At 40.1% G+C, this 66,803-nt stretch overlaps 6 protein-coding genes and 1 long non-coding RNA gene across 10 annotated transcripts in view; 3 read left to right on the top strand and 4 right to left on the bottom strand.

Moving 5' to 3' along the window:
* Positions 1–18,075: 18,075 nt before the first annotated feature.
* LOC115750667 (D-3-phosphoglycerate dehydrogenase 3, chloroplastic-like) lies at positions 18,076–21,952 on the top strand. Its single transcript, XM_030688172.2, has 5 exons — positions 18,076–18,901; positions 19,981–20,357; positions 20,438–20,548; positions 20,630–20,725; positions 21,155–21,952. The coding sequence occupies exons 1-5, from the start codon at positions 18,373–18,375 to the stop codon at positions 21,824–21,826; spliced, it is 1,785 nt and encodes a 594-aa protein (XP_030544032.1). The 5' UTR covers positions 18,076–18,372; the 3' UTR covers positions 21,827–21,952.
* A 3,575-nt stretch (positions 21,953–25,527) lies between these two features.
* LOC115750666 (leucine-rich repeat receptor-like protein kinase PEPR1) lies at positions 25,528–26,927 on the bottom strand. Its single transcript, XM_030688171.2, has one exon. It carries the CDS (start codon positions 26,831–26,833, stop codon positions 25,649–25,651), a length of 1,185 nt encoding a protein of 394 aa, XP_030544031.1. The 5' UTR covers positions 26,834–26,927; the 3' UTR covers positions 25,528–25,648.
* A 10,921-nt stretch (positions 26,928–37,848) lies between these two features.
* LOC115750641 (putative ribosome biogenesis protein slx9-like) lies at positions 37,849–40,416 on the top strand. 2 transcript variants are annotated; one of them, XM_030688136.2, is made up of 6 exons: positions 37,849–37,981; positions 38,076–38,147; positions 38,244–38,302; positions 38,532–38,581; positions 39,701–39,843; positions 39,957–40,416. In XM_030688136.2, the coding sequence occupies exons 2-6, from the start codon at positions 38,128–38,130 to the stop codon at positions 40,156–40,158; spliced, it is 474 nt and encodes a 157-aa protein (XP_030543996.1). In that variant the 5' UTR covers positions 37,849–37,981; positions 38,076–38,127; the 3' UTR covers positions 40,159–40,416. The 2 variants fall into 2 exon arrangements, with proteins under 2 accessions (XP_030543996.1, XP_030543994.1); XM_030688134.2 differs by lacking the exon at positions 37,849–37,981 and having other exon boundaries at positions 37,992–38,147.
* Positions 40,417–41,558: 1,142 nt separating this feature from the next.
* LOC115750642 (ADP-ribosylation factor 1-like) lies at positions 41,559–44,183 on the bottom strand. Of its 2 annotated transcripts, none has more exons than XM_030688138.2 (6): positions 43,986–44,183; positions 43,405–43,789; positions 43,050–43,120; positions 42,423–42,542; positions 42,055–42,173; positions 41,559–41,951 (listed from the first exon to the last, which is right to left on the bottom strand). In XM_030688138.2, the coding sequence occupies exons 2-6, from the start codon at positions 43,550–43,552 to the stop codon at positions 41,861–41,863; spliced, it is 549 nt and encodes a 182-aa protein (XP_030543998.1). In that variant the 5' UTR covers positions 43,553–43,789; positions 43,986–44,183; the 3' UTR covers positions 41,559–41,860. The 2 variants fall into 2 exon arrangements, with proteins under 2 accessions (XP_030543998.1, XP_048134849.1); XM_048278892.1 differs by having other exon boundaries at positions 43,405–43,726.
* Positions 44,184–44,318: 135 nt separating this feature from the next.
* LOC115750643 (stress enhanced protein 1, chloroplastic) lies at positions 44,319–46,665 on the bottom strand. Of its 2 annotated transcripts, none has more exons than XM_030688140.2 (4): positions 46,512–46,665; positions 46,301–46,402; positions 45,392–45,567; positions 44,319–44,558 (listed from the first exon to the last, which is right to left on the bottom strand). In XM_030688140.2, the coding sequence occupies exons 1-4, from the start codon at positions 46,555–46,557 to the stop codon at positions 44,454–44,456; spliced, it is 429 nt and encodes a 142-aa protein (XP_030544000.1). In that variant the 5' UTR covers positions 46,558–46,665; the 3' UTR covers positions 44,319–44,453. The 2 variants fall into 2 exon arrangements, with proteins under 2 accessions (XP_030544000.1, XP_030543999.1); XM_030688139.2 differs by having other exon boundaries at positions 45,392–45,570; positions 46,512–46,660.
* A 1,673-nt stretch (positions 46,666–48,338) lies between these two features.
* Positions 48,339–50,873, top strand: LOC115750644. The gene is made up of 3 exons (XR_004016506.2): positions 48,339–48,486; positions 50,558–50,560; positions 50,863–50,873. It is a non-coding gene; the product is annotated as an uncharacterized LOC115750644 (long non-coding RNA).
* Positions 50,874–66,770: 15,897 nt separating this feature from the next.
* LOC115750654 (ribosomal RNA small subunit methyltransferase) overlaps positions 66,771–66,803 on the bottom strand; it is a 1,679-nt gene continuing 1,646 nt past the window's right edge. The window contains exon 2 of the mRNA XM_030688153.2: positions 66,771–66,803. This exon is cut by the window's right edge and continues 880 nt beyond it. The gene's annotated coding sequence lies outside the window, so the exon portion shown is untranslated.

The raw sequence follows: 66,803 nt of genomic DNA, 5'->3' as shown, positions 1-66,803 counted from the left end.
TAACGATCACACAGATAATAGAAGAAAATTAGACGATGTATTATTTACCCATGTTCACCCCAGAATAAAACTATGTTCTGCAAAGAGATTTCACTATTATTTAGGTTTACAATCGCATAACTCATTACAATAATCAGCCAAAAACGAGTAAATATATATGCCCTAAACGGGCCAAAAATCTAAACTTATCTGAAACCCCTTTAATCCCTTAACAAATGGGCTAATTTAAACACAAGCCCAAAATCATTCTTCATCCCAAAGCGGAACCCCCGCCCGCTAACAGAGCAGCAAGACACCCGTGTCGGGGGCGTTACCCTCGAACCCCCGCATTCCGTGCCGGGGGTCACATGTCGTCGGATCATACTTTAGTTTCTCTAAGCTCATGTGGGCGTGCCGGGTGTGAGAAACAAGGGCCCTCGAAGTATTCACCAACTCCAACAAGCTTCATCTTCATTGCATCGACCCGACCGCCATAGCCACGCCAAGAACCCAGCTTCCAAGCTCCACCGAGAAAATGACAACCAATATGATTCCGATGGACCTCACCGGATGCTCTCTCCCTCTCGCAGCTTCTTGTCCCTCCTTCCCCTATTGCCACCGGAGCCCCCTCCCCGTGAGGCCCCGCTTGGCATCACGAACTGCTGGCGATCGAGTCGGGAAGCTCACCGTTGTGGTGGCGGAGGAGTTCGGACAAGCGGGCCTAGAGCTCTTCCGGCACCATGCCAATGTCATTGATGGTTCCGTCGATCTTGATCCCGAGGAGCTCACCTCGAGGGCCGCACTCTGCGAGGCTCTGATTGTGAGCAGCGAGATGAAGGTGGGCGAGGAAGTCTTCCGGTTGTCCCACGGGAGGTTGAAGGTGGTCGGAATCGCCCGGTTCGGTGTGGACAATGTGGATTTGGCGGTGGCGAATGTTGACTCCTAAATTTTGACTATCTTTTTAGTTATTTATTTTGCATAAAAATGAGGAATTAATTTTAATTCCTACCAAAAATAATCAAATCATTTTTCATATTATTTTTAGCATCATGTTGCATTACATTGCATTTACATTTAATCGGATGGGCGGTGGAAAATGGATTCCAATCGAAGAGCGGTGGACCAAAGCTCAAAGAGCAGAATTCGGCTAGCTAGGAGGCAACTCCGAAAAAATTCATTAAGGTCTTGAGGTCTAATTTGAGTTTAAACCAGCCCATTTAATGTTTTATTTGGGAAAAAGCCTTTTAATTAAGGATGCTCATTAATTGAAAAAAAGACTTTATGAAATGGAATAATTTGTCTCCGGATCAAATTGCGATTACCTGAAGTTAAGGGACTACTTCGTAATTAAACGAAAGTCACGAAACCCTAGTTTGTTCTATAAATAGGGAGCTTGTTCACAACACGATGGGGGGGAGGCCATACATCATAATACACGGCCACACATTATTCACATTCAGCAGAATTTGAGAGGAGGTTTCGTCCAAGAATGGAGGACGAGAAATCGCGGGGGCTGGATTCTTCAAAGATGGTTTCGCAGCCAATGAGGGCAAAATGAACACACAATCACGTCTATGAAAACTGGCGACCAGGAGGAAGACCGACGCCTTGTTCTTGAGGGCCACTTCACTAGCAGACCCGATCTCGAAATCCAAACTGTGAGCTGTTCCAGACCCTTACACCCACATCAACGGCAACCGTTCGACGGGTGGCTGCCTTTAGGGTCTCGACCTCCAATGACAAGGCAGTCAGTCCTTCGCGAGCAAATCATTAGAACCAGTGACGTGCAGCACCTTATTGAGCTCATCCATGGTTGCGATGTCACCAGATTACGCCCAGGAACACACATCAATAGGCGAGCTTCAACGTTCAGCGAACCAATAAACACAAGCTTTCCGGGGCCTTAAGAGACCCAGTCACCGCAGTAAACATCTGACAAATTCTCCCTAATAGTTCTAACATCTTTGTGATGCAGGAGTTCTTTTTATATCCCTCACAGGTTTCTCGGTGATAGCGTGCCCTTCGATGAGCAGATTAGTCTTGTCGTGACATATTCCTTGGCGTTCAACATATCTGCCATGCAAGTTTCTTTGTTTCTATGGTTAGCGGAGTCAACAAGTTTTGTATCAGTTTACTTTTTTAATCCAATTTTCATTGAGTTTGTCCTATTGCAGCTTTCTATTGGATGTCACACACGTATAACTTTTCCAATTCTCCATTTACACTTGGGGGTGCAAGAATTTTTCTTTGTGCAGGTTCATTGTTCTTTATGAACCCTGTAGGATTGTCTTAATTCTCAATGCCAATTTCCTCATGGCTAGTCGGGGCTCTATTGTGGGCAACTAGCTGACCATTATCGAGCCGATATTACCTTGATGAACACCACACCGTGAATCACCCCATTCGAGTCCTCCGTTGGCCTTGATCCGCTAGTCGATCCACAATCCACGAGTCGATTCGATCCGCGATCTCGTGCCAATTTGTTGCAATCTGAATTTTGGAAAGTTAATCCGCAAATCAGGTAATATTCTTATCTTTATTGATTTGAAATATTTCATTACCTATTTGAGCTATATCCTCATTTGACGAAATCTTTTGAGCTACAGGTGATCAATTAGGAAATCTTTTCTTAATTCGCAACTTGTCACACGATCGAGAACGTCCATCTTTGAGATTATTGATGGAATACTCGATTAGGCAAGGATTTGGGTTCAATCGTTAATCGTAGGATTACGAATTAAAGATTGACTCAAATATTTGCGAAATATTTCAAAACTTGACTGATATATCCGCTTTCTTGATTGACATTGATCGGCATATTCACTTTCCCCATTTGATTTGAATTGTTTGATTGTCATATCTTTTAGAATATATCCGTCGTATGATGTAATCTTGAAAATTCTAAAAGATTTGCTTCCGGTCACTTTCCATATTTAAAAATTGCATCTTTTAAAAAATAACATCATGTAGATATTGCATATCTAAATTTTTATTTAGGTTAGATTGCATACTAGACTAGAAATCGCATGTTTAAATAGAATCTTATGTTTAAAATAATATATCTTCAATATATTAGGGTTTAGGTCAATGTAAACTCTAAAATATACAAGATAAAAATTGTTTTGACATAGTTCTATTTTAGGAAATTAATTCATCCGAAAATATAAAAAAAATCATTCATCCATGCCACGTCATCCTTGCCACGTCATACATGCCATGTCATCTATGCCACGTCATCTTTGCCATGTCATACGAGGTTGCATTTTAGCTTAAATTGCATATTAGAATTGCATGTCTTCATTTTAATTAATACACGTGTCACGTAGTTAATTTAATCATGGTCCTACTTGTGCATTCATTTAGTTTGCATGTAATCTAGTTTAGTCTTGCATTTAATTCATGCCATTGCATATAGTGTAGTCTCTCATGCATTCATATAAAAATCGAAAATTGAAAAAAGAACCATCTTGTGTGGCGCATGCTCCTTTGATTATATTGACTTCTGGATGTTCATTAATTGATTGTGCACCCGCATGATAACCTTTGTTAGTGACTTAGGTTAAAATCAATTAATGTTGCCTTCTCAAATGATTTTTCATGAAATAAAATGGTACCGAAAGGGCGTTAGAGTAATCAGCGTAATCAAGTCCCCCGAACTCTTAATCTTTGGTTCGTAAGAATAAAATAGTTCTCTCGCTATTTTATTTAGGTTTCTAATCAACCTACCATAAATGATTAGTGGCGGCTCCAAAATTAAAATACATTGCATGTTAATCAATTAAACCTTAAGTTGCGATTTGGTATTGACTTGGGAGAGTCCGAGTTAGGTTGATTAAATAATTAACCTGATAATCCATTAGCCTAGAAATTCTCGAATTTTTTAGGTCGCGACAGCGAACAAGAGCCGGTGCTTGGTGGTGAACACATCGAACGCGAGCACGGCGGTGATTGCTGAGCATGCGATGGTGCTCTTGACAACCATGGCAAGAAACATCGCTCGGGCAATGATTGCCATCAAAGTTTGGTTAGTCCGAAGTTTCTCCTTTTCTTTGTTCTTTTTCTTATTGGAACTTGATACCATGACTTGCATATGGGGTATTATCAAATTTCATCAGTTCTATCAATATGATTATGTGCTAATTCTTGTATGAGAAAATGACGCAAATAGTCCATGAACTTTGTCCCAATGTGAAACGTGATTCCTAAACTTTTAATTTGTTCAATGTGGTCTTTGAATTTTAGTCCAATATGCAATATAGTCTTTGAAATTTTAACTTGTTCAATGCAATCGCTAAACTTTTGATACATGTTTAATTTAGTCTTATTTAGTCTAAATCATATAGAAATGTTCATTGTTGTCCCCGATCTTAAATTAATGAAAGGATTACTTTGAATATTTGCATTTAGTTCAAGAATTACATTGAATATGTACCAAAAATCTAGAGACCACATTAAATATTAGGCTAAAGTTTATGGGTCACATTGCATATTGAGTCAAAGTTCAGGGATCATTTGTATCACTGTCTCTTCTTATATAGATTTGGGATAAGGATGTGTCATGTGATTAAGAACACTGAATACGGACTCTTGTGTGTTAAACCATTGTTTGAGATGGCTGAGTTTGATTTAAGAAAGACTCCAGCAATAACCGGCTCAATTTTTCATATTGTGAAAGTCACTGCAAAGTCGTCATAACTGAGGAAGCATCCAAACCAGATATGGAATTTGAAGTCCATGTCACTCTATTATAATTCTTTGTCAATGCTTAAGAAAGATGCCATTTTTGCTGATGAATCTTTAAGCTGGAATGAGCACCATCATCTGTTTATCTCAATCATGCGAGATATTGCTACTTTAAAAAGTGTAGGCCGACGATCCATCGAGAAATATGTGAATCCTAGATTAAGTCGATGATCTGGTTTATTCATAGTAACTAATGAGGAAAAAAGGGACATTGGATTATGGAATCTAAGTATGAAAGATTAATGTATGATATATGAGCTAGTCCAATTCAGAACGTCTACCAGCAGATCATGTGCTTTTGCCGTCATTCAATATCCTTAAAGTCAATGAAGCTGTCTTCTGGAAATATCATCAAGGCACCCTTGAGGACTAGTTCTGAACTCTTTTCCAAAAATATGTGAAAGCTTCTCTGTTTTTCATTTTGAAATCATTCAATCTGCGTCCTTTTAATTCTCTTTTCCTCTTTTGCCGAACTGTTTTCTAGTTGTTGATAATCACAATTATGTGAAAATTGTCACTTACCCGTATCGTTGTAGATTGTCTATTCGTCAATACACAAATATTTGAATGGTTACAAAGACAGACATAAGTATTTGAAGTTGCATCTTGTGTGCCTTTTATCTTCTGTCAATTTTGGACACGGACAATGACAAAAGTTCTGCATTTCTTTGTGATCGATGACTAAGGATTTCGACTCATGTCACAAAGCTGATTAGAGAACTTGCGGTAAATAGGAAAGAGAGAAGAAGGAAACGGGGAGAAAACGAGAAGAGAAGAAGAGAGGAAGAGAGGAAGAAAGAAACGTAAAGCCAAAAGAACGGCTCTCAATTTCGATGTTCTTTTCCCTATACCTACTGCTGTTTAATATATAACTTGTACAAGGACCATAATGTCCCCATGTAAGTAGAAAGGAATAAAACCTAGAAAACATAAGTAACATAACACTCCCCTCAAGCTGGAGCATATAGGTCACCCATGCCCAGCTTGGTACAACCACTAACAAAGGCAGGATGAAACAATGCTTTAGTGAACATATTAGCAAACTAATCTCTAGAAGCAATGTAAGGAGTAGCGACCAACTTCCACTTCACAGCATCACGAACAAAGTGACAGTCAACTTCTATATGCTTAGTTCGCTCATGAAATACAAGAGTCCCAGCAATATAAATAGCTGCTTGATTATCACACATCATATCAACATGTTGATTAGTAGAAAGTCCAAACTCCTAGAGAAGGGATTTCAACCACAATAATTCAGCCACAGTATGTGCCATGGCACGATATTCAGCCTCTACACTAGATCCGGCAATGGTAATTTGCTTCTTGCTTCTCCAAGTAATCAAATTGCCACCAAGAAAAGTGCAGTACCCACTCATATACCACTGATCACATGCTAACCCAGCCCAATCAACATCGGAATAGCCAACCAGAGTTGAAGAACCATTCGGTTTGTAAATCCGTCCCTCACCAGGAGAGCCTTTAAGGTATCGAAGAATACGACAAACAGTGTGACATCCCTAGTCTCACATTGCTTAGGAGGAGGTCTTGGGAAGGCTTTATAAGCCTTGGGTGCCCTTAGACTTACAAGACGCGTTTTCCGGGCGTTGTATGGACGACGCTTGGAGGAACAAAACCGTGAGGACTGTGTGTCCAAAGCGGACAATATCTTGCAAAGTGGCGCAGCGGAAGCGCGTAGGGCCCAGGTCGTTACAATTGGTATCAGAGCCGACCTCCGGGCGCTCGCTAGTGCCGCAGAGGGCACAATGGGGACACTGTACCGCTAAAGGGGGGATTATGTGACATCTCTAGTCCCACATTGCCTAGAAGGAGGTCTTGGGAAGGCTTTATAAGCCTTGGGTGCCCGTGAGGACTGTATGTCCAAAGCGGACAATATCTTGCAAAGTGGCGCAATGGAAGCGCGTAGGGCCTAGGCCGTTACAGGATTTCTTCCGATTTAACTTTACCTTGGTGTGGTTGACCGCCGGTCATCGGATGAGGAAATTTGACACGGTTGATTGGTATTGGAAACGGCTTTTGTGAATCTATGTTGTGATGCATGCTCATAAAAGATGAAACACTTAACGTGTTAAGTGTAAGATTGGGTTCCAAATTATTGAATCAAGTAGAATGCATGTTGTATTTCTTCGAGTGATTGAATTATTCTATTATAAGTATGTTAATAATTAAGACATAAGATTACTTTATGTTTTGTTCTCATCAATCGAGTTCATGCCATTTTCCGAATCATAGTGATTTCTCGAAATGTAACGTAATATTACTCGCCGAAAGTTATTTTGCTATCGCACTCTTGGGTCGAGTAGTACGATGATCTCCTGCCTTAAATCTACACATCTTTTTGATGACTTTGTCGGAGTGAATAGCAAAAGTAGGATTTCATATTTTGCAAGAGGAGATTTGATTATGTATAGGGGGGAAATAAAAAAAAGAACACGTGTTAATTTTTTTTTTTTTTTTTGGTTGTATTACGAGGTTCCAACGGGATTGATTTGGCCAACGGGATTTGGATTGCCATCCCCTCAAATAGATAAGTTATAGATGCCTATATATATATATATATGTAGGAGTTATAGATGCCTATTTAACCACGAGAAAAATCGTATCCCGAAAAATATTATTTATTTTTATTATCGGGGGTTTTGTATTATCATGCACCAAAAAGTTGAATGTGTCAAATATCGAAAATCGAAGGTCAGGGAAAACACAATTAGCTTATAAAGTGACCCAATAATAAATAAATTTCTTTCTACATCGCGAAAAGAAGACTAAATAAATGAAATTTAATTAAGCTTAAGCATCTTACGAAAATTAATTACATATACGAACCGGTCTTTGATAGGTTTAAGGAGTGCAACATGAAAAAAAAAAACGATGTACTTCTTTTGATCTTTGCCTAATTTGTATTTTCTTTCCTTCTTTCTCATATACGAACCGGTCTTTCCGACTAGACAACAAAGGATACGCCACAATTACACATACATTACCACCTTAGATATAAATTCTTAGTGAACTGTTAATGCATTTAACATATTGATTAACTAACTTTTTAATTATTTTTTGTAATGTTGTGGAAATAAATAAAATTACTTAATCTATCTCTTTGAACTCTCAAATTGCAATCTCTTTATTTTCTCCACAAGTAAAAGAAAAGATTAGAAATGCTATATAATTACAAACCTATGCACAACACAATGGAGAAAAGTACCAACAAAAATCATAAACTTATTGCATTGGTATCAATTTAGTCCTGAACTTTTTAATTTGACCAATTTAGTCCTAAATCTTTTTGCATTGGTACAATTTGATCTATCCGGCTAATTTTAGCCAAAAATTACTGACGTGGACGTCAACCATCTTACCTAGCGCCACTAGTGCTAACGTGGAGATTTGTTAATAGTTTTTTCTATAAATAAAATTAATTTTCTTCTTTTTTTTTTTCATTCTTTTCTTTTTCTTTCACTTTGGCCGGTGAGGGTCGTCGGCCACCCTTGTTAGCCACTATGTGAGGGCCGGCCAACCCTTGATGGTTGTTGGGGAGGGCTAGCTGGCTCTCACCGGTTGCTGGCGAGGGCTGCAACCCTTGCCGGCCAAAGTTTAATGAAAAAAAGGATAAAAAATAATTAATAATTAATAATTTAAAAAATATCTACGTTAGAGCCAGCCATGCCACATAGGATTGCTAGCATCCTCATCAATGATTTCTAGCCTAAATTGGTCGGATGGATTGAATTAGTACCAATGCAAAAGGTTTATGACTAAATTGATCAAATTAAAATGTTGAGGACTGAATTGGTATTAAGGGTGAGCATGGTCCGGGTGGGCGGTTCCCACTCTAGAATCGATTCCGTTCCGGGGGGGCCCATAAAACTGGTGCCATCAATCTTCAAGGTCGTAAGTCGAGAGAAGGAGACAAAGAGAATGAGGTGAGGATGAGATACTGAGAGTGTGAGACGAGAGAGAGTACAAGCTGAGATGAGAGTGAGAGTTTGAGACGAAATAAGCGAGTTTCGGATTAAGGATTTAAGATTTTTTATTTTTAAAAAATATATAAATTATATATATACATAATGTATATTATCGGTCCGGTCCGGGTGGATGGGTGGGTAGTTCCACACGTGGAACAGGGAACCGGACCGGTTCCCGTACGAACCACCTGTTCCGGGCCAATCCGGTCCTGCTCCGAGCGGTTCGGGCTGTTCTCAATTCTTTTGCACACCCCCAATTGGCATCAATGCAACAAGTTTATGACTTTTTTGGTATTTTTCCCTAGCAAAATGTTATTACGAACCAAACCATTTATGGTCTTCGAGTAATCCAATTAATTAAATCTATTGGTAAATCTCATCTTTAACCTTTGTCATTGGTCCCCCATTCAAATCCACTAGAATAAACGTATAGTTGAAGTTCTAAATGAATGTGCCATAGCAAGCAATCGGTACAGCTTGCATCACAGCAAGATTCTTCAAAATGAAAATGCCAATTAAAAAGCTTTTTTCCACATAGTAGTGTGAATTTACGTAGATATGCATACCAAGACAGGTGTCAAGAAAAAAAATTTACAAATATAGGTATTTTAATAAATAAATTACTACATTGTCCCACACGATATGTGGATGTCGCCTTCATATTTGTCAACCTAATTCTTGAATAGGTATCCAGTCCTCACACAAGTTTCTTTTGTCGCGCCACCGTGCTCCACTGCATCCATATTCCGAAACTATAACACAAAGGTTACGAACATGTTCTCATCAATGGTCCGGTGCATTTCATTATTTTGATATATATGATGAGGGGAGAGATTATGAACAATGTAGGAATCATACTTGGTTTGTTCATCTTGATGGTCCGTGTTTATTGGACGGCATGTGTGGAAATTGGAATCCCTGATACGTACGACACCGGCGAAACTTGTGGTACGGAGTTTCGTAATAATTCAACATTTGACTATGGTTGAGATGATATTGTAAGCTCCCAATTGGATGAATAAAGATGATTCATATGTCTTTTTTCACGGTGTCGATGTTCGAATGCCCTTTTCTACCTTCACTTGCAGTCATGCAAGTGTAACAAAAATCGATGGCGTAGTTCTATCTTTTTATTTGTGGGAGAGATCTGGAGAAGAAAATGGAGAAGGAGAACGAAATTTTTTTTAACAAATTTAAAAGTTGAAAAAGAAGAAGAGAGAGAATACGATACGACAGTTAAGTCCGCCGAAGCATTAACCATGAAATTATTGTGGCTGATTTAAAATTGATTGCTAATTTTCAGTATATAAAGATAACTATTAATTTATCTGCAATTTTAAGGACATTATGAAAATTTTCAATTATGTCACTAATTGTGTGACGCGCAGAAAATTCAAAAGATTCATTCCGTGTCTATGGTCTTTTAATAGGCGGCTTCGTTAAACTTTATGAAAATACGAGGAGTTATATTAACGAGAAATAATTCTCTTTTTTGGAAAGAGAGGAATAATTAAAAAGGCGTGTTTGCTAATTTCAATCTACTTAAATTGATTGATACTTATGTATAGGTTAAGTATACATGATGGTCATGACCCTTAGCAGCCAAAGTTTAAGGAAATAGAAGAATGAAAAAAAAATGCTTAAAATTATTAAATAATATATACATCAGCGACGGCCGTGCCACTTAGGACGGCTAGCCTCAACGTCAGCAATTTTCAATCAATGCAAAAGGTGTAAGACTAAATTGGTCCAATTAAAAGGTTTACTACTGAATTAGTATCAATGCAATAGATTTACAACTTTTTTTATACTTTTTCCCAACAAAATGTTATTACAAACCACATCATTTTTGGTCTTTCGATAATCCAAGTAATTAAATCAATTGGTAAATCCTATCTCCAACCTTTGTCATTGATCCCCCATTCAAATCCACTAGAATAAACGTGTAGTTGGAGTTCTAAAAATGAATTTGCCATAGCAAGCGGTCGGTACAGCTAGCACCACATAAGGTGTCACACCCCGATTTTCGGGTACGCAACAACCCTACCAAATCGCCCTAGGTCATTAAAGGACGACGTCCCAAGCACATCATCGATCCATTCTTTTTATCTTTTATTTAACCGCATGCGGACCGTTCTACCTCCCCGCACAATAATATAAACAACATGGATAGAATAGTAGGCAACCCAATCATGACATCAACAAAAGATCATTTTTATTTATATATCTCGATAATCCTGGGAAGTATATATATACACACACAATCCCTACCTCAAGGCTACTTCGTACGACCACACAAAAGATACCGGTTCGAGGTCGGGCTTAACGTTACTCCAAGCTACTCCATAAAGAGACCAACGTCCATGTTCTCTACTCAAATCAAGTATACCGCTACTTCATAGCTAAGGACCTGAAAAATGGTTAACAACAATGGGTGAAATATAAAATCTCCGTGAGTTAACGCCTAAGTCCGAGTAGGGCATTGATTCACTAAGGCGGCCTAAACATGTAGGACATGTATCGATAACAAATCATGAGCGTACGATTATCGCCACACTTTATCTACCACAGGATCGACACAGCCCTAATAGTCAACCTCAATCACATACAACCTTACCCCACCTTAGCCCACACATTGAACAGTACATAACATGGCAATCAATTGCACACAGTCCAAGGCATACAGCCTGAACTCTCATTACAACTTACATGCACAATATACACAAGTATGCCAACTCACAATCAGAGGCAACCTTACTTTGCCTTGGCACGCGCCTTGCATGTTACAAACTACTATATACAATGTAATGCAATAAATAAATAACATAATCAGAACACCAGTCAACCTTCTCATGCAAAGTGCACTCAAGCATACTCTTATTATTATGGCCACTCGTGCACACCCGTCCTCATGCGGGGGTCTTTCGGCTCTACTGGGCATTTATTCATTCAATCAATTACGGCCAATCGAGGGCACGTCCGTCATCATACGGGGTCTTCCTGGTTTATCCGGGTATTTATCTATTCGATCAATTATGGCCGATCGAGGGCATATTGGCAATTTCACATCTAGGGCTCGGTCGGGGCTAGGCTCGAGCACAAAAGTTCTCAATACTACGATGCGATAGCCCGACTACCCGGGCTTGATTTTCTCCGACCAACGCCTCGGGATAATCCAATATCCATTCAAAACAAATAAATCAACATCCAATAATTGTCCTTTAATCCTCAAAAATCCAATATTATTTACCAGGCTGAAATTCATGGCTAAAATCTATCGAATTTATTTATCTTACAAACGTTGAAATTTCGGGACGTCACGGAAAGATTCTTCAAAATGAGAATGACAATTAAAAAGCTTCTTTCCACATATTAGTGTGAATTTACCTAGATATACATACAAATATAGATGTCAATAAAAAAAAATACAAATGTGGGTATCATAATAAATGAATTACTACATTTTCCCACACGACATATGGATGTGGCCTTCATATTTGTCACCCTACTTCTTGAATAGGTATCCTGTCCTCACACAAGTTTCTTTCTTCTGTCTTACCAAATGAAGCATCTTAATCCTCCTTAAATAGGTCGCTCCACCGTGCTCTACTGCATCCATATCCCAAAACGAAAACACAAAGATTACGAAGATGTTCTCGTCAGTTAAACTTTTCGTAGTGGCCGTGATCATTCTAGTCTTCCTACAAGCCAGCTCCGACGCTATTGGGACGACTGAAGTCCATATCTTCAATAGTTTACCAGGAGGAATGCTGCTTACGGTTCACTGTAAATCTAAGGACGACGATCTCGGCTTTCATCGGATCTCGACCGACAACTTTTGGGGATTCTCATTCAAACCCAGCATTTTAGGCAACACGCTGTTCTTTTGCAGCTTTCAATGGCCCGGTGCATTTCATTATTTCGATGTATACGATCAGGAGAGAGATATTGACCGATGTGACAATTGTGCCTGGTTTGTTCATCCTGATGGTCCGTGTCCACCCACCGGTTCATGTTATAGTTGGAATCCCGATGCCTAAGACACCGGCGAAACTTGTGCTACAGGAGTTTTGTAATAACTCGACATTTGACTATGGTCGAGATGATATTGTAAGCTCCCAAATGGATGAATAAAGATGATTCGTGTGTCTTTTTTTCACGGTGTCGATGTATGAATGTCCTTTTGTGCCTTCACCTGCAGGCATGCAAGTGTAAGAAAAATCGATGGGGTTGTTCTATCTCTTTATTTGAGGGAGAGATCTCGAGAAGAAGAACGAAATTTTTTTAACAAAACAAAAAGTTGAAAAAGAAGAAGAAGAAGATAGAGAATCCGCCTTACCAAAAAAAAAAAGATAGAGAATCCGAATTGGCAGTTAAGTCGGGCGAAGCATTTACCCTAATTGCTAATATTAAGTGTATAAAGAGAATTATTAATTCATCTGGAATTTCGAATGACAATACGAAAATTTTCAATTAAGTCACTAATTGTGTGACGTGCGGAAAATTCGAAAGGTACATTCCGTGTCTATGGTTTTTCCATATGCGATTTCACTAAAGTTTATGAAATTACGTGGAGTTATGATTAAAGAGAAATAATTAAAAACGTGTGTTTATTGATTTCAATTTACTTAAAGTAATTAATCTTTATGTATAGATTAATTATACACAGTAACGGTAAAAAAACTTATCAAATAACTGAGTCAAGATTTCCTTAGCGTTTGATAGCTTTTGGTGACAGTATTTGCGAATTCAAAATAATTGTCTGATGTATCAGTGTTTAGAACAGGTACTGATTTCTCTTATTACTTATAGCAATGTGAAATATCATCCAATTTGTCTTTTCATTCAAATCATGTCATTTATCACCTAGATAATAACCCACGTGCTCTTACTTAGTGCCATTGAATTTAGGGTGCATTTATTTGAGTGAAAGTGTTTTTCGGGAATTAGTTTTTCAGAATTTCACTCGTTTGATTTGTTTTCGGTCAACTAAAAATTTATACATGAAATTAGAAATGTGAATTCTTAAATATATAGAGGTGAAAACATTTCCCCGAACTATAATTGTCGAACTTTTCAATATTTCAATTTTTTCACTGTTGATATTTTAATTTTAATTTTTTATTTTATATCTAATTTTTTTTCTTTTATTCTTTTCTTTTTGCTTCTTCCTCGACCGGTGGCCACCCAAGACAATGGCCCGCGATCGGACACAGGCCTCGGGTGAGCTCGCCCGCGACTTGCCAACCTTTGGCAAGGTCAACGTCGAGCCTTGCCGGCCTTGGGTTAGCTCAACCGAAGCCTATGGCCGGTCGTCGGCAAGGAAGAAGCAAATGAAAAAAAATTAAAAATTAAAATAAATCTAATTAAGAAAACCAGATAAATAATAAAAAATTATTCAAAATTTAAAAAAAAAAATTTGCCTCAAAGAAAATCATGAGATTGAAATTATATTTCAAATGAGATTCAAACACTGAAAAACATTTTCGGTCATATATAGACGCAGGAAAACTAACCATTTTTCCTAAAAATGATTTATTGAAAAGCATTCTCTTCTATCATGGAGTTTTCCCACAACCAAATACATCCTTAGTCTCTATAGTGACATTATGCCTGACATTTAACTTAAGCATCGTTGAAAGTGATCATTAAATGTGAAAACAAGAAATTAAAATATTGAAATCCTCTCTTTTGCTCATCTTGGCATGGTGGATTCACAATCCATTGCCTTGATCCACGCCGCACGCCTCAATACAAATCTTCAACATCCAAAAAACAAAATTATCTTATTTCTTCCAAAGAAAGAACCCACACATCACCATCTTCAAACCATCAACTTCAATTTTGGTGTCACTTACCGATAATTTCAAATGAAGCAAAAGTTTCAACTCATGTCTTATTGCAACTAACCCCAAAAGTTTTCTATTGAAGGATGATCGCCTGTTGTGTAGAGGATGAAGATTCATATGTTGAAGTGCGCAAGATTGTTTGATTACCACTATTAACACGGAAAATAACAAGAGATTAGCGTGTTGTTATTTGTAAATATGATTATTGTGGCATTTGTTATGTAATCATGATTTAGACGTGAGGACGCTATGTACTGAATGATTTTTGTTTAATCAGTGGGTTTGCGAATGACAATAAATGGGTATTTGGTTCCATTGTAGACATGGGTGGTAACAAATAGATCAGAATGATAATATTTGCACGCCTACTATCATGATTTGCATGTCATGATGCTATGTGATGAGGACCTTTGCCACGGCCTACTCACTATTGAGCAGACTTTTTTGTATGAGTATGTGTATAAGACTCTGGGAAAAGATAGATATTCTACCGTCTAAGACAATTCTCTACAAAGTTGAGAGGAAATGAAGTCCATACGGTTCATGCAGGAAATGATATGGCTTGTGTAGCTTGTGATCTTAATATTATCCAATAGCCATAATCACATGGATGCACAGTGATGAATTACATTTTGGTGATGTAGAGGACACCCGTGATGGATGAGTTGAGAAGCATGGCATAAAGGTGTTTATGACTTCGTCTCCCATGAGTTTGCTGTAAACATTTCTCGTTAACCAAGATGCCTCGTTAGTCAAGATGGTTCCTGTCCAGTGACAAGCAGGGAATAGACAATCACATGTGTATTCTATCATGTGATACTTGTGTATCATGAAATTAGTACGTCATCTGTGTGCATTTGAGTATTAAACTAAATATCAGATCACGGCTTCTAGTACTAATTTGTTGCATACATGATCGTAGTCATAGATTGATAATGCATGACTTACATCCTAAATGAACTTGAATAATATGTTTGAAAAATGCAGTGAATGCCTCGTTGCTTAGAGTAAGTTGATCTTCCCATTACTGAAGTGGGCAATTGATGAGAAAATTTGACATGGTTCATTAGTATTTGAATCGGCTTTTGTGAATATGTGGATCTTGACATGTTTTGTGAATTTATGTTGTGATGCGTGCTCACAAAAAAATAATAATAATAATAAATGAAGCGGTTAACATGTTAGATGTGGGATTGGGTTACGACATGCTCACCAAAGATGAAAAGACTAACATGTGAGACGTGGGATTGGGTTCCAAGTACTTGAATCATGTATAGTATAAATGTTGTATTTCCACAAGTGATGGAATTACTCTATTGTGAAGAATTAAGACAAAAAGCTAACATACATTTTACTACTCGTCAAATGAGGGATTTTCATTTTCTGAATTATAGTGATTCCTCGAAACGTAATGTGATGTTACTTGTTTGATGTTATCATGCTATTGCACTCTTAGATTGAGTAGTAAGACGATCTCCTACTTGAGACTTATAGATTTCATTTAATAAGTTTAGACTAATCTAGAATATTTTCTAAATTGGTCGAGTTTGGAGTTCAGGGACATTTAAATTAATGCTTATGAAGATCTCTTTGAGGACTTGATGAGAGTGCACAGTAAAAGTCAGAGTTTATATTCGAGGTTAAATTTTTTTTTCGTCCTTCGAGGTTCAAATTGCATGAAAATTCAGATCGTGACATATAAAATAGAGAAGAAACTGTTGGCCAAAAATTGGGTCCATTATTTATTGAAGTGGAGAAAATGGGCATTTACAAATGATATGATGAAAAGAAACCGTTCCATCTCGCTGTGTATGGAACTACTGTGGTTAAGTAGAACGTTTCGATGGTAGAAACCAACTGCCATGAAGGAGTTATTGAATCCATTACTCATTTGATATTATAAGAAACGCATATTACAATATTCTTCATTTTATTATAATTTGGAGGTTGAAGTCGAGCTTAGACTGAAATTACACCTTTCTGACAAATAGGAGAATTACTAAAAGAATTCTAAATTTATTGCAATTGTGTCAATTCAATCATAAATTTTTTTTCTTTTATCATTTGAATCCTAAACCTTTTATGTTTGTGACAATTCAGTCCATCCGACCAATTTTGACCGAAAATCGCTAACTTAGCTCGGCCGGCACCGACGTAAATAATTTGAGAATAATATTTTTTTTTTACTTTTTCTTTTTCTTTCCATCCCTTCCTTCTTCCTCTAGCTAGTTGTTAAGGACCGATGGCTGGCCACAGACAAGGGCCAACGAGGTCGAGCCTCGCGACCCCTGACAAACCGCGAGCTCATCGGCCCTCGCCTCCGGATTGTTGCAAACCTTGGCAATCGACTGGAGTAGGAAAGAAGGGAAGGGAAAAAAAAAAGAAAAAAAAAGAAAACAAAAAATTCCTTAAATATTAAAATATTACTAATCATTGTCCACGTCAATACCGGTAATGCCATGTCGGTTGATTTCCAACCAAAATTGTCCGAATGGACCGAGGTGGTACAAATGTAAAAGGTTCATGACTCAATTAGCCCAAAAAATAAATGTTTAAGACCGAATTGGACAATTGCAATAGAGGTTTATGAGTTTTTTTGGTAATTTTTCTCATGACGAACAACAACCTTCTTGACAAACAAATGCCAAAGAGAAAAATGAATGGTAAGATATGAAGGTAGAAAATAAATAAATAAATAATAGTTCTCAAATTAATTTGTTGATATGCACATCTAAATTTGTAGAGCTGGCAATTAACATCAACATCTACCTAAGGGTTGACAAATTGAATTTGAACGCATTAACGGGTATGTTGCGCGCGAAAAAGTTGCATGTCCAATGTCGAAAATCGAAAGTCAAGCCAAACACTATTAACTTATAAAGTGGCCCGATAATGGGTAAATAAATTTCTTTTTTAAATTGTAAAAAGAAGACTAAATGAACGAAATATAATTAAGTTCAAGCATCTTATGAAAATTTATTGCATCGTCGGAAGAACTCATTTTTCTTTTTTTTTTAAGAATCTCAATCATTTATTTCTTATTATGTATTTCAAGAAAAAAATATTGCATATTTTCTGGGGAAATGCGTTCTCGATAGTACTATCGGCGACGGTATAGTCCCAACCGTAAATCCGCACACCATCACCTCATGTTTTACATAAATGACTCGTAGATTGAAAAATTCATGTGGTCAAAAGTAACTAACAGGTCTTATCAGTTGTCGGAATAGTAGCTTTCTATTTCTTATCCAACAATGACATTTTTCCGAAAAAAGAAGAAGAAGAAATCCAAATCTTGAAAAGTTTTTCTTTTCTCACTTTACATATATTGCATGCCAACGTATGTTTATACAATTTATTTCTTTACATTATTTAATAATTTTTAAAAAATTTGTAATTAATTAATTTTGTTTAATTTTTCAAATACCGATTTTTTCCACGATGGCAGTTCTTCTGCACATTTGGTAGTATATTTAAGAGACAATCTTCGTATTCTTTTCCTACAACGGAAGGAATGCGTTCAGACATCGTCGGGGTCGGAAGGCGGGAGACGCCACCTCCGTCGTCGACCGTGACGGTGCTCGACAGCCGCCGACGGCGGAGGAAGCGACGACTTTGTTATGCTTCTGAAGTTGGTTAACCCCTCGGCATTGTTGACCAAGTTCCCATGAATTTATTCCCATTTTTTCTCGGAAACCTCCCTTCCTGTTCCCTCTCTTTTCCATGAAAAGCCACAATTCCGCCATGAAACGCCACCACCACCTCATGCTATATAAGTTCCCTCCCCCTCCGCCGATTGAATCCAAATTCACGACGAAATGGGGAGCACCATCAACCTCGGAAAAGCCTTGGCGACCGGCAATTTCGCCTCCTCGAAGCCCGCTCTCTCGCCGAACCTCGCCTCCTCTGTCTCCCTCTGCCAGGGCCCCCGCCGCCCGCCGGCGCCCCTGCGCGCGTCCTCCGATGACGACCGGTTCACCGTCCTGGTGGCGGACGAGCTCGGAGAAGCGGGGCTGGGGATCCTCAGGGATTTCGCTGAAGTTGACTACGCAGTTGACCTCGCGCCGGAGGAGCTGTGCGCGAGGATCGACGGATGCGACGCCCTCATCGTGGGGAGCGAGATGAAGGTGAGCAGGGACTTGTTCGACTGCTCCAGAGGGAGGCTGAAGGTGGTCGGGATCGCTGGGGGTGGGATCGACAATGTGAACTTGGCGGCGGCAAACGAGAATCGGTGCTTGGTGGTGAATGCCCCAAATGCAAGTGCCTCGGCAGTGGCGGAGCACGCGATTGCGCTCCTGACGGCCATGGCCCGAAACGTTGCACAAGCTGCAGTTTCGGTGAAGTCGGGTAAGTGTTTGTTTTAAGAATTTCGATACTTTTTCAGCACTTCTAGTTCTGGCTGTTTGTTCTGTTTTGGCATTGTTTAGTATGTGCAGTACATATATAGAGGAAACAATCTAGAGGGTCGTTCATGCAAGTGGGGACTCAAATGGGAACTGCTGAATGGTCTTTCTGGCTTCTACTTAATGAATATTTACTTGTGAAAACTTTCATGGCATGAGATACTTTTGTCCCTAAAGTTCTTGGAATATATTCCACAATCAGAAGCTATCAAACGATTCCATTGGATCATCGTTCGGTTTCATGTGAACAATCGGAGACAAGAACATGGGACTTGGAATCTGAGGGTAAAAAGCTTGGCTATCCTCGTGCAGCTATGATTTTGTGATCTAAACGGGTAGGACGGCGATGATTGGATGCCTTCTCTAGGCGGCCTTTTTTTGGGAAAATTTGTTGTTTGAAGGACACAGGGTCTAGATGGATTATTTTCACACATTACTGTTTGAAGAATAAGGGGAGAGGCGTTTAAAATTCTGGTCAGAATGATGATTCTGAAGCGGAATCAATCTGAAAAGTGTTTCAAGATGTCTTAGTACAACCACATACTAGTTACTGCAAGATGCAGTGTAGATTCAGGAAACCTTTTCCCGTACATAGAAATTGAAATAACTTCTTCAGTTTATGAGGTTCCTTCTGACCTTGAGAAGTCAGGATGCTGAAGGAACAGGTTGAGTTTGTGAATCTCAGTATATTTATGCAGGGGCTATGTTTACCAACATATTTCCTCTTTAATAGTAGCAATGGCTTTCTGAGGGGTTACCTCCAGATCTTAGAATTTTGTAGAGGAGCTACTTGATTGATGACAGTTTTCTGTAGCCGGAATTTTGATCAATCTGGCGTGTATTTTTGAATGGAACACTTGAAAATAACAGATTTTCTATTTTTGTGTACATACTACATATTCTCAAGCTGGATAGTTAAAACACTCAGCTGTTTCGGCTAGAAAGCGTGTGAAAGACCTTGACTGTGACAATATGGCCAGAAACTTGAAGTGACTCTTGACATACATGCATCGGCTAATGCAGGTGATTGGCAACGGAAAAAGTATGTGGGCATGTCTCTTTCAGGGAAAACCCTTGCTGTTATGGGTTTTGGAGAGGTTGGGTTTGATGTTGCCCGACGTGCCAAAGGTCTTGGAATGCATGTAATTGCATATGATCCATACGCCTCTGGTCATCTAGCCCGTGCAATTGGGGTAGAGCTGGTGACATTCGACAATGCCATAGCGAATGCAGATTTCATCTCCTTGCACATGCATCTTACTCCTGCCACACAGAAGATGCTTAATGATGAGACCTTTGCAAAGATGAAGAAAGGCGTTCAAATTCTGAATGTTGCTCATGGAGGATTGATTGATGAAGACGCTCTAGTCAGGGCACTTGATTCAGGAATTGTGTCTCGGGTACTTGTTTCTGTCTCACTTTCGTCCTTTGGGGACTGCTAATTATGTCCTATGGAACATTGAAGTGATTTCTCTAGTAGGCAGCAGTAGATGTTTTGATAGAGGAGCCGCCAACAAAAGACAACAAGCTGGTCCAACATGAGAAAGTTATCGTCACCCCACATCTTGGGGACAGTACTTTTGAAGCTCAGGTTGGTTGAATGGCCTGACTTTATGAATGCTTGGACTTTTCTCTTTTTGTGGCATCAGATGACAGCCAAAGCAATATGCAGGGAGAATTGGCTATCGAAATTGCAGAAGCGGTCATTAAAGCTTTAGAAGGAGATCTTCCTTCAACTGTAGTCAATGAACCGATGGTTGAGGCTGAGGTATCACCTGGCATCTTTATATTGTGTAGCATCTTGCCTCCTCATGAGCTAAACCACCTTACATGCAACATGAGAGTGCTCCTTCCGAGCAGCATACTGCATATATGTTGTTGGATTGTTGATGAATTTACATTCAGAAGCCATTGCCCTTATTCTCCTAGTAGAACTCTATCGTCTTTTACCAATTAATTGACAATTACATGGACTAATAAAGTAGAACAAATAATTTAGTCATGCACTGATCCTTCGATTTTATCTGGATTCTTATCTATTACAATGTTATCTAAGGTCATAATAAACTCCTTTGTTGGGCTAAGAAAACCTTGATATTCCATTAATATGCTGTTATATCTGATTATAGTTGCCTGCTTTTTTACATTTCATAAGAAATATGTCCTGCACATTTCAGTGCTTCCTTTGTTCTATCAGGTTCTTGCAGAGTTGAGACCATTTCTGGACCTTGCAATTAATCTAGGAAGATTTGCTGTTAAACTAATAGCAGGAAGAGGTGGTTTCAAAACAGTAAAAGTCACGTACGCTTCTGCTAGAGAACCAGATCAACTTGATACGAAACTCCTCCGAGCCGGGATAATCAAGGGCCTCATCGAACCCATTTCCAGCGTCATCGTCAACTGGGTGAATGGAGATTCAGTAGCTAAGCAAAGAGGGCTCAGAATTACCGAAGAGCGAGTCAATTTGACCGGTTCGCCAGAGTACCCTCTCGAGTTCATCCAGGTTCAGATTGCGAACGTGGACTCGAGATTCGACGGCGCCGTATCAACGTCCGGGGAGATCGAAGTTGAGGGGCAGGTAAAAGACGGGCTCCCCTTCTTGACGAAGATCGGGAACTTCGAGGTAGACGTTCTGTTGGAAGGGTGCATACTACTCTGCAGGGCAATCGATCAGCCGGGTTCAATAGGAAAGATTGGAAGCATCCTGGGAGAGGCGAACGTGAACATCGGCTTCATGAAAGTTACAAGGACCGCCGTGGACTCGGAAAGCATGATCTCGATCAAGCTGGATGATCAACCCACCAAGGAAACGCTGAAGAAGATCGGCGAGATCGCCGCGATTCGGGAGTTCGTTTTCCTGATTGTGTAAATGCTGCACACAACACGTTATTTCATTGTAACACATTATTTGATGCCCTTTCATCTCTACCTTTGTAAAGATGTGTCACTTGTTAAGTTTCAATTGCTTGAATAACTTGGTTTCCCTTTTGAGAATAGTGCTTCAAATCTCAAGAAGCAAATCTCAAAAGAGAGCTATTAGACACTTGTTAAGTCTTATAACAGCTATTTTTTAAAATATTACGGTGTGCGATTTGAAGTTATTGATCTTATGAAATTGTACATATTTTTTTGTTGTTTTCTTTATAGTTATCTTGAAATTTGTTATTTCCACTTTTATTTGATTTAATCAGTGCTCTAGGAAAGCTTATTAATCGGGCCTTCAGAAAAAAAACATAAACGATGCTTGAATACATTGAAATATCATTAAAAGATGACATGCAAAGTACCGATATTCATGCTAGAAATTGACTCAATGGTTTTTGAATGTTTTTCAATATGCAATGTAATCCTCAAACTTTAGCCGAATGTGTAATATTATCCTGAACTTTTTATTTGTTCAATATCGTCCATATATTTTGGATACATGTTTCATTCACTCCATGAATTGTATTTCATAAATTCATTTACTAAATTAAATATGTATAAAAAATTCAAGATTTATATTGAATAATTTAAATTTTATAGATTATATTGTATATTAAATCCAAAATTTAATTGCGATTTATATCATGTACCCTATTTATGCTTATTGGTCCAAGAGCTGGGGGAAGAAATTCGGTGCCGACCACTATGGAAAGGATATGACAAGATGGAGAGTGTCGTTATCAGACACGAGATAAAGTTAAAACCAACGACTTTTGTAGGTTCCAAGTCATCTTTTCTTTGTTCTTTATTCTGCACAAACTTGGATTTTCGCAAGATTGATGTGATGTAAACGCGTTCCGACGGCACGGGGTCGGCTGAGCGGATATCTGAGCCACTCTTTGCCGTGATACCTAATTACTACAAGGGGTGAGCCAAAAGAATTGATTGGATCAAGAAATGCTCTGATTAGATCGAATTTCCTGGTTCAGACCAGTTCATGGGGACTCTGGCCCAATTCCCAATTTCATGTAACTGGCAATTTTCAGTTCGGTTCTCGGTTTTGTAGATGGATCCATTCACTCGAATTGGATTAGCTTTCTTTAAAAAATTTAAGTTTACTTCTTAGAGTTTTTTTTAAAGAAATCATTTAATTTTTTATTATTATTAGGGGTACATTTACAACTTAAAATGTGTGAATATGTGTTTCAAATACATGCGATCGATTTCACTATACCGTTCTAGAACCGGCCGCATAGGTTCAGCCGATCCAATCCAAGCACCTCTAGTCCGATCTCCGCTTTCGAAACTAAGAATCAATCCTATTGGTCCGATTCTCGAGTCTAGAATGAGATTGAATCGGATAAAAAAAATCGATGACCCCTAATTATTGCTGTGGTGTGATTCATACTCTCATATGACAGGAAATCACATGGGTCCTACTCCACGCCGAGCTAGCGGGGTTTCGGGAGAATCGCCTTGGTGGGGGTTTCAAGGGAGCAGTGCCCTCCTAGACGCCAAAGGGTTTTTACGATTTAAATCCGTAATTTTTCATTAGTAATTTGGGTTTATGCTCATGAATATATATTGTATTTTTTTTTTCGCTTGTAATTTAGTAGTTTGGGCCCGTAATTGAGTGATGCTACGAGATGTGCGATATGTTAATTATAATGGAATCCTCTATCGGACGTAGCCCCAATTTAAAGGTGAATCGGGGATAAAATCTCGTATTTTTATTTCTCTTTTTCGCTTAACGTTGTACTTGGACTTGATTGTGCGCTGAATTCTAACAATTACGATAGATCTCACATCGAAAGTTTTTCTAACCGTTAGCATTTTAGTGGGGTTGTCGTTCAAGCGATTTTTTTTTTAAATAAAAAATATCTTTTTGGGGGTTGGTCATAAGAGCTTTCTGACTTGTTTTATTTTAAATGAGAAAAGCTTTTTTTTTCCGCTATTGTTTTATCCAGAAATTCGGAAAGATTCCTCCTGCGCATTCCTGCGGATGTCAAGTTCAGTGTCAGAAAATGCCGGCAAATCCGTCGACACCGAACCGATTTTTGGAAAAAAGAAAAAAAATTCCAAAAATCAACTGTCTATTTATGTTTCAGATAAAAACACAAAAAAAAAAACAATATTCTTATTTATGACTTCACTCCCACGTCACTCAAGCCCCTCCTCCATAAATGTTTGGGCCGGTCGGAAGTGACGCGAAAAATAGGAAATTAAAAAAATTTGCAGGCTAATAAAACGAGAAAGTAAATTAGAAAATCAATGAATAGTAAAAAAATTGTACCGCACTCATTTGAAGATTATAACATTTCAATGCGCCATAAAATTTTATGAAAAACATGCGCTCGAGCATCGTAATTTTTCAAGCAACCACTTGAGTACTTGGACTTTTAAAAAATATTCCCTGCAAATGATACGTCACGTCGGATTGTCGATATTTGGGATATATATATTATATATTTTGGTTATGCACTCAAGTGACTGGCTAAAAACGCTATAGCACGCGAGTGAACCCCGTGAGAAAATTATGCGGCACTAGTGATGTCATTTTCTCTAAATGAATATGAGATTAGAAGTGAAGAATATAAATCTATCTTCGAACACTTTTAGATCTCCCTTACGATGTTTTTAAGCAAGATTATTCTTTTATTTAGAAAATAAGAGTGTTATATTTCTTTCATTTTAACAAAAAGCCAAATATGCACTTGGTGGCATCTTTAAATAGTAATCGCCCCTTGAGTTTGGCTAAAAATCGTATGGCGGGCGAGATAGTAACTCTAGAAAATAAAATTTAAGGCATGCTAGGATTGAGGGGTTTCACGATCAGTCCAAATGGAAGAAATCTAGAACTACCTATCGAGACCGGTTTTCAAAATTTTGAAATCTCAAACCTACCATGCACATCTAGAAACCTTAAACTAGAATTTTCACACGCATTTTTTAGTTAAATGATTGCAGTAAATCATAATATCTAACGACTACCATTTATTGTTATAATTTATGACCACAACTCGTATTTAGACACATGAAAAATTTGAAAATATTAACAAAGTAAAAGCCTCAGTCATGAATATAAAAAATGGAAGTTCACATTAGTGATTCCAGATCACGTGCTCATCATGGAACTCTATGGAATCTTGCAAGATCATGTGAAGACATGGAACAAGAGAAATACAAAAAAAAAAAAAAAAAAAATCGTCATAAGTTACAGATTCTACCACTTGAAACCTAAAAACCTACCCATCGAACGGGTTCCCCAATTTTTACAACCTTAGAACTAATTTTTTTTTTTTTTTCGATTTTACTTTAAAACCATGCTCACCACTTATGCATGCAATCTAAATTTAGCCGTTCGATCAAATAAAAATAATCTAAATTCAGCTGGACAACAAGAAATGATGAGCACGGTAAACATGAAATAGAGATCATCATAAGTTATGATACGATTTCAAATTATCTAAAAAATCAAAATAAAAAAAAAATGAGGGAGAAAGAGAAATGAGTAAGTTTATACTTTCCTTAACTGATATACTTCATTCCATGCGAGGAAAAGTCACAATCTTCAGCTATACAAACACACGTGGAGAACCTCTTATTCATACTCTCTCTCTCTCTCTCTTTTTTTACTTTTTTTTGTCTACACGTCTCTGATAGTTATAAATAAATAAAAAAAAGAGGAAAAAGACAAGAGTGGCCAAAAAATAATAATAATAATAATAAGATAACGTTGAAAATCTGACTGAAACCTGACACGAAGCTACGACCTCGGTCTTCCACCATACGCCCGCTTGCACACCGCGTCCGGCTTCTGCGACGGCACGCACAGCTGCGACCTCGCCGGACACTCCCTCAGGCAGTTGTCCCCCAGGCTCCCGAACGCCACCGTCGCCTCCCCTGAGAACAGCCCCTCCGGCGGCTTCCCCGTCAGGTAGTTCCCGTCCAGGAACAGCCTCCTCAGCGTCGCCTTCCGCCCGAACTCCGCCGGGATGTCCCCCCTCAGCCTGTTGTACCGCAGCGACAGCGAGGACAGCTGCGGGTAGTTCGCGAAGCTGCCGGGGACGAATCCCTCGATCCGGTTGAACCCCAGGTCGACGGCGACCAGGCTGCCGCCGCCCCCCGCGGGCGGGGTCGCGACGTCGATGCGGGCGAGGCTGTTGTTGGCCAGATCGATCTGCTGGATGGAGGGGAGCAGGAAGAGCCAGGGCTCGAGGGCTCCGGCGAGCCAATTGTGGCCGAGTTCGACGACCTCCAGCTGAACGGACTCGGCGAACGAGTCCTTCCAGAGGGGCCCGGAGAGCGAGTTCGCCCTCAGGGCGAGCTCGAGCAGGTTCGGCGGGAGCTTCGGGATGGACCCGGTCAGGCGGTTGAAGCTGAGGTCGAGACGGGTCAGGCTCGAGAGCGAGCTAAGCGAACTCGGCAGCGACCCGGAGAGGGAGTTATACGAGAAGTCGAGGGACCGGAGGTTCTTGAGGCCGGTTAAGGCGGGGACGGAGCCGGAGAAGGAGTTGGCGCGGAGGGAGAGGGTGGTTAGGGCGGAGAGGGAGGAGAGGGAGGAGGGGATGGGGCCGCGGAAGGAGTTGTCGGAGAGGTCGAGGACGGCGAGGCGGGAGAGGCGGGACACCAGAGGGGAGAGGGTGCCGGAGTAACCGGCGGGGTCGAGGGTGATCAGGGTGATCCGGGCAGGACCGCCGGAGGAGGAGGAGGAGGAGCAGGAGAGGCCACAGGTGAAGTAGGAGCGGCGGGGGAGGGCGCAGGGGTCGGAGGAGGAGAAGTTCCAGGAGGCGAGGCAGGACCAGGGGGCGATGGAGGAGGGGACGACGGCGGACTTGAAGGCCTTGAGGGCGGCGACGTCGGAGGGGGAGGTGAGCGAGTGGGCTTGTCGGCTGTGAACGACGGCGGCGACGATGAAGAAGAGGGAGAGAGAGGAGAGGGGATTGGCCATGGTTTTTGGTTTGCCTAGGTGGAATTTGCGAGCGATTGACGGAGGTGGAGGTGGTGGTGGTGGGAGGTGGTGGGGTGGGGGGTTGTCCTCAATGGTCAATGGCTGGAAAGCACATTGGCTTTGGGGCCGTGGAACATATGCTTGAACAAAAATAATCTTTATTAGAGATAATTAGAATTTATTTAGGATAATTTTCTAAGTTAGAGAGATTTAATAATTTTATTGATTTTGTATATTGCGCATATATCTCTCTTTGATTGTACGTACGTATCGATATATATTGGAGTGGTTTGATAAAGCCTATAAATACGTTGGTGTAATTTTCATTATGATATACCAAATTATACAAAAATTTTTCAAATTCTTCTATTAGTATTTGTATTTTATTGCGATTCAAGAATTGTCATGGGATCTTATGTTTCTGTTTTTAGACTCCGTAGGGTCTTCAGAAGTAATCGATTTGTTATAATAAAACAAGTTCAAACGATAACTTCGCACTTATGTGTTTATATAGTTAAATGTTGAGTATTACACAAATTCGGCGGGTTCTCGATTAGAAAAATGCTAAGAATCACACTTTAAGTAGATTTGATCAACGGGTCGACAGCAACCGTCTAAGTAAGTGATCAAGATATGGTCACACATCCGGAAAATGATTTTTCCTCTCAATCTCAATCGATCTATACCTTTGAGCAACTTTTTTAATGTGTGGGGTTGAACAAGGATTTTTTAGGGTCGAAACTGGGTCGGATCCAACTAGATTCAGCCATTGATCTAACTCTAGATATGCAGTAGAATTTCATTGAAGAGTTAATATGGTTGGCACTTGTCTTTCATAATAATGGAAGCATAATTTAATAAGATCATCAATTAGACTTGATTTATTGGTGACGTGATAAATGTACCCCAATCATTGACCCCGAGGATCTATTCAAGTCCCACACTCTAATGGTACGTACATGTCGTAGGCTCCGGGTCGGTTCTCATGCGTCCTATCAGCCTTTAACTAAAGTCCATTTTAAATGGAAATTTAATGAACGACTCAGAATGAAGCTTCGAAAATCAGTGAGCGTGGAGATTTTATTAATGTGTCAGATAAAATTAATGCCGACACAATTAGTTTACTTCATTTTCGCGCCTTGCTTAGAGTTAATAACAAGATTAATCACTATACTAATTAGAAAAATCAATAGAAATAAAAGAGAGAAAAATCGTATACTATTATACTAGATTTGATGGGGATAGCCACCTAATCGGCACGGAAATGTCACGCAGGCTCGGCGTTCGGATGACGCGGGTAGATGGGGCCGAGCTGAATCTAGAACTCGAGCTTTTGCGGGAGGGGTGATGGGTTCCCGATCCAATCCAATCCCACCCTAGAACCGGACCGGATGGTCATGGGACCAAAACTGGAGAATCCCAGCGTTCATTGATTAATTAAATTCTTTTAGCGGATGTGTACTAGAGAACGTTGTTAAGACAATTTCAGTTCATTGTTTTGGGTTGTTAACTCGTATGATATTCAAAGAATTTGTTCTTTTTTTCCCTCAATTTAGAAAGATGGTGTATTCCGTAAAATAAATAGCAAAGGACATTTAACTTTCTTAATAATGACTCTTTTAATAATTTCCTAAATAGGACAATAGCCCTTGAATTTTTTTTGCACCTACATCCCTAGTTCTTGACTTTTTAGAGTTGCCAATGGATAGTCAATGTCACAAAAATAAGGGATAGACCGAATAGCAAAATCCAATCATTCCATCTAGAAGCGTTCTTTCCCAATTTTCGAATTAATTACTCATCATTAATCATAATTGACAAATTAAATCCGGATTGTTTTAGAACATAGGCTTAATTCAGAAGACTTTTGCTGAAAATTCCTAACATTACTTCCTTAAATTTTGGTGCGAACAAGACTTACGGGGGGATATGTAAAAGTTTCTTGAAATGATTGGGCCTAACCATAACTTCACAAAAGTTGCGGGGCGGGTCGGGGCGGGTCCCGCTTCCTAAAGGGGAGTTATGACTAGCAATGTCACTGAGAAGCTTATGGCATTTAGTGACGATTGGTGTCGGTGGTACGATTTTCATTTTGGCAAATAGATTAATGAACTTAAAAATGGTGAATGTGCAACTTTTCCTTTTATTACGTGTAAAGGAAAAAAAATTATAGTGAATGGAAAGCCGAAATCTATTCGGTCCGATCGATGTGGCCTGCACTCGTGATGAGAAATCGATTCGCGAAATTCATCATTTTAGGGCATTGGTTACTCGCATAATAGGTCGGGGTTGAATCAAACAGCCCTAGGTCGGCAACAGCAACCATGGTGCCATCCTTGGCAACGCCGGCACGGGCAGTGGTTGCACAATCTTAATTTGGGTTGCTCGACTTCCGGTCGCGATGCAGCAAAGCAACATGGTTGTAAACTATCTCATGGGAGGGAGAACTCCGACGTGAGACTACTCTTCTCTGTATTTATGTCCCCACCGACCGTCCAGTACTTACATTTCAGAAATTTTTGTACATCCTATGGTTGTACCGATGCATCTATCCTCACTGTTACTTCACAAAGACAAAACGAAACCCCATATGCAAGAATGACATGAATTGAATCTCTGGTCTCGAACACTAGCTCTTGAGAACTCTAATCCCTAATGCTCGTCAAACCCCCCTGTCGATCTCTCGACAAAATCACACGACGTCGCATTTGACCCGTCGCATCACCGACGGTTCAAAGAGCCGAAAGGATTGGGATGAAGTTGGTGATTTCGGTCGGATAGAATTTGGAGTCTTATTAAGGAAATGCAAGTGACTTTGGTGGAAAAGATGAGCATGGTTTTTGAAATGTTATCTACTATAAAATCTACATGAGTGCCCCTTGTAAGGAAATTCGTGAAGTTTGAGGAATGCTGGTGAGGAAGGACTTCATCAATCAGCCTTCATTACTGTATCCAAATAATAGCTTATCAGTAAAAGAATCATTTTTCAAAACAAGATATCATGGTGTGTTTACTTCACTGAAAATTTCAGGGCAAAGATAAAATTCTTGTTATGAAAATTGAAAGAAAGTTGTTAGTTTTCATTTATTTAATGGTTTGAGGAAATTGATTTTCTTCTTATTTTGTTAGAAGAAGAAATTTTCCTCCAATCTAAGCTTGTTGTTTTCCGTCCATGGAAAACATTTTCCCTTGATCGATAAGTTTTCCGTTATCAAAATGCCGGAAAATTCAAAAACAATTTCGAAGAAACACATTTTTTTTCAAACAAACGGACTCTAAGTTTGTGGTTTTCAAATACGCGGAAAATATTTTCCGTATATCGATCATATTTTCACTATCCAAACATCAGAAAGTCGGTACAAATTTTCTCAGAAATAGCTTCGCTTCAAACGAACATATTCAATTCTTTCTCAACATATTAAACTTCAATTTTGTTAGATATCTCGCCCCAAAAAATTAAACTACATATAAAACAGATAAATCCCATAAACAAGTGATGTGGGACATTTCAATACTCCCTCTTGCGTGCAACGTAACTTAGATACTATGATAAAAAGTGCAATACAAAATGCTTGAATTTATAGGTGTAGCAATTTTGCATATATTTAGAGAGCAGTTTAAATCCCGTAGATAAGCAATGTTAGATACTTATAAATTCTTACTTGACATGTTATTTTAGATTTAGAATACAACAATAAAATTCCCTAAAAATCTCTTCCTATGGAGATTTATTCTTCGCTCCTGGTGGACCATAATGTGTACTGTCTACTCTGGTCTTTATGAAAAAGCTAACTCTAGAGGATAGAAGGATAAAAATTTTCAATGCTTTAAGCACTTTGATCAGATTCCTCACAAAATATCAAGGCCCTCTCCTCGTTCTGCCCGCTGGCCTATCGGGATAGCTGCCTTCGGGCTTTCCGATGTCTCTTAATAGTTTAATTTTGAAAAAATGACATAAATGGTGCCAAAACTTTGGCTTAATGTGTAATGTAATTTCTGAACTTTTAATTTGACCAATATGATCATTGAAATTTAGCCTAATATGTATTGTCGTCCCCGAACTTTTAATTTATTAAATGTGGTCTCCGAACTTTTGAAAACATGTTCAACTTGGTCCCCGAATTATAAGAAAATGTCAAATATCCTTCCCGAACTTGAATTAATAGAATGACTAAATTGAATATCTTCTTGTAGTTCATGGACTAAGTTAAACATGTTTAAAAAATTTAGGGATCGTATTGGTTAAATTAAAATTCAAGGACTATATTGCATCTTTGGCTAAAGTTCAGGATCATATGGCTCAAATTAAAAATTTAATATTACATTACACATTTGATCAAAGTTCAATGACTATTTATGTCACTATTCCTTTAATCTCCTCACAAGAAAGTTCGAAGTTTAAGGATCATTGGATGCTATTTTTTCGTTAGAATTTCCTTTTATGTTCTCGTTAAAGAAAACGCAATAAATAAATAAATGCTGGACTCAAGTGGTGGGGTAACTCTTTTTTTTCTTCCTTCAATCTTTTATTTGCTTTACCAATCATACCAGCTGTAAGTCACAATGTTAGGGCAGCTGGCCCTAAGGAATAATGGACCCAAAGCATCGGACTACTCTTTTGGGACACAAAAATTGAGACCCCACTCGAGTTGACTTTGCAACTTAATCTATTTAAAAAGTAGTTGGATGAGAAATATATATAGACAAATAAAGTCAGGGGACACCAACTGTGGAAATGTAATAACTTTCGTATGATGCTCAATTGAATGTCATAATTTTTTATTTGTTTACTTGAATGATATATCGATATAAAATTGTTCACTTGAGTGCTTATTCCGACAATTCGTCCTACGTGGCTTTCTAAATTATATTTTTGAATCCAACTTGGCTTTTTAGAAGATATTGAAGCTCGTCCTCCGTCGTCTGGTGTAGACATGGCCAAATGGAATTGGGGGCCCGGAATCAGCCCGTTGACTAGGCCCACCGTTCCAACCCGGAACCGGCCTAGAATCGCCGGTTCCAACTATTTAAAAAAAAAAAAAAAAGGAGAGGAAGCCTAGGGAGAAAGAGCCGTTGTGCGCGGGAACCGGCGGCTCCGAACCCAAACCGGAACTAGCCCCTTCAAGGGCCGGTTCCGATTCCGGTTCCACCTTTTCTAGGAATCGGAACCGCCGGTTCAGATGAACCAGCCATGTCTAGTATGGTGTCACTCCCTCTTCTCTATCCTTGCGCTTCCTCTGAGAGCCTAAAATCCATTGGAGGACGAAATAAATAAAGGGTGATAGAGAATGTTCAAGAAAACCTCTTTTTGAGTTAGGGCTTTGCACCGATTGCTCTAGGATTCTCAATTTCAGGTTGGAAGCAGAGTCAGGGCTCTTCATCTACTTTGTCAATTTGGACAGAATTTTGGCCCAACTTTTTTAAAAAAAAAATTGAATCAGTGTTCTTCAAATAGATATCTAACCAACGCGGTTTAACTTCTCATTGCCGATTTCATCTTATCAGCGAGCCACGTCGAGTGTTATATAATGAATTTATGCCATGTCAGATTTTCCAGAGAGAGAAATCACCAATGGTACTTAAGTGAACGATTTCTTAAAAAGGTGGCACTCAATTGAGTTAAAAAAAAGTTATGACATTTGTGGCGTTCTTATCTCAATGAAGTTTTTATAAATTTGAGAAGGATGAATTAATGATGTGTTGTTTTGCAAAAAATGAATGATTTAAAAAATATTTTTCCAAAGATAATGAAAAATATTTTCATTATCCACGAGACTATTTAGGCATAAAGTAATGTAAATAATGAAAATATTTTTCATTGACTAATTACTTCAAAAGATTATTGTTAGAAAATTATTCTTCATATTGTTTCTCAAATAATGAACAACTTAAAAATATTTTTTGAAAATTAATTGATTATATTGCTGACAAAAATAAAAGATTGAAAATATTGTCATCTTTCAAGAAAATATTTTGACTTAATTTATTGTCAATAAGGAATCTTTTTCTATTGATCAATTATTTTAAGCAATATAAGCAATTATTTTTAAGAAAATATTTTCTAAATTTTTCATTCTCCGCGAAAGAAATTGAGCTTAAATTCCACACTAATTTACATTAAAAACTTCATTGCTATGATTAGAAACTTCAAGACAATCCTTTGCAATTATTTTTCTATAGGAAAATGGTATGCTTGTGGTTTATATACTTCCACTTTTTTTTTTTTCTAACGAATCTATGTATGTTTAATTCGTTTGATCAAGTCCACCTGTTATCATAAATTTTCCAATTAAGTCCCTTCAATATCAAATACGACTAAATCCAGCTGACGTGGCCATTGACCAACGTCGTAGCACGACATGGATGAAATTCTTCTGGCATAGCCGTCCACACATGTCGTCGTTTGTATTGACTAAATTTCGTCCATATCATGCTCTAACATTGTCTATGTTATTTAAACTTTTCCACACACGTCCATGCGAGTATCGGCAGATTTTGCATAATTTGGCATCAACCAATAGTCATGTCAACCGAATTTGGTCAAATTATGTATATAAGGGATTTGATTATAATTGATTCGAACATTTAAGTTAGACTTATCGCTCGAATGCATGCAAACCGCCCACCGGTCTCACAAGAAGGTAAATGTGACCTATAAAATTATTGTAAGAGAGAGACATTCGATACGAACATAGAATCTCTTAACATCCGGATCGAACACTAATCACATGGTCAAACCCTACCAAACACGACTCTCATCTCAAATGCGATCCCCTCATGTTAGACTGTAGCCTATTGTATATCCCACCTCTTACGCAGCAAGCTGGCAAAATCAGCTAAGGAGACAAAGATCACTTTCAGGCTTATAACAGAACCAAAAAAATAAAAAATAAAAAATCATTGGCGTCTCGTCATTTTCCTATGTCATTTAATAATTTTGTGGCATTTATCAGTGATGATGTCGGGGGGATTAATAAAAAAATCCTCCACCAAACTCATCTCAACTTGTCAAGACGGGGCCGGATTAAAAGGCAATAACATAATCATACGAATCAGTAAGCTTTCAAATGTTCAAATCGAACCCTAGTATCATTAGCTGTCAAAAGATGCTTTTGAGACTAACATTCTACAATTGTTTATGTACCAAATACAACAGCCCCAAATTTTGTAACAATTTTATCATCAGTCAGCGCCGCATTGTCCACGTTTTTTTTTTTCGCTATGTCCTCCATTAATGGGTCCAATTTTATAGATTAATAATCATGTCAGACCCGATTTCGTTATCCTACGAGTGGAGTTTTACTCGATACGCATAAACTGTGCGGTTTGCGTGCATCTTTAGAGAGATTAATTAGGTCGAAAATTCAAATATAGCTCCTTATATTCAATTCTTATACCGAGTTCAATTATTTCTGTTCGCGTTTTTTCACCAACATGCTTCTTTTCTTTTTCCTAACAAAAACAAGAAAAGTTAATTCTTAATTAGGTTATTAATTATTAGAACATGCGCAAAATCCATTGCAGGCCTTAGGTCCTAATTATGTCCTTCTTGGTCTTTTTCTTGTGTTTTTTTTCTCCCTTTCAAATGATATAATATTTAAATATTAAACCAATTTTTATCTAAAAAGCTTACATTTTTAGAACAGTTGGCGATTGTCCGACAAAATCTTACATGGTATCATAACAAGAGATTTCGAGTTCAAATCTTTTCAGACCCTATTTACCTTTCAATGAAATATTTCCACATGGCGATCTTAGGTTTAGCCCTATCTTTGTTTGAGGTAGTCCTTCGTTTTAGCTGCTTGGTGAATCGTATGAACGGCTAAGTAAGTGACAAACTAGGACAATAAGGTATACTTAACCATATCTAGTTTGTTATGTCAAACAATAATTTGGATGCATTAATTCATTAATGTATGTCTACTCCATAACGTGTATCTACAATCTATAGCGAAATTAATGTTTGATTCATCAACTCTAGGTCACTAATGCATGGCCACCCGTGCACTCTCCGACAATTCACGTCTGTCTAAATGCAACTTAGGTGCATTTCAATCCTAACACTTCCACCGCTATCGTTCATATAGTTGTGCTACTATTTTACGTCGGTCCAGTTCTTTCTACACATAAAAATTCAAAATCAATCGATCGACTCACTAAAAAACTTGTTTGTTGCTTGTACATGTGTGCATGTGGGATTCTACTGGCATAGACTAATCGTGTTGAATTGCCATTTAAATTGGAAGCCCTAAATAATAGAGATTTAGTAATTTTTTTTTCCATTTTAATAGAGACATAGTTTTGCTAAAGTTGGAGGTTCCAATTGAGATCCGACCGTTGCCAATTGGCCGGAGTGATTGTGCTGCCAAACGAGGGAATGGTCGATTGCGGACGGAAGACGGACTTATGAAGATACAAAAGAAAGCAAAGTGAACATGCTCCTCCAAATAATGATATTAACGCTCTTCAATTAAAATATGAAGTCCGTCCACTAAATTAATGCAAAAAAAAAAAAAAGTCCTAAATCAATTGTAATTGCGTTAATTCAACTTTAAACCGTTTGCGATCGTGCAAAGCCAATCCATTTAGCTAATTTTGGCTGAAAATCGTTGATGTGGCGCTATCGGAATTGACATGGCAATTTTTAATATTATCTTTTTTGATTTTTGATTTTATTTTTTTTCTTCCCAATCTTCTTCAACCTCCAGCCGCCGCCAAGGTCTAGCGACTCGCCAGCCACTAGCAAGGGCGAGCTTTACGATGCAGGCGAGTCAATGGCTGGAGATTGAAGAAGATAGGTAAGAAAAAAAATAAAACCCAAAAAAATAAAAGAAAAAGAAAAATAAAAAATAAAAAAATATAATTAAAAATTGCCACGTCGGTGCAAAGAACGCCACGTCGGTGATTTCTAGCCAAAATTAATCGGATAGACTGAATTGACATAAATACAAAAAGTTTAAGACTGAATTGGTAAAAAAAAAAAAATTAAGACCGATCGACACAATTATTATAAATTTAAGATTTTTTTGATAATTTTTTCATATTATATAGTTATATAGATATTTCCGTGCAACGCACGTGTTTATGTCTCATTATCTTAAAGCCAAACTGAGTCGGCTTCCCCTAGTTCATGAATTTTCTATCATATTTCCAAAGACAAAAGAAGTAAAATTAGAAAACTCCTTTTTTTTATTTTTGTTATGAGAAAGCTGAAAATCTTTTCCCTGAGCAGCATAAGATTTTAAGTTAATCCAACGGGGCAAAGGGATTGGGAGGTGGGGTGTTAGTATCACGGGTGCAGAGTTCGACTCTCTCCCTCTCTAAAGAGGCGAGCAAAAAAGTCGAGAGAAAAGAGAGTTAGAGATATGATAGAAAAAAAAATGAGTCGGAAAATTTCAAATTTGTACACTTGTGATGAATTTATAGACAAATTTTTTTTGGATCTCTAAAAATCCTAAACTAGAACCAATATGACAAATTTATCGCAAATTAATTTTTGAGTCATTAAAAATCTTAAACCGATACACATATCACACATCTATCTTCCGTTAGCTCACACGAAAATTTATAACTCTCTATTTATTTTCTCAATTAGCCCTAATTTTACAACAAATTGGGCTTCTCTCTCTCTCTCTCTCTTAGAGCACTTTGGTCCTTATTAGTCTTCCTCTTCATCGAGCATACTCCTTCATTGCCATCGATTGAGCACACTTTTATCTTTGTTATGTGAACTGAGTTATTATCATATGCCATCTATCTCATCAATTTCGTGATAAAACTTGACAGAAATTAGAGGTGTCCATATGAGTCATTGACCTACCTTTTTAACTCACTTTTATTCATTTGGGTCAAATATGAGTTCAAACAAATTTAAAAATGTGTCAAATATGAGTTTAGGCCTATAAAGCCTAATCAAATATAGGTTTTAACTCAACCCATTTTCTATCCGTGATCCTTAGTTTTGCAAGATTACTTTTATTCACTTGTAAATCGCCACCAACCGCCCGTGCGCCGTGGTCCCCCGCCTGCGCTACCGGCTCTCGTGTGCCGGCCCACCGCCTGCCCACCAACTCGTCGCCGCCGCCGCCCTCTCGCCTGCCTGGCCACTGCGCGGTTAGTCGAGCTTATCACGACCGTGCACATGATTGATAGAGAAATTTCTGCACACATTCCCTTGTAATAATAGTCAACCAGGTTTGATCCTGGGCATTGCATCCCCACCTTCTTATAAACAGGGGTGTCAATTCAAGAAACTAATGTTTCTCGCATAATCGAACATATCTCCAACATTTGAGGACTGCGTATAAGAGCACGAAAGATGTTCATTTGTATTTTGGGAAGATGTATGTGAAGCGGTCCCTATCCGGGGCATTGGAAGCACCCCGAGGCCCTGTCGGAGGCTTCTGCTGCTTCAGGCTATGCAAGGCAGACAGCTCCACGGCTTCCCCGTCTCTTAGAACAAGGACCCCACAACAACGGCGAGAGCATGGCGGGTGGCGGCCGGGCAAGCGGTGGCGGTGTGCTGCGGCGGGAGGCAGGTGGCAACGGGCGGTCGGCGAAATGATTTTTACATTTTTTAAATTTATTTTTAATCATTTAGTTAAAAATATAAGTATTTAAATTATACGTATAGAGTCGGGTATATGTTGGGTCAGTTATAGGTCATAAAATTTGTAATGTATAAAAATAAGTCAAAACGGATTAAATGTGTCAATATAAATTGGATCATATTTGATCGAACCCGGACCCGACCCAACTCGACCCACCAATTTGACCCCTATAACTAAAATTAACGTATGATAAATGTGTCACTTGTGTATCGGTTTGAGGTTTTCTGATGACTTAAAAATTATATCTGAGTAGACTTGTCATAGATATACTAGTTTGAAGTTCGTGCTGATCCAAACATCTAAGATTTTTTGTAGCATTAATCTGAAAGATTTTCTTTAGAAGGGAAATTATATATGAAAAAAAGGGAAATATATTACTGCAACACCGAACAAATTAGAGCTTCCGTAACAAAGCGTAGTCCCGCTCCGCTCTTCCGCCGTCCTTGGGTCGTCTTCAACCTCTTGCTAGCAACTTCGCACCACCACTGCAACAGATTGGAAGCTCAAAAACTTTTGCCGGCGACTTCTCTTCCCAAAGGTATGGCATTCGCCTCAGAGTAGCTCCAAATCCGTAGTTTTCCGTTCTTGGGGATGCTAATTGAACGCCGTGTTCTTCAATTTTGGGTCCCAAGTGGAAAAGGCAAGCGTTGGTCGCTCTGGGAAAGGCTCAGGGGATTCGCAATCATGGGCAAGCCGGGCTCTCGGTGAGTTCCTGATTTTCCGATGCTCCGGTGCATTCCGAGACATCGTTGGCGTGTGTTGATGGTTGCGATTTCTTCGCGTTTGAGCATCGATTGCAGGTCGGATTTAGCGGCCAAAGCTGATCGCAAGTTCGAGAAGAAGCTCCAGTTCTATGCCAGTAATGTTCAGCCCGTTCTTCCATTTGGTTGGATGAGAATTTGATGATTTTTTCCCTTCTTTTAGGGGGGGATTCATGAGAATTACGTTGATCGTTGTGGTAATTTAGCTGACGGATGAGCGGGATGTTTTGTCTCTGTGATGGAATATGCAATGTGTTTTCTTTCTTTTCGTTTTGTTGGGGTTGTGATCATTTGTGAAGTGAAGCCCTTTCTTTTGCTTTGATACAGAGGTTAGGGATACTGTTGCTTCTTTGGGTGCGAAAAGTGCTATTGGCAAGGCGAGTTTCTGTCCACTCATGCCCCAATTTGCTTTATCACTTCTTCTTGACATGACACCTTCTTGTTATGATCTTCTAACCCCTGCTTTGTTGGGTCTGGTTGCTTATATATGTGTGAACACGTGCTCCTCGTGTTGTCGTTTACATGTGTTTTCGGATAAGTGTAAAATTTCGGCATTCGGAGAATGATTACTAAGGGATATGATTGTGAAGGTGTTTGAGTTCTTCGCTGTGGTTCATTATTCTTCGCACATCGGGTCTGTGAACAATACGGAATGACTCGTGTATTTTGGTTGGAACAATTGGATGGATAGCGGGCTGCTCTATTTCCTTTTTCTGTGAGTGAAAGACGAAAGGGCAACATCCAAACAAAAAAGAGATGGTCGTCCCATGACCGGTTTCTAATAGAAGCTTTGTTGCTCGATTATTCATGTCAGTTTAATCACGTAAATTGCAATATGTATGCTGCAGTCGGCTTTTTCACTTTGATTGTAATCAATGTCTTTTCTTCATTAATCTACTGCTAACCCAACTTGACTTGGAAACTGTTGCTTGTTTCCGTTGTGATGTCTTCTCCTTTTTAAGTCTAGAACCATGTTATGTGTAAAGCAAAGACTAATTTTATTATCTTGGATGCATGTCATAGCTTGCTTCTGTAGAGGTTGAGTGACGAGCAGGTCTGAGTGATAGAATAATGAAGAAGCATGGAGCGTTAGAAGAGAATTTGCTAGATGAAGCTGCTAATAGGATATATTTTGCTGAAACCCTTCTGGTGCTATTGCCAAAGATAGGTTTTTGTGCCATTGATCTTAACCCAATCAAGGCCCTCGTGTTTTAGTTATTTTATCTTATTCTTCCCATCCTGTACAGTTTTTGGACTCACTAGAAAATAGGAGCTTTGAACGCTAAGAACACGTATCTCCTCATGGAAACCCAACAATGACTTGATTCTCGTTGGATTGTGGTAGCTAGATAGATTAATATCTGCTCGTTAGTTAGGGCATACATGATGTAATGCTTGACTAGATGATGCATTGTTGGTTAAATGCTCTCTGCAAGGTGAATACAGTGCTTAAAAATCAAGGGATGCCTGCTAAGAGATTTGTATTGTTATGACAGAAGAAGAAATTGAGAAGTCGGCAAAAAAAGTTGAAAGCATATGACCTCTCCACCCTCTCCGAGTTCCTTCCTGAGGCAGAGACCAAGCAATTGTGTCCACCCGCTGAGTTCAAGCTGAGTTGCAGATCTAGGGGGAAGCTAATGTAAGTGTTTTGCACTGCTCTATTAAACCGCCTAAAATATCATATTTCAGGATTACTCTTTTCAAGCTGAGTTGTATGGTAAGTAGCGGTCATTTCAATTTCCTCCGTTCCAGATTGAAGGAAGGGAAACAGTTGAGTACAGTCCTTAATCACCCGGCTTTCCAATCAAATCCACTGGCTTCAATTCAACGGCACTTAGAGAGCACACAACCTGTTCTGGATGAGAAACCCAAGAAGAAGAATAAAACTGGAGGAAAGAAGAGGAAAAGCAAGAAATCAAAGGCGGCTTCTGCCGATCAATCAATGGAGATCTAAATCCAGGTCTCATTGCCAGGGAAGATCTTTTGGTCGCCTCTGATGATGAAAGTAAAATGATGCATGTGTGGGATGGTAGAATTTGCCTATCGCCTGATTGCGGTTTTCCTTATTTTGGGGATGATGACTACTGAAATGAGCGGGCGCGCTTGCTTCCACCTAGACGCAAGTCTATGTCATCTGGAAGTGCTGTACAGAAAAGACCATAGTCCTGACTTTGCGGTATGATCTCTACTTCTGAACGTTTTGAAGTGCCTATCCCATTCTGATTCAGATCATTTCAACTCAGATTCTTCATAAAGAAATCTCTGGGTGTCTGTATGAGAAAAGATGCATTTTGTGGGATGTGTTAGGGATTCAATGATGGATTGGCAAAAATCTTCTAAGCTGACAAAATTGGGCCAATGATAGATGAACTTACACTAAGGCTTTGTTTGTTTCATGAAAAATATCTTTTAGGAAAAATTTTTCCTCATTTTCTTGCGTTTGGGGTGTGGAAAATGAACGGCCAAGGAAAATATTTTCCGATCAACGAAAAATATCTTTCTAGAATTGAGGAAAATGAATTCCGTTTCTAAAAAGCGGAAATCCTATCTGACGCGTTCTCCCATCCTTTTCCTCAAGACAATACCTCCCTAAAGTTCTTGGCTCCTTCCGCTCTCTCTCTAAAATCCCTTCCTCCCCCAAGTTCTTCGCTCCTTCCACTCTCTCTCTCTTAAATTACTTCGATCCCTCACTCTCCATGCAGAAAATAATCACACTCCCCTGCCCCTTTCTCTCTGAAAATCCACCATAATCGCCACCGAATTCATCCAGCCACCGCAGAAGGAAGAGCCCGTCGATACCGATTCGGCACAAGTTCCCTTTAATGACGACGACGGCAAAGACGAGCGGCCAATCGGTCCTTTGCTGACGACAACGCCTCCACATCCCCGTCGTCCTCCTCCTCTTTTGATCATGATGACTTCTTCGATCTTGCCGATTGTGGAGTCTGGTCTCTCCTCCGACCTTCGCTTCGACAATCGCCGCATCGTCTTCTGTGGGAAGAGGGGATCGTGCGACGGCAGCGGCAAGGTTGTGATGACCGGCGTTGCAGCAACAAAAGCAATTTGGAATGTTGGAGGCCCTTGGATTGGGCCACTGTCCGCGTGACCGGGCTTGAAATGTTGAAATCCCTCCAGGAATTTGGTTTGGAATGTTTGAGTGCACGGCGAAAACAATAGAATGAAGGAAGAAAATAAAAGAAAAAAATATTTACCAACCAAACGTCGGAAAACATTTTCTATTATATTTTTAGGTTTCAACCAAACACCGAAAAAAAATGATCATTTTCCTGAAAAATGACTTTCTAGAAAATATTTTCCAAAATTGTCACATTTTTCACGAAACAAACGGAGCCTAAATATTTGGGCATTCATTGAACTGTTGGAACTTTTGGTATTCGTTTGCCACCATATGCAAGACAGAACGCAGGATACAGTTTACAACTATCGCTACGGCCCAATTACGATGACCCCAACCGAAGAAAGAATTGATTCTTACTTCTGCTAAACTCACACTTTGAGGTGTGATGACGTCTTGGAAGTCCAGTTTGCTAAAAAGGATGGCCTGTAGTTCTGAGTGCATGGCTCGAGAAAGATGAAGCGTAGATTCCATTCGTTAATCCGTTCTCTGCTGCTGAAGAATCAAGCAAGAGACCCTTCTACACGGCCTTGCCGGGGATGTTGTTATGCAGCCAATCGAGGCCTTGGTAGAGTCCCTGTCCAGAGGTCGCAGATGTGCCCTGTATATACCTGAACAAATATATTTATCTTAGACAACAACAGTTGAGTCCGAAACCGATCCGTAACTCCTGCAGAGCCTTTGTCTTCAGTGAACGACGAAGCTAAGGCTTACCAGCGACGCTGACCGATTGAATGTAGGGCGAGTTTGTCAGCGACTTCTGTGACGTGCATAGCGTTTGGCAGGTCTTGCTTGTTGGCAAATACAAGAAGAGCTGCGTCACCCAATTCCTTCTGCCAAAGAAAAAGATTTCGCTGTGACATGCCATTAATTTTAACGCAATGCCAAGGCCTGGAGACCTTAACTCTGCCTGTTAGCTCATTGACAACAACCAGGCCATTGCTCCATTCCAAATCCCCTTGAGGGCGTTCCGCTTTCAAATGGTGAAGACTAGCAGCATCAATGAAACGCAGAGGATGATAACAGAACTACTATTGCGATTGTCTTAAAACAATGCATATACATATGACCTACTGACTAACCTCACTTAGGATCTGATGCAACTCGCTGCGAGCTTCGCCGATTCGCTCTCTGTCAGTGCTGTCAACCACAAAGATGAGTCCTTGTGTGTTCTGGATATAGTGTCTCCACAGAGGCCGGATCTGGTACGCGGGAGTCTCCATATCAACTAAAGCATGCAACTGAGTTCGAAAAGAAGGTACCATACTCGAAATCTTTCAGTCAAGGACATGGTGGCCAAGAGAGGGCTTTCCTAGCGCAATATGTGATTATGACATAAAACAACACTTCCATGGAAAAACGTTTGATGATTCTTGGACCAGATTTTCATCCCCCAGCCTCTTAAAAGTAGGCACTTGTCGACCATTTGTTCATCCGCGTCCACTCGTGCCTCACTTGATCACTAGATGTTCGGGTGCCTCGTGCGCGTACTCATTATGGAGCCCGTGTAGGTTTGGGAATTTTATGCCAAGGTGAAGGTGATCGCGTTTATAAGTCGCCGATGGCATTTTGTGAGTACTAGGTGCTTAGTACTCTGTTTTACCCAGGTGAGATGCTCTAATCACGCAACGGGAATATATCTTCTACGGCTTCAGAATCTATAGCAAACGCAAACATGACTGAACATTTAAAGACAGAAGTCGCGTTACCTTGTCCTGTCCTCCAATATCCCAAACATTAAAATTGACATCCATGTACTCTACCGTCTCTACGTTGAAACCTGCCCAGTAGAGAATTATAACAGATGATGACTATCCTGCACTCGCTATGAAAAGATTCACAGTTTTCCCTTTTCGTAATTTACTAGCGTCTTGGCATATTTGTGCTCCCATCTATCACTGCTTTCGATTTCACTGTGTCATTATGTAAATTTCAGAGATTGGCACAAAACAAAGCGTGCTTAAAGATGTGTGGTGAAGTTAGATTAGATATTGCCAGTAAAAGACTTTGATTAAGAAAAAGTAAGACCAAAAGGTCGTCATCGTTGATGGATGGTGTGCATACCGATGGTTGGCATCGTCGTGACGATTTCGCCTAACTTCAGCTTGTGTAGGATGGTCGTCTTGCCCGAAGCATCAAGACCCACCATCAGTATCCTCAGCGCGCTCTTCTTTAGAAACCGCTTTGCAAGTTTAGATACCGCAACCCCCATGCTCAGAATTTGTGCAGAGGGGGAGCAAGAACAGAGAAAGACGGAGTAAGACTGTTCCGTAAACAAGAGTAGACCAGAGAATGAGACAGAAAACAACCTGAAAATGAATGAAAATGGCCACTCGAGGGAAGCCTACGGTTAAGGATACGTAAGGCCTTAGGTTTAAGAAGATCTCTTATGCACAAAGTAAGCACCTTGTGAGATGCCATTGCAAGAAAAGGGAAATGGAATTGATTCCTGTATAAAGCAGAGGAAAAGTGGACTGCATTAAAACTCTAATTGATGCAGTGGTATGAGTGCCAACATCTAAAGGCACGCCGTCATTGACATAGCCAAACCTGCCTAAAAGTATCCAAGCATATCTTTAGACTTGAAGAAAGCTAGAACAATCGTGCCTAAATGCCCATTTCATCAAAAGTGTCCATGCTCTTACCTTTTCAATGTGATATAACCCCTCTATACCAGATCTAAAAGGAGGGACAAGGAAAGGCTCCACCATGCCAGATATAGATAGGCGAACTCGAGGGGGAAAATGAAATACTTTATGATGATGATTAATGGAGTTTTTCCTCCTTTTACTTCACCCTGTTGATAAAAGAACAAATTGGATCATGAGAGCTGATTCAGCAGCATTCCCACCATCAAGAGGAAAGCTAAAGGCACAGGCTAAAATATCTCAGAGAGAATTCAGTGGTACACCCACCAACCAGGGTAAAAAGGGGGAAAAAGATGAAGCAAAAGGCAATGCGAATCAGAGGTCAGAGGGAGAGAAAATTCCATCGCTTTTACGCTCACAAAGGCGTGTGATATGTATCCCCGACAAAAAATACAACTACAGAATGTGTACCAAGTCATCTCCTCACAGTAATAACCTTTACAGACACAAACATCATCGATCCAATCACTTGCTAGAGGCGGACTGGAAGATAAAGATTGCCGTCAGGACTCCCACTAATGCTGTGACAGCCAAAGCGACTGTCGGCAAAGGGGCTGTTAGCCCAAAGTTCTGCACGGATGAAGTCAAAATTATCTCGTGAAATACTTCTAAACCTGTGAACTTAGTAAATGATGTAGCTAGTTGTACACCTCAGCAGTGAGGAACTCCAATGAAGCTTGACCTTAAACAAAAAAGAAGCTGTTTTTACGCTAAACACCAACTTCTAGAAACATATCTAGCTTCATCTGATTTGCTTTTATTTATGCTGTGTATACTGAATTCTAGGAAATAAATTCCAGATAGAACAGGAGTTCTCTCATCTGCCGATAGACACATCACAATTGCAGATACTTGATTTAGCTCCTGAGAACAGCTTATTGATTTTTGACAGCACAAGTCATTGCTAGCATCAACTGTAAAAAAAATCTGACGTCATGGAGTTAGGTTGTCAAGTCAAAGCCAAGAATATCTCTATTCAGTACTTGCAGTTTTTATCTCATCTTATGCCTGTATAATTGGTGCCATGTGGAGCTTCAGCCAGGATATATACTTCAAATCTCAGAAATAGACCTACCAAGTTCCTTGCATACCCCAAAGTTAGGACTAAACTCTATTTAGTGCCAATAACTACATTGGTATACACAGGCAGACTCCCGATGTTACTTTAGACATGACCCCACAGCCACACTTGCTATTTTCTCTTCTTTAGCAGGAAAAGAACAAGACCATAATTCTCCATAAAATTACTTATCTTGACAAGATTTTATCATAACTTCATGCGACATGGATCTTAACACAAAATGTCTCCGTAACTGACTAATACCCAAAGGCTGAAACCACAATAGGAAGAAGACGCTATTTGGCAGTTCTTATCTTACACTCGGACCACGTGCCAACCGTACCTCTAAAAGTCCTTTGCCTGTTCCTATTTCGACACTGATTGCCGCAGCAAATCCAACCATTGCAAGACGGCCCAGCCATACATCTAGACTGTTCCCCTCTCCAGTATTCTGTTTGCATCTAATGGATACTGCTGCTGCCTTGCTTGCAGATTTTCTACTAGAGGAGGGTCTCTTTACTGCTGCATTTCACCAAAAGAAAAAAAGGAAGACGGAGAAGAAGCATCAGCATGGGGTATAATGACTAGCCATCAATATTATAACACAAAAAGCGTGTCTAATTTCAGCAGACCGAGAGAATTCCCAGCATGCAAATATAGAAAGACATACACCAAGACATGTGGGCATTAACATGTCCTTAGTGCACACATCAAAAAGTTCACTAATGCTAATGAAGAAGCTGTAAACTATACGGCAAACTGATGGACAGTCATAAAGGTAACAACTTGTGTTCCTCAACAATGATCTGAAGGATACAGCGGCCTAGGAAAAACAAGCAGCAACCATCTGGAAAGCAATGCCAGACAATCTGTCTGGCTAATGGGTTTTCCCTGAAGCGAATTTAAACCGGATTTCAGATCAAATAGCAAGTCCGCCCGGTTGGAACCCAATAGGCTTCAAACCAGTTCAAGGAGTTCCTGGAGACTCATATGAAGAAATCGTTCTTCTTCACTCAACTGGACTACCAATTCATTAGCACTTAATTAGTCGACAAAATAACAAAAGCCGCGTTATAAACAAGACATTACCATTACAATTTTTTTTTTTAACAATTACAGTCAATGAGGAAATATTATGCTCGAACTAGGTCCAACCATTGTATGAAACACATTCTCCAAATTCAGACAACAGCTTGAGCTGGTCCGCTCACACTAATCTGACCTGATACTCATTCGAATTTGAAATGATTACCGAGAGGAGACCCGGTAGCGAAGGTGGCGCCGCTCGTCGCGCGATCTGGGAGTCGAACCCGAGGAACGATGCTCGTTCTCGGCGAGCTAATTGCGCAAAAACCTGGAGGCAAAAGACAAAGCAGAGGGTGAACCAGTGCAGAGCTTCACGAGGGACGAAAATGGAGACAAATTGGCGCGCAGAGAGAGAGAGAGAGATGAAGAAAGGGTACCGCGAACCGAGACGGAGAGAGAAGTAGAGACTTGAGCTGCAGCCATGTCGTAGAGAGAGAGAGAAGTGTGAGGCACCGGACTGAGCTTCGAGAATTTTATATGTTTTTGCAACTGCGAAGCATCGGAGGGAAGAAAGGAGCGAAGCAAGAAGACGACGATGACCACACATTCTCTGAGAAGATGGGATTGGGACACGTGTCTTCTTGATACGTGACCGTCGGGTATTTTTAACTTTTCTCCCAAAAATATTGGGAAAAAAATTAATGGTAAATTATTAAGTCCTTTTGAAAAAAAAATCATTAAATCCTAAAACTTATCACGAAAGTGTAATTAAGCCATACAACTTTTAAAAAGTACAATCAAACCCTAAAATCTATCATGAAAGTATAATGGAGTCCCAAAACTTTCAAAATGTGCAATTAAGTCCCGAAACTTATCAGAAAGTGCAATCGAGTCCTAAAATTTTAAATAAGTGAAATCTTCATTTCCATACCAATTATAACGTGAAAAGTAACAATCAAATTATGACGTGAAAAGTAACAATCACTTTAAGTTGTCAACTAATAATGAATCTTGAGGTCTACTTTGGTGATATTTTATAAATAATAGATAATCTATATAATGCCATCGAGACTTTCGTTAAAATAATAGATATCAGTTATAATCATGGGGATTTTAACTTATTTCTTATGATTAGACAATAATTCTTTTAAAATGATTTTCTAATTTTATGAAGTACAATAAGTAATAAAAAAATTGCAAGTATGACAACTTCCATCCCCAGATTATTTTGGTCACAATAGGAGAAAAAGAAATCTCATTCTAATTCTGTTTCATCACCTTATCAAACAAAGAAAATTAAATCCTAATTCCATTTTATTCCTTCGCCTTCTCATATGATCTCTTCGTTCCATTTCATTTTACCGTACCAAAACATAACCTTTTCTATACATCTATTGAAATTCTTAACAAGCTAAATATTATTTTATTCTAGTGGACTTCCACATAGAAAAAACCGAAATCTTATGCCAATTCTTTCGCAAGAACGGACTAAGAGAGTCATCTACTCGGCCAATCTTGATAATTAAATGCCGTTACTAGTAAAATTGTGAAACTCTCTTAGCGATGCCGAAGAAACCCATCACATGGCGACCTTCATAAGATTGCCATGTCATGAATTATGTGTAGAGTTAAAAAATAGTTGACTATGAAAAAAAAAGGGAAGCAAATCAAATTGAGGAATATGACTTTTCCCTATTCTGTTCTTCCACTTCAGCGAGGATCAAAACATATTTATTCTTTTAGAAATTCCAAGCATGAACAAACTTTGTATTATGTGAATGCTTCTGGTAAAGTTCTAGCATACAGGTTATAAATAAAATTTTGTTTTTTCGCCGCAATTTGAACAGAACAAAAGAAATATATGATTAGATTTGATTTTGAGGCCGCAAGAACGATATATTTTCAGATTTTTAGGGTAATTGTAGTTTTTCTTTTGATTGCTTGTGCTGCTTTCTCTAATAATAATAGCCCTTGTGAAATTGAAAATAAAATTCAAAGATTTCCGGAAAAAAAAAACACCTTTCAAATCAATGGGGCTCCAATTCGAAAATTCATGAGACAATGAAGATTAAAGTAGATAGGATGTTGAGATTCATGCCCCATCAGCGGTCATGCGCGAGGAGCCCGGTTTGAACATTGATACATCCCGTAACACTAAATTTAATATAAAGAGAGATATAATTAGTTCAAGATTATTCATACTGATTTGAAAAATGTTTTATGAAATAAATTATTGATGAAATTGAACTATGAAGCGTTATTTGATTTGGGTTGTGAGCCCGACTCGTGAGATTGGATTGTGGATATGGATTTGTGGATTATTGGAGAATGATATTGGTCGGCGCTCGTATCACTCTGATTAGAATCGATTGAGGGATTAATATGCATACCGTTATCACGATGTCCTTTTGGGTTGAGCCACTAGGTGATATAGGAGGAAACTGATCACCTTTGCAACTATGACAATTGTTGCATATTGAGCATTTAGATATGTCGATGGAATGGACCATTGACGTTTGACTTAATAGAGATTAATCAATGTAATCGACCATTGATGGTTGATCTGTTATTGTTCGGTTGATATTGTTGATTGATCGTATACATAACAAGTTTTATTGTTAAGTTATAATCCACTTTTGATATTTTACATATATCATATATGGAATTCAAAATTAATGAGTTATGACATCGGCTAATACAGATGCATTGTGAATGTTCAATCTGCTTAGAAGAGATGAATTACTAACTACGTTGTGGATGCACATTCCATTAGTCTTGCTATGAATTACTAACTACGCTGTGGATGCACATTCCATTAGTCTTGCTTGCTTTCCAGGTTACTCAGCTAACCGCAAGTAGGAAGAGAACATTTAAATTATTAGGATGGTATTTTGATAGTGAGATGTTTTGGTATGAGTTGCACATGACGAAGATGAACTTCCGACGTAGTTGTTAGTTGGAGATGTATGTACTCATTCTGATGGATTCTAGAAATTTTGATCCTGTAACGAGACGACTTTTTCTTATCATCAAATATATGAATGTATGTGTTTTGATAATAGGTCGACAGGTGGAAGGATGGCCATTCTTGTATGTCCAGTTGTTGAACATAATCTATGATTTATATAGTAAATACAGCTATTACATATTGAATCATGATCCTCAATCTTATCATAATTTGACAAGTGTATCTCGCCAACATGTAGTTCAAGCATTAATTTTCTTGATAAAGTTTGAACTCGCTTTCTTGGTTTTTTTCATTTTTTACCCTAAATCGTGTGCAGATGCATCAATGGACCCTTGGTCCATACAAACCTTAAGAGCAGCTCCCACCATTGTCTCTATGGTTTCACATCATATTCTGTGGCTATTCGGCAACCCGAAAAATCCTCTGGATTTCGATATAGCGGGGCGGAGCAGCGTGGCCTCCTCCATTGCCGGCAGATTCACAGCAGCACAAGCAACAGCCACAAAACAACAGCATCAAGAACACACCCCCGGCGGTGCCGCCACCAATTGCCGCCCACTTTTTTTTCTTAGGATAACGTACGGCGTGGGCCGTGTACACTTCAAGGGCGCTGATCAAAGGGGGCAGCGTCGAGTTCTCGCCCGTGCGTAGCTGAACATTCAGAGTGCTGTTCGACTGCGCAAATGCCCACGCCGACGTGCAATACTGGTACCTCGGGTTGATGGTCGAAACGAACTCGTCGTTCAAGTATAAACCGAACGACCTAGTTTCGTTCTCGTTTAGCGAATGGGTCTCGGTGAAATACGCGGTCACGTAGTGGACTAGGTTGGTCCCGCCGTTGATGTCAAAGCGCAAGCTGATTGTGTCCGTTGAACTTGGCGCCTCGACCATTTGGGACATGACAACATCGGGCACGTTGTTGTTGCAGTGATCGTAGAAGTAAGTTGCCGAGGTTTTTGTCTGGTTCAGGTCCGATGGAGCCGTCGGCACCCATATTCTGTTGTCGGAATCAGCCGGGTATCTGCACAACGGTCGACCGAGAAGTTACATCAGTACATCGCACATGAGAGAGAATCGTAAGAATTCATACCAAAGCACGGAGGCTTTGTAGAACAAGATTTCATCATCATCATCAGTATTTAGTAGTTTCAATCTGAAAGCCAGATTTGGAAAATCAAGAGAATCATGGATGTAAGGAAGATTGCTAGGTTTAGTCTCTTACCCTAAAATCCAATCATCGACGGAGTTGGCAACTGCACCATAGTAGTAGCGGTAATTGGTGAGCCAAGCCATGTCCCGGGTCATACCATCGTACATGCTATTATCTAATGGCCACAACTCCAACACGTTGATGAACGGGAACTGAGCATCTAATATTCGATTCAAGCACACCTCGATATCGTCGGCACCCGACGAGTAAATCAGTTCATAAGCTTGCGGATCTGTGTTTGAAGTGACCACGGTTGTCCACATATCCCCGTTGAGCTGCAAGTCGAAAGTCGGAGGTTTCGAGAGGCCGTCGTAGTTGCCATAGTAAAATGCCGCTCTGATCATGTATCGGACGGATGACTGCACGGGCAATTTGTAGCAAACCCTTTTCTTTTCCATGAAGAATCGAAGTGTGTTGAGTTGGGCCCACTTGGAAAAGCTACCGGTTGAGATCGCCGTGTCGTTGCCGGCCTTGACGAATTCATCGTCGGATCTCCAGTAGCTTCCATCTTTGGTCTCATAGGCAGTTTGTGACCCACAATCAATCCTTAACAGTGATGCTGGTTTTTTTTTTTTTTTTTAAGCATTTGCAAAGATAGACATGGAATGAGAAATCATCGGTAACATTGAGACAGAAGAAGAAGAAGAAGAAGAAGAAGACGACGACCAGTCAAATAGTGCATTGTTACCTTGATTAACAGATACTTCATTGAAGAGAAGAACCAACAAGAACATCTGGAGTACCATTTTCACTTCTCCTTTTGTGTTCTGCACAGAGAGATCCAAATATTACAACTGAACCGACATTTCCTTTTATAGGAAACTCATTCTGGTGCCGTGTTAAGCGAATAAGTTACCGATGTAAGGCATGTCGTGGTCGTCGCTTTCGTCGCCTGCATAATGCCGGGCAATTTCGTCGTGGGCACCGATCCGTTTTATTCTAGTTATTTAACGCGTCTTATGCGATTGGGATCGAGAGTGCGACGCCTAATTTGATATCCCAAAGACTTCTTCCTGGTCATCCTAAGTTAGGACAACTTAAGGAGCATATACGTTAATTCACAGTTCACACGTTCGAAGTGGTACAACGGAGAAACGAAGAGGAACATAGGCATCTACGCATGACAGCCAAAGTACTTGACGTCTTCATCCGACAGAATTGAAGCTTGATCGGCAAGAACTTGGAAGTGAAACTTCCCTTCTTCTGTATCAGCAAGAGTTAGTAGCATCCGACTGCAAAGAAATGTTGGAGATATTCGGAGAGAATGGAAATGAGAATTCTTGAAAATCTGTTGCAAAAGATGAGAAAATTTTATCAGAAGTTGGACAAAAGTCTGATACCTTCACATGAGGAGATGGAGTCCAAGTTCAAGCCCGCCAACATATCTAGTTGGGTCCACATTTACTCAAAAGTTTAAGCCAATGAATTATGGGCCAACTTAGATATATTAACTTCTCTAAACCACATCATTCTCCGATATGAAACTTTTCTAATACAACTATCTCAATAGTTTCAAACAAGGTTCACTTCAAGAAACAAGTTTACTTTTAGGCTAGATATGCTCTTATTTGCAATAACGTTCCCTTCAATCCGCTATTTGAGAAAATAATGGCATTTCAGATCTTTATTTAAAACATGGTCCACCTTAGACTCTCATTTGAAAATATAATAACACCTCAAGTCTTTATTTGAAATTTTCCTATCAATTCATGTTGAGTTATAGCAAAAGGAAGTGCTTATTCAGAAGAGCATCGCCATGGAAGCATCATAGACTCAGTAATCTGCACTCATCAATAACAACCGTTGCCTTGAAGTTCTATTCACCGTCCGTGAATCTGTTAAAGATGTATGTCTGACCAGCCAACATGGGACTAAACACGAAAATTGATTAGAAATGTGATATGCCTTAATGTTCTTGATTTTCTTTTGCTTGTTTCTCTTAAAATACAACAAAGCAATAATAGTCAATAGTATAACAATCTTATTTGTTTTACTAGTATATACGAAAAAATATAGGTCATGTTCTCAAACTAGGTCGCCTGAATGATCATGTTTTATTCATATATGTGCACAATAGCATACATGCACAAGCGACCAATGTGCGAAATTCAAAGATAATTTTCTGAAGTATACTATAAGTGAAAGATGATGTAAGATACTGGTAATGTGGACAATTATTTATTATGAAGATAGATCGAGCTTTCGTTATAATTTAAAACCCACATCAACGCGAGCATGTAAATTGCACGATTTTAGCACGTGAATCTAATTAATTTTATTTTGATAATTATCGAAGTGATATTTACATTTATGTGGAGATTACTGTTGCACAATATTTATAAAGGGACTTTATGCTAATTTATTTTTAAAATATGCTCTGAGTGGCCATGCCATATTGGGCATAGTTAACACTTTGGTGTTGAAAGGGGTTGCCAAATGCCTATATTATAGAGTAAATTGATTGGATCTTTCTGTTTACTTTATTTATAATGATAATAATAATTCTCTATGAATTTAATCCAATCAAGATCAAATGTAATATGTTCAAATTCGTATATAACTTGAGTGGAGAATATACGCCCACATTAAATGGATAAGTCGGCCTTGTTTCTTGCTTTTTCCATTTTATGGCTAATAGTTTTCTCCTTATTATCATTGCAGTCTCTGTTCATTTTATCGTATTTCCTATTTCTAGAAAAACCATTACATGCATGTAAAGGGTAAATTGACAATAGAGGAGTGAACCTTTGGAGTGCCCGGGCTTCTCCCCAGTTTCAAAGAATAGCATCGACGGGCTGGACATGTCGGTGCTTAGCGAGGACATGAAGCACGTGTTGACGGTCAGCCTTGACCTGACGGAGTTTGAGTATTACATGGACGGGACTTATCAACCTAATGAGGATAGGTACGTGCCCGACAACACCTCGGTCGATGGGTGGAGTGGACCGACATGCGATTATGGCAACTTCTACGCTTCCAAGACATTCTTCGACTTGGCAAAGAACCGAAGGCTCCTGTGGGGTTGGAACAATGAGTCCGATGCTATCCCAAGGGGAGAAGAACAGTATAAGTGACAAAAGTTGTGTACGACGCTCACTTTGGTGCCAAAAGTTTTCGCGAGATCATTCAAGTGCCAAATCGGAGACAAAATGATCACTTTGGTGCTTCTGACAAGAAAATCCGGCCAAAATCAATACGTGGCATTTTGAATTAATTTTTTAATATTAAATAGTATTTTTTTTTAAATTAAGTCCAGGAAAAATTCTAAACTTAAAAAAATTTTAAAAAATAAAATTAGATATAAAAAATAAAAAATAAAAAATAAAAAAAATCTTTAAAGTCTAGTCTCACTTTGTTTTCATCAATCAATTCCAGATGAGTTACAGCAAAAGGAAGGGCTTTTTCCAAAGAGCATCGTGGTAGGAATAATCAGCATCCGAAAGTTCTATTCACTGTCCTTGAATTTGTTAAAGGTGTCTGCCCGACCAGTGAACATGGGATCGAAGAGGTAAAGAATGTGATACACCTTAACGTTCTTGATTTTGTTTTACTTGTTTCTCTTAAAGTACGATTGAGCAATAGTACATATTATCGTGATCTTATGTGTTTTTCTAGTATAGACAATTACGTGTGTCATGATCTCAAACTACGTCCCCTTGAAGGTCATCTTTAATTTATATATTTGTAAAATAGCATACACGTACAAGTGGCAAATGTATGAAATTCAAAAGTATTTTTCTGAAATTTAAAACCTAGAGGTAATGTCAATAGTTATATATATATATATATATATATATATATATATATATATATATATATATATATATGGCTTTCGATATAATCAAAAATTGACATTAGCATGAACATGCGAATTGCACGATTTTCGCACGTGAATCTAAATACCTTTTTTATTATTCCTACAAAATGAGATTTATACTTATTTAGAGATTATTCTTGCAAAATATGTATAGAGGGAGTTAATTTTAATTTATTTTTTGACATATGCTATGAGGTGCCATAAATTATTGGGCATAGTTAACACTTCGGCTTTGAAAGGGGTTGCCAAATGCCAATATTAGATGAGTGAACCTTTGGAGTGCCCAACTTCTTCCCGGTTTCGAAGAATAGCACCAACGGGCTGCACACGTTGGTGCTTGGCGAGGGGTGAAGCACGTGTTGAAGGTCAACCTTGATCCGACGTGGTACGAGTATTACACCGTTGGAACTTATCACCCTAATGAGGACAGTGACGTGCCCGACAAAACCTCGGTCGAGGGTGGCGCGTGCTAAGGTATAATTATGGAAACTTCTATGCTTCTAAGACATTCTTCGACCGGGCCAAGAACCCTGTGGGGTCGGGCCAATGGGTGATTAAAAGAGATTTACTCTTACCTTCTTTTTGGGGTAATTTTATTCATTTTCTTGATTATCATTTCTGAAGAACTGTTTAGTGAGAACAATAGAAAAACGAAAGCCTTCTCACTTTAACCGATTACTTGATGGGTGATGACTTGCGGTCGCTCCTAACACATCCTCATTTTCTAGGCACATGTTCGTTTTAGTTATACAACCGAGCTCTTTTATAAGTAGAATGGAATTGAATGTTGTTACATTCTATTGCTTTGATGTAGGGAATTCCAAGGAAAATACAGCTTGATAGCAATGGGAAACAACTGTTGCAACGAGCTAGAGACTTTGCAAGCATAAAATGTTCACATGAATAGCGTTGAAGCTCAACAATGGCGAACATTAGGGGTGAGTTAGACAGACCGACCGAATTGGCTAGTTCGGCTTGGTTTCCGAGGGTGTTGGTTCTGTTTCCAATTCCATAAAATTGGAATTGATGATTTTCGGTCCGGTTCCCGATTTCAAGGGGAAACTGGACAGGACCAATGATTTTTTATTTATTTTAAATTTTTTAAATGACGCTCACCCTATGCATTATGAATCTCAACTTCCTAACAATGATGAATTTTAACAGACACAACACTGTCGATAGCCAAGATAACTTTGCAAGAAGAACAAATTGCCGGCCTCCCTCAAACGGACTAAATGAGTTAATTCCGGTGACTTGTGCACTCATTTAGTAGTCAATTCACTCAAGAAAAATGCCTTGCCCCCCTTGCAAGAAACAAAAAGAAACCCAGGCATACAAAAAGAAAAGAACACAGCTCGGTTTACCTCAAAGACGGGGCACTTCACCCGTCACGCCCCAATCCTCGGGCTCGCCACATCCCTACCAAACTCGCCTCGGGTCACCAATGATAGCATCCCAGGTGCACTATCGACTTATGAAATTATGATGCATGCTGAACGTGCAACACTCCCAAATAACAAGATCGGCGGGGATAGTTCAGTAGGAAAAATACCATAGTCAATTCACAAAAGACAGTTTCATTAATAAGGCCAGAGTAGATGAATTTTAACCATACTGAGCTACGGTAAACATATACAACCCCATTCTTCAAGGCGACTCACTACGACCTCAAAAAGACATACGGTCGAGTAAGGTTAAACCCTCATCTACTCCCAAAAATCCTACAACGATCCTCGCCTTAACGTCCACGACTTCCATCACCGCTCGAAAATGGGTAACAACGACGGGGTGAGAAATTAATCTCATTGAGTCAACGCCTAAGCCCGGTTAGGGCGTTGATTCGCTCGGACATCCTAACAAACATTCATGTCAACACGTAACGGATATTTCAACCACATGCAAGCTTACCTTCCAAGCCACACATAATGTGATGCGGACTCGACTCAACAATCAACCAATCAAATCTATCAATCCATTGGCAAAGCATCACAGCACTTACATACACAGGACACCACACGTAGTTCATTTATTATCGAAACCGATCCGTAGGTCCAGCACACTAGTTAGTTGGTGCTCTCCCGGCGAGACCGGACATCGTCCCTTACTTTCGGCGACGGCTTCTGATAGTCCATGTGACTCCGTTCGACCAACCGGAAGATAATAATTGTCGACACGACACGGAGCTACCAGGAATCCTTAAAAGGCTGCGGCCCATTACAAGCTACGACCCGGCAAACGAACAGCTAGAAGACAATGATTGACACACATCCAGCAACTAGAAGACAATGATTGCTAGGACGGACCAACCAGAAGACAATGGTTATCGGAATTATCCAATTATGTGACCACTCAAGCACTTCGACAACCAGCCAGTTCATTTCTTGGAATTAGGTCGAATGCTTATACTCGCATATTTAAATACTTAGCCCAAGGCCATTTTCGTGCAAAATCATGCAATTTGATCCCATACGTGGTCACATGAATGCGCAATTATATCGACCGACAACTCAAGCAATTTGGGGCGATTAACCTCTAATCGGACCCCCACGACAATCAACAATCAAATTGGCATTCACAACCAACAATTCAAGAACCAATTAATCAATTAGTTAATTGCAGCCAATCAATTATTAATTCCAATTTCAATTTCTATTGATAGTCAATCGCGCACTCATCTCTGACCTATCGCTCACTCGCGATTAACCAACACAATCAATCAAATTAATCAATTCTACTCATCAATTAGCCACGACCAACCTAGCTAATCGACTAATCTTAACTAATTACGGTCATTTAGCCCAAATCACATTTCTATCTAGCCCGACCGTAATTAATCCGCCTAAACACCCTAATTAGCTAATTAATCTAATCCGAACGCAATTAGCGTCCTAACCAAGAGTTAAGGGCAAACTCATAATTGCAATTAGCTCGGGTGGTCTCAACTCAAGCGGCGGCGACACGAACTTGGCCCGACCCGACGACAATCGACGACTTGCGGCCCGATCAACTTTGGGCTTCCAACTTGGTCAAAGGTGGCCCGAGAGACTTGGCAACACCTCGGGACAGCGGCACGGGGTTAGGGGGTGGCGGCCGGCGGTGAACAATGCTCGGGCAAAAATAGGGCAGCAGCAAAACAGGGAAAACGAGGCTGATCGGAGACGGTTCGGGTGGTCTAAGGCCGAGAAAAAGCTTGGCCAAGGTTGGGGTGTCTTCGGGGTGGCCGGAGGTGGCGTTGGTGGCGGCGGCGGACAATCGGAGGCGGCGAGAACCGACACCCAAAATAGGGCAACGGTTTCAGAATAGGGGAGGGCGATTCGGGTTGTTTGCGGTCTCCACGAGCAACGGCTAGCTTCCGCAAGCCTCGAGGGACGCGGGAGGTTGAGGGCGACAGGCGAGGATGATCGGCGAGCAGCAAAGAGCGACGAAGAGCGTCGGAGGTGGCTGGAACAACGGTACACAAAAAACGGGGCCAAACAGAGGCAAAACAGGGTGTCGACTTTGCTGGGTTGCTCTGCGGATTCCACGATGGCTTGCGGGAGTCGAGGCGATGGCCGAGGGTCGGAGGGAGTATGGGGTGGTGACCGGTGGTGGCCGAAAGCGGCAGCGTGGGCGGCCGAATCTCGAGCGGCTCGGCGAGGCCGAAACAGGGGACTCGGCCCGGGCGGCCTTCGCGCGGCAACCGGGACGGTGGCGACAGTTCGGGGTGGCGGCGGCGGGGCGACAATGAAGGCGGGAGGTGGTGGTGGTCAAAAAGTGGTGGCTCGGGGCTGTGGTCGCTCAAGGATGGGTGAAGGAGGAGAAGTATGCACGGTAGGGGTGGTGTTCGCGCGGTGAACGGGGGAGAAGGAGGCGGACGGGAGAGAGAGAGAGAGAAGGCTGAGTTGATCGGTGGGTGAAGATTTGGCCAAAAGTAGGGCCCACGGGTCTCTTTCAATTAATTATTTTCGTCCCACATGCATAATATCCAAGGGCGATTTCGTAATTTGATAAGTCAAGACCGATCGGATTTTTAGCTCAATTAATTGGGAATAAAATTTGGATTTTCAGGTGCTAGGCTCGGTCCGGAAAAAGTCTAGGCGCGATGATTAAAAATCCTAAGTCGCAGCGATCGAGATTTCGAGACCCAATCGAAATCGAACGACATTTCGGGAATCGTCCAAAATTTGTCACTTTCGTCCTTGTGATCCGAAGTTTGTACCGACCGAAATTCAATTTTCTTCCTTTTTATTGAATTCGGACAAATTACCAAAATTCGAATTTCCCGGGCGTCACACCACCGATTTCATTGGACCGTTCGAGAATCAGGCCGGAACGAACCAGGAACCGATCACCCCCGGTGAACATATCGAGATTAAGGGAATCACGGCCGCTCGGGTTCACATATTTGCTCTATGATCTTTAGTCCAGGGTCTTGAAATTTGATTGATGATTCTTTCCCGATCACACTTTAGCGCTTGTTTCCTATGATGATTCATTCACTTGGGAGAAATTAATTCACATAGTAATCTAGCCAAGTTGCTTTTGGTGTTGCTGTTGCAGCAAGTTTAACTCTAGTTTTAGCCAAGGCGAGCGAGGCTTCGTTGTGTGATGCCTCTTTTTGGTAGAGCGGAATATAATGCCCCGCCTCCAGCCTCGGCCGTGGCAACCGCTTGCAAAGCGGCTACTTTAGGGTATGAATGACTTGTATCGGATCATCAATCAACTAAACATAATGCAAAATTGTTCTTCGAGTTGGAATTGAAATCGCAATGTTTTAGAGGTTCTTGAAGTAGATGAAGTTTGGACAACTGATATTATGCACCGTTCAATTGTTCTCGTATATCATACTTACTATTTTCATGTTTTTTTCCAGTCTAAATCCTGGCTCAAGCCACGTAAAACCGTTTTACAAAGTGATTTTGTCGTCCTTTCATCAATAGGAAAATCTAAAGAAAATCTAATGAAGGAAAAGAAAATACGATTTTGTTTGTATTTACCGTCCTCAAATTCATAGTGTCTTTGATAATTTATCACACTAATAAACGAGAAAAGTACCAAAAAAGTCATAAACCTATTGTATCGGTATCAATTCAGCTATAAACCTTTCAATTGGATCGGTTTAATCCTAAATCTTTTTGCATTGGTACCAATTCGATCCATCCGGCCAATTTAGGTCGAAAACCGTTGACATGGATACCGGCTGTCCTACGTGACACCGTCGGCGTTGAAGTGGATTATTTTAATAATTTTGCCTCTCGGTCTAGGGCATATTCTTGCTGAGACCCGTGTTGCCAATTCTCAATGTGGCCGAATTACATTATTCTTCAGATTATTTGAACCAAGACGACAGCCATATCGGACTCGTGCGTGCCAACTTTCGGTTGAAGTATGTATTTGGTGTATGAGGATACTCCCGTGCTAATGCTTTTGAGGTCCTCATTTCATTATTGATTGGTGATTTTGCTTGGAAACAACCGGTTCTTTCGTCACATGTCTTAGTACTCCTCCCGCCTCGTCAACCCAAGCTTTGTTGTAGCTCAGTCCCATATTCTCTATGGAGAACCTTGTTGTCACATGAAGAGCCGTTTGGTGAAGATGATAGTTATCGGACATTCCTATTATGGCTATTTGAAGGAGAAGAAGAAGAAGTTGGAGAAGATGGTTTGGGAACAATGAATGAAGTAGAGGAGGAAGAAGACGGGGAAGATGTGTTGGGAGCAATCATAGAAGTAGATGACAAAAAGAATGAAGAAGAGACCGAGAAAGATGGGTTAGGAGCAATGAACGAAGTAGAGGAGAAAGAAGATGGGGAAGATGTGTTGGGAGCAGTCATAGAAGCAGAGGAAGAGAAGAACGAAGAAGCTGGGGAAGATGTGTTGGGAGCAAGCGAGAAAATAGAGGAAGAGAATGAAGGGGAAGATGCGTCGGCTCTCAACGAAAAAGAAGAGGTACCGAGTGAAGATTCTTCAAGCACATTTGGAGCAGATGGCAGCAACCCTTCTCGGTCGCAATGACAGAACCCAAACAAGATCGACAATGATCATCACAACAAATCCGTTTTGACATCTTGCTCTTTATTTCTTATAAAACAAGTATCATTGAGTACTAGTATAGCGGATATTGATTAGAGGGAGGATTGAAGGCTTGGATACTATTGGCATGCAATATATTGTCCAAAGGCTGTAGGAAGAGGCTAATAATATTCAAGATGTGGATGATGAGGATAATTTTAGTTTACTTTTTTGCATATGCTATGGTTAGAGGTGTCAATATGGGTCTTTGACCCACATTTTAACTCACTTTTATTCATTTGGGTCAAATATGGATTCAATAAACTTAAAAAAATGGGTCAAATATGGATCTAGACCTATAATGCGTATTCAAATACGGGTTCTAACTTAACTCATTTTTAACCCATTTTCGACCAGTGACCTATAACTTCGCAAGATAACGTTTATTAACTTGTAAAGCTCAGCCCATTGCCCATACGCTGTTGTCGCTCAACTCTATCGCCCACCCCCGCCGCCACCGCCACCCGCAGGCCGTCGTCGCCGGACTCTGTCGCATGCTGGCCACTATCGCTCGCTCGTCGGTCTCCGCTCACCACCACCACCGCCCACCCACACCCCGTTGCCGTTGCCTGCCTAACCAACGCCGCCACCCGATGAGCCCACTAATTACCACAAAGCTAGCCAGTTCTCGTTGAAGTTTGCGCAGAGCAAAGAGTGACCATTTCTTCTTCGATGCGAATTGAGCAAAATGATCTCCTCCTTCACCCCAAAAAGCACCAAACTTGGTTGGGGCATTTCCAAGTTCAGTGCCAACCTCGCTCTGTTCTTCTTCTTCGTCCACGCACTCAAGCATGTTTCATTCGGCATTGTGTCTCCTCGCTTAATTGTCTTCTCCCACCCTAGACCCACGAACCGTTGTTTGTCGGCAACGAAATGGCGAATGTAGTGTCCACCAGATTCGGTCGGAGCTCGCTGCTCTGTCTTGGCAACAGATCTCCAGAGGACCAGGTGGAGAAGCCGAGGCCTTTCCGTTTCGGCTCGAAGTACTAGCCCGCAGTGACAAGAGAAGCCCCAAGACGGTTTCCGGGAGCGCGAGGATCATTGGATGGGCGGTTGACGGCGGAAGGGCGATTGGTTTGGTTCAAGTCTATAAGTAGTTTCATTTGTGTTGTGGAACTGGTGCTAGATTCAAATTTAGCTTGAAGGAAGGAGAGGACTAGCTTTTGATCGGTGCATTCACCGGAACGACACTTCATCAATTGATGGGGGTGATTACGGTGTGAAGACTCGGGAGGGTGATAACCAATCGCATTGTGCTGATCTTAATGAGATCAAGACCCCATATTAAGGACCCGGACGCTATCGAGATTTACCTATGTAATCGGTTTAGGAATACACACACACACACACACACACACACACACACACACACACACACACACACACACACACACACACACACACACATATATATATATATATATTGCAGCACATGGCGTGAGGGTAAGAGCGGGCGGGCGAGGCGGTGGGCGGGCCGGCGATGGGGTGGCCAAGGTGGCGCTAGGCGATCGGGCCATAGGGCGGTTGGGGACTAGCCACGGGGGCAACAGTGGGCGGGCCACGATGGCAATGGTGGACGGTCTACGAAACAATTTCAAACAAATATTTCATGATTTAATTAAATAAATATATGTACTTAAAATATATGGGTCGGGTCGGGTATGAGTTCGGTTTGGGTTGGGTTGGGTCGAGTATGGGTCATAAAATTTGTACTACATGAAAATGAGTCAAAACTGGTTAAATGGGTCAATATGGGTCGGACCATATTCAACCCGACCCAAACCCCGACTCGATCCACCCATTTGACACTTCTAGTTATGGTAATGTCAATAGTTATTTATCAAAAAAAAGATAGAGCTTTCATTATAATTAAAAATTGACTTCAGCATGAGCACACAAATTGCATGCAAATTGAACGATTTTCGCACGTGAATATATCTTACATTCTTTGCCGTTTTCATTTCTTTGTGCTTCTTTCTCTTCTTGTTTGCTGGTGTGCATGATTTTCATGGGGCTAATACTATGAAAATCACAAACCGATACACCTATGATAAATTTATCTCAAATTATTTTTTACCACAAAAAACCTCAAACTAGTGCACCCGTGACAAATTTACCCTCCATTAGTTTCGGTTAAATTGGATTAATACCACGAAAAATCCCAAACTGATACACTTGTGATAAACAGAGAATAAAAAATCACAAATCGATACACCCGTCAACCGCCATGTGTCATCCAACTCAGCAATTTAACGGTAAAATTAAACAAAAACTAATTGAGGGTAAATTTGTCACATGTATACCGGTTTGGGAGTTCTTTTGTCAAAAAAATAATTTGGGTAAATTTGTCACAAGTGTACCGATATGGGGTTTTTCATGGTATTAACCCTATTTTCATGGGTTGTGTCACGTGCTAACTTTGTATAGATGTGTTGCTTCTTTTCCATTCATTTTGGTGTGTCCGTGAGAGATTAGTCGAGACATTCACATACTGCAATTTTCTTTAACTGTTTATTCCGATTTGACTCTGTGAAAGTACTTGAGACATTGATTAACTCCGTTTTTTCTGACCTTAGGCTTCGTTTGTTTCACGAAAAATGAGCGATTTGGAAAACATTTTCCAAAAAGTAATCGCTTATGTCGCTTAAAAAAATAAATGAATGGAATTTTTTTCATCACCCACGAAAATAGTTAGGCATAGATTGTTATTGATGATGAAAACATTTTTCGTTGACTAAATTTTCTAAACGATATAAGCAATCACTTTTTTGGAAAATGTTTTTCAAATGGTTCATTTTCCATAAAACAAACGGGGCCTTAGATATTACTTCTTCTATTTTACTTGTGATTTTCTTTACATTCTTGCTGTTCCGGCTTAACATGATGCAAATGCGAATGAAGACCATGCCGGTGAAGAAGAGATCCACGGTGTACTCGCTGAGGATAATATTATACATAATATTGATGGGGATGTTGGCAATGTCGATGATGCCGGTGATGGCAAAACAAGCGATGGCGATCACAATTTTGGCGATGAGGAGGAGGAGGTGGAGGAGGGTGGTGCGGCTGCTGGTGGTGTAGTGAACATCACCGACGGGCTGCACAAGTTGGTGCTCAGCAAGGGTGTGAAGCACGTGCTGAAGGTCAGCCTCGATCTAACATGGCATGAGTATTACACGGTCGGGACTTATCACCCTAGTTAGGATAGGTACTTGCTTGGCAACACCTCGGCCGATGGGTGGAGTGGGCTGAGGTACGACTATGGAAACTTCTACGCTTCCAAGACATTCTTTGAGCCGGCCAAGAACCGGTGGCTCCTATGGGGTTGGACTAATGGGCCCGATCTTGTCTTGGAGGGATGGGCTGGGATTCCAACGTGATTGAAAGAGATTTACTCTTATCTTTTTTTTTTTTTTGGGTAATTCTATTCATTTTCTTGATTATCATTTTCTCAAGAACTGTTTAGTTAAAACAACAGAAAAACAAAATTAATTTAAATTCTCCATGACTTAGCTGATTATCATTTTTTCTTATGATCATCACACCCCACGTCAATTTTTTTTTTAACTACATAAACAAATGATATGACATGTTTAGTCATACGTTGGAGTTCTTTAGTAAGTGAAATGGAATTGAATGTTATTAAACATTCTATTGCTTTGATGCAGGCGATTTCAAGGAAAATATGGCTTGATAGTAATGGGAAACAACTGTTGCAATGGCCCATCGAAGAGCTAGAGATTCTGCGGGGACAAAATGTTCACACGAATAGTGTCGAGCTCAACAATGGTGAATATTAAGTGTGAATAAGACGGACCGACCAAACTAGCCTATTCGGTCTAGTTACCAAGGGTGTCGAGTCCGTTCTTGATTCCATAAAATTAAAACCAGTGATTTTCGGTCCAATTCTCGGTTTCGGGGGGAACCAGATCTCCTAGATCGGATCAAATTTTTTTTTTATTTCTTAAGTGACGCTCACTCTATGTGTTACGAATTTCTACTTCTTAATAACAATGAATTTTAGCTGACATAGCACCAAGATAACTTTGCATGAAGAACAAATTGCTGGCCTCCCTCAAATGGGAAAATTACCAAAAAAGTCTTAAACCTATTGTAATTGTGCCAATTTAATCCTAAACTTTTTTTTTTTTATGATTCAGTCCTAAATCTTTTGCAACAATGCCAATTCAGTCCATCCGGTGAATTTTGGCCGGCCAGCCCTGACGTGAACACCGCCGACCGGCTACCTAATATTTTAATATTTTTTTGAATGTTTTATTTTTTATTATCTTTTTCCTTTTTCTTTTTCTTGTTTTTTCTTCCCCTTCCCTCTTCTTCTTTCAGTGGTCACTTGGCGAAGCTCTCGCTCGACTCACCGTGGCCGGGTGAGATTCATCCATCCTCGTTGGCCCTTGGCAAGGCAAGTCGTCCCTCCGGAGAAGAGGAAACGAAAAGGGAAAAACAAAGAAAATAAAAAAGGAAAAATAAAATAAAAATTAGAAAAATATCAAAAATAAAATACATTAAAAAATTATGTCCAAATCACGGCTCAAGCCACGAAAAACCGTTTTACGGAGTGATTATGTTATCCTTTCATCAATAGGCAAATCTAAAGAAACTCTAATGAAAGAAAAGAAAATATGAAATTTTACCCGCACTTAACCTCCTCAAATTCATAGTGCCTTCGATAATTTTATCACACTAATAAATTGGGAAAATTTCAAATAAGAGCCCGAAGTGCGATCATTTTCTCAAATAAGGTCATGAAGTGGATTTTGCTTCAAATAAGAATCTAAAGTGACATAATCGTTTCAAACAAGGGCATCAAGTAGCCATGTAGTCTAAAAAAAGGCATGACCTCAAGGGCATTCTTTTCATTTATCTTTAAAAATTTTTTTTTTAAACAACATTAAAAAGTTAAAAAAAATCCATTGTCTTCGTCACCTTCCTACGGCTAATCACCACGACCACCATGGACAACCACCACCATCGGTGAGCCATCGATGATAGCCGGTGAGGTCGCCAACACCTCGGTGAGGGTCGACAATCTAGCCGGAATCGGGGGAGAGCTACAACCCTCTCCTAGATCCGGGCAAGGGTCGTCGACCCTCGTCCAGCATCATCAACGCCCCATTAACGGTAGGGCGGCGGCCACGAGCGAGAGGGGCAGCCCTCTCGCTAACCAAAGGGAAGATTTGTCGACGGCGGTGGCGAAGGGCCGAGAGGAGGAGGGATTTAAGAAGGAGAAACTGCGTGACTTCAATGGCCTTGGGGTTGGGATCGACGGAGGGAAGGAGTAGAGAGGGTAGGGCCTCGAGGTAGTCGTTGCGGTGCGAGGCGGTATGGAGATCCGATCCAATGAGGGGTGATGGTGGTGGCGGTCGGTGGTTGGCTACGGGAAAGTTCAAGGTGATGAAGCCTATGGTTTTTTTTTTTTATAATTTTTTTTAGTATTTTAACTTTGTAAAAATAGAAAAAGGAAAAAAAATTAAAAAAATTCAAAAGATAAATGACGAAAATGCCATTGAGGCCAGACCCTCTTTTGAGACTACAAATTGGAAACAAATTTCACTTTAGACCTTTATTTGAGAGAAAAAATAAAAACACTTCGAACCCTTATTTAAAATTTTCCCTAATAGAGCGAAAATGTGTCCGCGGGGGGCCTGCTGTACGCCTTAGTTTGTCTATCCATGGTTGTGCCTGTGACTTGAACAAGTGATGTTTGAAGCTTCGATGACGTAAGGTCGCTGGTTCTAGAAGAAAGGCGATTGAGGAAAAGCGAAAGAATGACCTTTCGTGGAGAAACAGCATGAGCAGGCGATGGCACAGGAGCGCAGCAGCGAACAAGAGAGAGGGAAGGGCGGCCCCGAGCACGGGACAGACATTAAGCCAAGTCTCGCCGCTGCGTTGCCAAGGGCAGAGGCAGTAATTGAAGTGGTATCCAGAAATGCGATCGACAAATAACTGCAAACTTATTCATCCTCAAGCCACTTTGGATGTGCTCATAGCAATAGCACCAGTAGCTAGACGAGCCATTGAACCACTGATCAGCCGAAATACAGAAAAGGTTGCAAGCTGGGGGATCTGAGCTATAATCTAAATTGCAGGGGCCAGAACCAATTTTGAAGCTGTCCGTAGCACAGTTGAAGACCCACGGAAGCCCTTGGCGGCAACCCATGATAATCTTTCATGCGGTTTGGCCAATGTAGACAGAGCTAGCCGCTCATGAACCGGGTCATGTTAGTTTTCTGCAGTCGTGTGCTCAATTCGAGACTATAACACACTTCCTAGCCAGCCTCTGGACGGTAATTGCGAAAGACTATGAACCGAAATAAACTTTCAGCCATATCAGGGCCACTTCAATATCCCACCTCACTTGATCGAAACAATGCCATGATTTAGCTAATCAGCTTATTGTCTCACATTTAGTTCCTACAAAGTAGATAACAAGAACAGTATCCAGGATTCAGAGAGAGTAAATGTTAAATCCTCAGACAGATCTTGCTTCTTTTTCTCCTATCGACACCTTGCATCAGCAGCGGTGTGAAAAAGGAAGGAACAAAAAAGAACATAATAAGGGCAGTTTGATCGATAAGAAGGCATGGTTAGGGAAGAGAAGGAGAGATGGGCAGTTTAATCTCAGCTAATGTGACAAGTACTCGCAGAAGCCGCACTAAGTTGAAA

The sequence above is a fragment of the Rhodamnia argentea genome, chromosome 5 (genome assembly GCF_020921035.1).
Source record: "Rhodamnia argentea isolate NSW1041297 chromosome 5, ASM2092103v1, whole genome shotgun sequence".
Lineage (NCBI taxonomy): Eukaryota > Viridiplantae > Streptophyta > Magnoliopsida > Myrtales > Myrtaceae > Rhodamnia > Rhodamnia argentea.
Note: the sequence above shows the minus strand (reverse complement) of the source record. Positions and strands in the feature narration are given on the sequence as shown.

What these genes read in the sequence shown, in the direction of transcription:
- LOC115750642 (XM_030688138.2), bottom strand. Translation starts at nt 43,552, where the DNA reads ATGGGGGTTGCGGTATCTAAACTTGCAAAGCGGTTTCTAAAGAAGAGC. An exon ending in CACGACGATGCCAACCATCG is followed by an intron (nt 43,121 to 43,404) that starts GTATGCACACCA and finishes TCTACTGGGCAG; the next exon opens with GTTTCAACGTAGAGACGGTA. An exon ending in TGCATCAGATCCTAAGTGAG is followed by an intron (nt 42,174 to 42,422) that starts GTTAGTCAGTAG and finishes TTTCTTTGGCAG; the next exon opens with AAGGAATTGGGTGACGCAGC.
- LOC115750643 (XM_030688139.2), bottom strand. Translation starts at nt 46,557, where the DNA reads ATGGCTGCAGCTCAAGTCTCTACTTCTCTCTCCGTCTCGGTTCGCG. An exon ending in TCTCTCCGTCTCGGTTCGCG is followed by an intron (nt 46,403 to 46,511) that starts GTACCCTTTCTT and finishes TTTTGCCTCCAG; the next exon opens with GTTTTTGCGCAATTAGCTCG. An exon ending in CGCTACCGGGTCTCCTCTCG is followed by an intron (nt 45,571 to 46,300) that starts GTAATCATTTCA and finishes GGTGAAATGCAG; the next exon opens with CAGTAAAGAGACCCTCCTCT.
- LOC115750666 (XM_030688171.2), bottom strand. Translation starts at nt 26,833, where the DNA reads ATGGCCAATCCCCTCTCCTCTCTCTCCCTCTTCTTCATCGTCGCCGCC.
- LOC115750641 (XM_030688134.2), top strand. Translation starts at nt 38,035, where the DNA reads ATGCTAATTGAACGCCGTGTTCTTCAATTTTGGGTCCCAAGTGGAAAA. An exon ending in ATGGGCAAGCCGGGCTCTCG is followed by an intron (nt 38,148 to 38,243) that starts GTGAGTTCCTGA and finishes CATCGATTGCAG; the next exon opens with GTCGGATTTAGCGGCCAAAG. An exon ending in CGAAAAGTGCTATTGGCAAG is followed by an intron (nt 38,582 to 39,700) that starts GCGAGTTTCTGT and finishes TTGTTATGACAG; the next exon opens with AAGAAGAAATTGAGAAGTCG.
- LOC115750667 (XM_030688172.2), top strand. Translation starts at nt 18,373, where the DNA reads ATGGGGAGCACCATCAACCTCGGAAAAGCCTTGGCGACCGGCAATTTC. An exon ending in ACAGTACTTTTGAAGCTCAG is followed by an intron (nt 20,549 to 20,629) that starts GTTGGTTGAATG and finishes AGCAATATGCAG; the next exon opens with GGAGAATTGGCTATCGAAAT. An exon ending in AACCGATGGTTGAGGCTGAG is followed by an intron (nt 20,726 to 21,154) that starts GTATCACCTGGC and finishes TTGTTCTATCAG; the next exon opens with GTTCTTGCAGAGTTGAGACC.